The sequence below is a fragment of the Thalia democratica genome, chromosome 3, assembly GCF_965202585.1.
Source record: "Thalia democratica chromosome 3, ktThaDemo2.hap1.1, whole genome shotgun sequence".
Classification (NCBI taxonomy): Eukaryota; Metazoa; Chordata; class Thaliacea; order Salpida; family Salpidae; genus Thalia; species Thalia democratica.
In genome coordinates this window covers 40,318,412-40,390,500 of record NC_139167.1, presented here as the reverse complement: position 1 = coordinate 40,390,500, position 72,089 = coordinate 40,318,412, and the positions used below count along the sequence as shown (strand labels likewise).

General features: G+C 25.2%; 3 protein-coding genes and 1 pseudogene across 3 annotated transcripts; 1 reads left to right on the top strand and 3 right to left on the bottom strand.

Annotated features, from left to right (window-relative positions):
* Nucleotides 1-359: 359 nt before the first annotated feature.
* Nucleotides 360-854, bottom strand: LOC145831537 (U6 snRNA-associated Sm-like protein LSm3 pseudogene; annotated as a pseudogene).
* A 9,300-nt stretch (nucleotides 855-10,154) lies between these two features.
* On the bottom strand, nucleotides 10,155-11,397 carry LOC145831925 (uncharacterized). Its single transcript, XM_082939278.1, has 2 exons — nucleotides 10,954-11,397; nucleotides 10,155-10,676 (listed from the first exon to the last, which is right to left on the bottom strand). Exons 1-2 carry the CDS (start codon nucleotides 11,173-11,175, stop codon nucleotides 10,488-10,490), a joined length of 411 nt encoding a protein of 136 aa, XP_082795404.1. The 5' UTR covers nucleotides 11,176-11,397; the 3' UTR covers nucleotides 10,155-10,487.
* A 4,889-nt stretch (nucleotides 11,398-16,286) lies between these two features.
* LOC145832284 (uncharacterized) lies at nucleotides 16,287-18,300 on the bottom strand. The gene is made up of 6 exons (XM_082939603.1): nucleotides 18,214-18,300; nucleotides 17,966-18,075; nucleotides 17,687-17,765; nucleotides 17,396-17,549; nucleotides 16,712-16,811; nucleotides 16,287-16,302 (listed from the first exon to the last, which is right to left on the bottom strand). Exons 2-6 carry the CDS (start codon nucleotides 17,968-17,970, stop codon nucleotides 16,287-16,289), a joined length of 354 nt encoding a protein of 117 aa, XP_082795729.1. The 5' UTR covers nucleotides 17,971-18,075; nucleotides 18,214-18,300.
* Nucleotides 18,301-47,169: 28,869 nt separating this feature from the next.
* On the top strand, nucleotides 47,170-64,983 carry LOC145831307 (peroxisomal multifunctional enzyme type 2-like). The gene is made up of 19 exons (XM_082938507.1): nucleotides 47,170-47,280; nucleotides 50,959-51,012; nucleotides 51,800-51,907; nucleotides 52,816-52,875; nucleotides 53,361-53,382; nucleotides 54,152-54,348; nucleotides 55,298-55,420; nucleotides 55,568-55,645; nucleotides 55,936-56,090; nucleotides 56,417-56,588; nucleotides 57,515-57,666; nucleotides 57,913-58,036; nucleotides 58,220-58,326; nucleotides 58,691-58,770; nucleotides 62,522-62,684; nucleotides 63,112-63,282; nucleotides 63,784-63,928; nucleotides 64,292-64,419; nucleotides 64,668-64,983. Exons 1-19 carry the CDS (start codon nucleotides 47,229-47,231, stop codon nucleotides 64,758-64,760), a joined length of 2,184 nt encoding a protein of 727 aa, XP_082794633.1. The 5' UTR covers nucleotides 47,170-47,228; the 3' UTR covers nucleotides 64,761-64,983.
* The last annotated feature ends 7,106 nt before the right edge of the window (nucleotides 64,984-72,089 follow it).

Below are 72,089 nucleotides of genomic sequence, written 5' to 3'. Positions count from 1 at the left end.
ATTCTCCTTTTATTTAAGTTGAGAACTTTGATTGCCATCTTTGAAGTATTAAGTACAAAATAAGCATATTACAGAAAATTATTAAAAGAGGAATGATTTCATAAATATATAATGTTTATTATTTAAGTGGTTTCAAACCACATAAGACTTATATATATATATATATAAAACACAATTTAAAAATATATTTTTTCTAACATCATACATACAAAAGATATTTAGAAATTTCCAGGGTTTCTAATATATTTTAGTTTATGTATGAACTTAACTCTTCTTGTATGATTTGTGGCAAAACATAAATTTCTCTCACGAAATTTTATGGTAGTTTCAACACTCTTTCACGTTTATTAATTATTAACTCTGTGTAAAAATTATATTTCAGCTAAGTTATTCAGGCTAAAAGTAATACAAAAACATACTACATCATACAAATATTAATCAAAAATAACAATTTGTCCATAAAATGTGATCCTTAATTTACAAAATCCAACTTGTACTAGTGTTAAGTCAAACAAATTAAGACCCAGCTCTAAGCGGTGGGGAAACCAGAATGACACCATCTCCTCGCACGAACAACATTGGAATGTTTCTCTTTGTCTGCTTGTAAATCTCCTCATATGTTTCTTCATCAATTTCAACAGTTGTGACAGTTTCCTCAACTTCTGAAAGGACCATGTTAAGATGCTGGTCATAGCCATGTAGCCTGCCCTTCAGTTCACGCTGATTTCTCATCTTGATGTAGACTTTCTCGTCTAAGCTCAAGCGGATCAGGTCCAGGGGCTCTTCAACAGTTTGTACTGGAGCATTTGTTTCTGCCTCAGTTGCCATTTTATAAGAAAATAATATAATAGAACTTTTCTGAAAAAAAAAGCCTTAATTAATAAAGTATAACTTAGCATTACCAAGTTTTATAAAAAAAAATTACTATTAAAAAAATATTTCTTAAAAAACTTCAGTACTTCAGTAAACTTAGTTAATTTTTAATTAGTAGTAGTAGTGTGTAGTTTATAAACTAAAAAAACTCAAAATAAATTATTGCTCTTTTTATTCCATTACAAGTAGATAATTGATAAAACTTTTTAATACAAAAAATAACTGTTTGATATATCACACATGCTACTTTAAAGTCATAAAAAATACAATTGTATGTATTGATCTATTTCTGAAACAAAACTGTGCTCATAAATGAAACGTAGAAAATGTTAACTTAATTATTTAGAAGACGTTAGCTTATTAGCTTTTAAAAGTTACATTTTTGAGTAAATGTTCAAATTTAGAATGGTCAACTTTTACACTCTAAAGTTTTAATAAAGTCTAAAGGCAATAGTGAGAGTCATATATATTTTTTCACAAAATATAACATTGGCTCTTATATAAAAGCTCTAAGTATAACTACGAGTGAGTTTTTATAGAGTATAAGATTTTGTTTAATTTTTAACAGGGTTGCCACTCTTTGAGTCAAAAAACTGCCCTATTTTTTACAAAACCTATTTTTTGGTAAATCCTAGAATTTACGTCTAAAACAATACTCAAATGACCAGGAAAAGACCCAATGTTACCAGAAGAAAAAAGTTTTGTAGTCTACAAGTTTAAATGCTACTGATAAAGTAGTTACATTGGACAAACTTCCCGTCACCTAAAAAAAGAATGAAGGAGCATGTTCAAAAATGTATTATATCGCACATCAGTGACAAAAAAGATAAAGAGCGGAGCAGTCAAAAATGAGATGAAAAATATCAGCTATAGCTGAACATTAAGTAAACAATACTTGCTGTGAAAACAATTTTGATATTTCAAAATTTAGTATTATGAGACAATGTTCAAATACTTTAGATTTAATAAGATTAGAAGACACTCTAATTTATTTAAATAAACCTAATTTATGTAAAAAGAAAGAGTTTGATTACACCTTAGCCCTATTTACTTAAAAGCCATTTTGCTAATGTTGACTACGCTTGAATTTAGCTAATTTGTCAAATAGTATATTTTTGTAATATAAATTGTTTGTGTTTTATTTTAGTTTATTGTTTAATTGTACGTTCCCTGACAAAAATTAATGAAATTTATTGGAAAAGAAAGAATTTGAGTCATTTTAATTATTAAGTAAAGTTAAAAATAGGTCTGATGTTTAAATTATTAAAATAAAAAGTCAATTTAACTAGTCTTAGACTTATAAAAAGTATAAAAAACAGCCAGAGTTTTAGTTTTATAGTAATTAAGCTAAGTTGGCCTAAGTTTAAAACACAATTAGACTAGATAAGTTATCTTGAGTATGTGGTAACCCTTATATTTACTGACCTGAATTTATTTAAAAAATATTTTGCACCTCTGCCAGAACATATATTTGCTTCAAGATTATGGATAGTTGAATAATAAGTAACTATAAAATAATGACCTAAATTAACTTGGTTTTATAGGTTTGAGTGTTAAAGATTTAGTTAGTGTTTTATATAATTATTTGTTTTGTTGTGGTTTGTGTTTTAAATGTAGATTGTAAACTTAACTTTATTTGCAACAACTGAATGTTAGTTAGTTTTTGTGAAGGTAGTAACAAAACTGGGTTGTTGGTGGGCTTTATAGTGAAGAGTGTTGCAGGGTTATCACTATGTAAGGTAAAAAAGTGTTTCTTAATAAAACAATATATCCTATTCCCTGGGCAACAACAAACAAGTCTTAATTACACAAAGCTACTTAAGTTGGCAAGGGTTTAGGAGAAGCTGAAAAAAAAAAATCTAGCAATTGAAGACCGTTTTTAACCATAATAAAACTGCTGTTGATAGATAAGCATCTAAAAATAACAAATCAAGAACAAAGGGGCAAAATAAAAACATAATATTTGTGAAAAAACTAGCTTACAAAATTAAAAAAAATTCAAACCAGCCTGAGTTCAAAAAAAATTTGATTAGCTTGAACTGACCTGGGTTTTCAAAAATTCAAACTAGCCTCAACAATGCTGAATAAGTGGTTAACTTATTTTAAGTTTCATATTTAAATTATTAATATAGACAGGGTTCCCACTGAATATTTCAAAAAATATTTATAGGGAAACCCATAAAAAACAGAAAATTTATACAGAAATTATCAAAAAATTTTTCTAGACAGAAGTGTTAGAGAACAACTATATTAAGCTACTGTTCATATTCTTCTCTAAATTTATTTTAATATCAATTTAAATGTTAATATAACTACACTTCCATCAAGTTATAATGTTAATATTTATTATAGAATAGAGTTTGATGTTTCAAAGTCTTTATGTCTATTTTATAAAGATTATGGCATATAATGAAAAATTTTTGCTATAAACAGTATTAAACTACATGCAGGAGTAGTATTCTAATAGATCAATATAATAGTTAAGATGTAAGAGGCATTTTAAAAAGTTTTGATTTTTACAAGTTGGTCTTATTTCAAAGAGTTTTATCTGAGCTATCAGACATTTTAACCACTTGAAAAAGTTCAAAGTACTTTTTGAGATATGAGCGATCAAGGTTGGTAACCTCGATAGGTTCTTAATGGAAGGCACAAACTAAAAACTCAAAAAAAGACCATTTTACTAAAAATGGATCTACTCCTTTATTTATAAGCAATCTTCTTCAAATTTTCACAGAAAGTGTATTATTAAATTCTTAAAAGATTAAATGCAAGAATGTTTTTTATTTTGAAAAAAAAAGTTTTTATTAAAAAAAAACCACCTATTTTTTTTATTTTTAGTTTAAAATTTCTATTTTTGAATATTTTTGAAATTTCAACATTTAAAGTTTTTTAAACTATAAAAGGAACGTTTCCTGAAAGTCTGAGGTCTCTAGCTCAAAAAATTAAGAAGATGGATTTTTAGTGATTTTTTAAATTTCAAAGAAAATTGATTGCAAAAAATTTGTGGTCCATATGCTTGTAATGGAAGCTTTTTATAAAACTTACAATTTCTTAAAGTTAAATAAGCTTTTTGATTATTTAAAAACTGGCTTGTAGTTTGTACTTTATGCTTTCATTAAGATTTATTGTTATTTTTAGTAAAAAAAAAATTTCAGACCCCCTTAAGCCCTTAAATACTTTCCACAGAGTCCACTTTAAGGGCTTTTAAAGCCTTTAGCTTGAATAAAGCATTTAGCTTTTTGAAACATAAGTCTGTTTTTTTTTTAAATCTACTTTTCCAAATAAAATTAAATCATTTATATTTAATGAAGGAAAAAATAGAGCTAAATATTTGGTCCTAGCACCTGGTGTACAAATAAACCTTTTGGTTATCGAGTCATACACCAGGATATAGTTTAATATCATGTCCAGGACATTATATATATATATAACTTAAAAGAGTAAATAGCCTTATAGGTCGTTCTCCACACCAGGTTCATTGACCATGTTGTTTTTCTTAAATATTTTTGATGTAATATATTATTTTTATGTGAAGTAAATTTTATCATTCTGATGAAAAACTTTTTTGAATTGACTATTTTTTTTTGAATCAACTAGTTTTATTTTTCTTTTAGTTGAAAATTAAAAAATATTTTTCAAGAAAGGGACTTTTTTTCAAAATTTGGTCTTAAAACTTAATTTAAAGCTATATTTTCAACTTAGCTTTCAACTTTGAACTTAGCTTGACAGCGTTTTTTAGGATTTTTTTAAAATAGTCAAAACCTTGGACCAAATTATTTTCCTAATCTTAAAAGCTTAAGGACTCAACTCAAAATTTCAGACCCCAATCCAATGGAATTTTTAAAATTAAGAGCAAAGGACCGTTGTCTAGAACAAAAAAAAAAGTTTTTATTTAGCTATTGAGATAAGGAAAATAATTGAGTCCAAAGTTTGGAAAATTTAAAAAAAAGTTCTTAAAACCGCTGTCAAGCTAAGTTCACGCTCGTTATTTTAAATCTAAGCGAATAGTTTCTAGGTAATTTGTAATAGTTTTTTTTAATATACGACAGTTTCTTTAAAACGTGTATAAAAATTCACCGGTGGTTCTATAAATAAATAGAAAAACTGAGAAAACTTTACCCTACTAAGTAAGTACATAAAACTTTTACTAAACTGGGTAAAGAGAAAAAGATAAAGCTTAACAATCACATTTATTGTACAGATAAATATATTACTGACTGGGTAAAATTTAATGCTTTAATTGCCTTAAGCAAGTAATCAAACTTAATCGAGCAAAATATTTTAAGGTATGTCAAACAAACGTCTATTCAGTATTCAGAGTTTTTTGTTTCTTGATTCATGTCATTTCTGCTCGGTTATATTCATATTTTATATAATGAAAAACTACCAAAAAAACAATTTGAACTAATCAAAAACAATTATATTTTCTTAATAACTTGATTGGACATTGTTTAAAGGATAAAAAGATTTACAGTAGAATAGCTACAAAATATTTGTTTTGCTTTTTATGTTTTAGCTGTTTATAAAACTTAATAGTTTAAAGTTAAAAAGTTAAAACATTTTTACATATACATGCAACTAAAAGTTTAAGGTAAGATAAACTTTTTACTTTGATTTTTTTTTTGAATTTTCAAGGTGCTATAAGAAACTTCTAAAATCAAAGTAAACAATGGTTTGATTTGATAGAGGCACATGACTTAAATTTAAGCATTTCCATGTAGAAAGCTTTTTGAACAATTTAAACAAGTATATAAATCTTACATTTTCATTTTTTTCAACAACCTTTAAGTGCTTAAAAAAGACACATTTTGTATATTAAAATGTTTGAATAAAATAATATTGGGCTGGTTTTTGTTAAGACTTATTACGTAAATTAAAATTAAAAGTTTTAAAGGTTTTTGTTCTAGTAATACTAAATAATAAATACATTTAGTTGAAGAACTAATTAAAAACAAACTAAATGTCTGTAACTAAATGTCTGTAAAAGTAAGTCTAAGTAGTTTATAAAACAATTTCAAAAAAGCATAGTCTAAGACTAGTAGTGATCTACCGGACCCAGTTAGTTTGGAAAGACTTTGTTCATCATCATCCAATAAAGCAGTCAGTGATAGTTCGCCCCCAACATAAAACAAAGGATGCTAATAGCAAAGAACCAAACTATTACTGAGAGTTATCGCCCTGTTAAATTATGGAAAATAAACGATTAAAAACCTATTAAAATTCATAAAACAATTAAGAACATGACTGCTATGGACAACCAACCATTTTCAATTACTAGCGACCAAGGTTTCATAGACATGTTGGCTGCTTTAGAGCCAGGTTACTTGATTCTGTGCACTAAGTACTTTATTAATACAATGCTTCCTCAGACTTATGAAAGTTTGAAGATAAAAATACAAACTGAGTTATCAGAAGCTTCGTTTTGTCACTTAAATGTGGGCAAACTTAAGGACAAAGACATTATATTTTTCTTTAACAGCGCATTGATTAAATTAGAGCTTTGTGTACAAACACTGATCTTTGCTCTGTAAGGAAATAAAAAGCTTTCACACAAGCTTAAATATTTTAGAAAGCATAAAAGAGATGATTGAAAATTAAGTTATAATATGAATCGCATTCACATTTTTCTGCGCGACAATGCATTTAACATGAAGGCTGGTATATTGATATTAGAATTCTTTTCATCTGTTTCATTCACACGCTTCAACTGATAATTAAAAATTCACTGTTTTAAGAAAGTAACGTAAGTGTGTTAATAGCCAAGGCCTGTCTAACTATTAGCCACTTTAACCTTTATTCTACAGCGTGCAAGAAACTAAAAAAAATCCAGGTCACTTTATGTATATCAGTGTCAATGCAAAAAGCCTTGTTACTTGTGCAAGATGTTGAAACAAGGTGGAAATCAACCTACTTGATGCTGAAAAGATAAGAAAAATTAAAAACGATTGTCAAGATCTACGTGGCTAACAAGAAATTTAAACCCGAAATTACTCTTATAGCTGATGAATGTAAACTTGTTAGCCTCCTTAATGAACTGTTTGAACCTTTTTTATATAGTAACGTAGAAGTGTAGTAAAAACAATGCATTGCTGTCAAGTGTAATCCCGCCTGTAGCAGTACTAAAAAAGTTTTTTTAACCATAAAAACTTATAGTCTACCAAATATAGATCAAAGTAGTTCTACATCCTTGGCAATCTTGGCCGAAATACAAAAGAGGCTTTTGAAAGAAGGTTTTATATTATTATTGATAGCACACGAATAAACCTTTATGATAACAACTTGTTTTTACTCACAACAGCTGTTGATTAATGGTATCGACTTGACTTTTTCCTACCAATCTCAAACAGAAAGCTACTGAAGTAAAAAATCATAGTTGTCATTAGACTGGTCAAAGTGGTCAAGTTCCTCTAGTACCGCCTAATAAACCTAAAGCTTAAAAACTTACAAATGATGTTCCAATTTTTTATACTATTCTACTCTACATTTAAATCGGAAACAAGTGCAAAAACTCACGAAAAGTGAGCAACAAGATTTAGTTGATCAAGAAATTGAGATAAAAATTAAGGTTTTTTAGCTGAGGAAAATTTATCTACTAAACAAGTTAAAGAAGCTGAAGTCTTGTCTTGGTGGAACTCAAACAAGAAACATCTTGTCAGGTTCGAAGGAGGTAGTTTTCGGCACCACCATCTTCTGTTTATGCTAAAAGGTTATTTTTAGAAGCTGGTAACTTGTACGAACAAAAGCGGAATCGATTGCTTCAAAAAACAGGCGAAAAACTTTTATTTGTTCATTACAACTTAAAAAACAATAATAGGTATCTTTATACTTTAATGGTGTAAATATGAGTAAATTTTATTTATGAGGTTATAATTTGAAACTTATCCTAGATATTTTGGAGTTGATGATGAAGAGCATAAAAAAAATTCTTAGGCGTTTTTAATGGTAGTTTAGTCGGAGGAAACTTTTTCGGTGGGATCATAGCTGCTTTGATTTATTTAAAGGGGGACTTATGAAAAAAAGTACTGATAGAAGTTATCAAAAGTCTACTTAAGATAAACTTTTGACAACTTTTTGAATTATCAATAACATTTTGTTCAAAACAAGGTCTACTACTACCTTACTGTTTAAACTACCAGTTTCGATATTTTTGTTTGCAATTTCAATGTTACTTAGTAAACTATTCGGCATGTATTGATTATATGTATTTACTACAAAGAGCATGTCCATACAATATATGAGCTTTTACATGCACATACATATTTGAACATAATTTTAATGTTATGTTAGGTGGGAGTTCGGTCTTCGTTGTTTAAAGTATTTATCTTTTGCAAACCACTCTTATTGAAACAGCATAATTAAATTTACTAACTATTTTTTGTTAATTTGATTCTGAAATCCCGTTATTTGCACAATTTATTTATTTAAACTAGTTATAGACTCATTAATTTATATTTATAAGTTGTATTGATCGTCACCTAGTTTACTATTTACAGTAAATTTCTACTAAAATCAAAACTGAGGAAACGTGGTGAAAAAATTTATTGTTTTATTTGTAATGTCTTTAAACAATTTTCGTTTTCTAGAAAATAAAGCAGGTAGAGTAAACTTTAATAAAATTGTTCAAATTTTAACCACTAAGTATTTTTATATAATTTTTTATGTTACTGTTAACAACTAAAAATATTTTTGTAAACAATGAAATTGTTTGTCTAGGACTTGCTTAGTTAGTAATTTTCAATTAAATTAAGAAAATAACAATTACAACTAAAAATTTAGCGAAAGTATAGAAATTTATTGTTATTTTATTGAAAAGCTTTTAAGCTAACGACAATACTGTTTTTTATTCGTTTTTTATTAGCTAAATCAATTTCTACACGGTTTAAATTAGCATTGTTTAAATGTTTAAAGTAGCATTGTTTTTTTTTAGTAATATTCATAATGACATAATTAATAAAACCTAAAAAAAAAAACTTATTTTTCCTGGATTACTACCTTAATTATTAAAAAAAAGTTTATTAAGACATAAAAGATTACTAAGAACTAAATAAAACTTGAAAAAAATACTAGTTTTCGCTGTTATAATAAATAAAAGATTTTAGTAGTTAATGAGCTGTTATTTATAGGAGTACTATAAAGCGAGAAGTAAGCATTAGAAAACTTTAGAATTATTAATTATAAGTAAAAAAGTATCCCATATAAAACAATTTGTTTAAAAAATAAATTTATCTAAATAATCACTTTGTATCTTTAGCGGATATAATGCATATTCTTATTACTACAAAACATCAAAACAAAAGCCATAATCTAAAACATTTTTTTTACACTATAATAATACTCAAAACTAAAAAGTTTCACCTAATCTTTTTCTTAAAACTTATTAAGATTGTAATTAGCGTTGTAATATAGGAGAGGTAATAATATATTTCTAGAAGTATAACTTAATAAGTTGATAGTGACATTAACTATCTCTTATATTTTAATTAAAAAAAAGTTTCATTCTTAGTATTTATAATGTTTTTACGCTTGCAACTTTTTATTTTTATGTACTTTTAAACACTCAATGTATGGTTTGATTAAACTTTTTTTTTACATATTGACCTTACCATTGTTCATAAAAATATCGTTTTTAAAAACAAACAACTTTTTAACTATACAAATTTTTTGTATATTATGATAAATTTAATAATACTTTACTTAAAGTTATTCTAAATCAGGGTTTCTCAATTTTTTTTTAAATGGCCCCCTTTAAAGAATTTAAAAAAGCTATGGCCTCCAACATTATTACTCAAAAAACTACCATTAAGAATACCTAAGACCTTTTTTTTTGCTCTTCATCTGCAACTCCAGAACATCTAGTGTAAGGTTCAAAACTACTATTATAAAGAACCTAAGACTTTTTTTTTTCTTTATTGCTCTTCATCTTCAACTCCAGAATATCTAGTGTAAGTTTCAAATTATGAACTTATGGCCCCCCTGTGACTCCTTTACTGCTCATGGCCCCCTTTGGCCCCTTTGCTGCTCATGGCCTCCTGGATATCTGTCATGGCTCCCAATGGGGTCACTTGGCCCACATTGGAAAACCCTGTTCTAAATCATCTAAAACTTTTGTTTGTCATCCTTCAAAATTTTAGCGTAAGTGAAATTAATGTAAAAACTGAAGAAGTATCTAAAAAATGTAATAATACTGACATTTAGAAGTTGTGATTTTGTATTTTATTTTATCGATTAAGAAATACATTTAATAATAAAAAATTAAACCTTTATTAGCTCTACTAGTGTAAATATATCTAGATTGTTAGTATGACTTGTATTGATAAAAATTTAGTTTTTGTCGGATCATTATTTTACTGCTAGACTTGTTTGGATGACACTGAGGTTGTAAGTAAAGTTTACGGTTTAGTTGATATTTAACAAGTATATATATTGTTTACAAATATTTGTACAGTATTTATAAAAACTTTTATTATCAAAAGAATAAAATTAAAGCTATTTTATAGATTAAAGTATTCGTGCATACAAATTTTATTTATGAATAAAGGGCTTTGCATTTTACATACTATGAACTAAAGATAAATTTTAATGTCGTTGTTTGAATTTTTCAGAAACTAAGTGAATTAAACATTGTCCAAGTCAATCGGAACTTGTAGCGATCTGTATATTGTTGAAAATCTTCTTTTGAGTTGTTCATATGTTTCTAAATCGTTTCTTTTCACTGCTTCTTTCATTTGCTTCATAGTACTTATTATAAAAAACTTTGGATCTTTGCAGACCATATACTCTTTCATATAGGAGAACTTGAAGATCTGTTTGAAATTGCAATTGATAGGGTTACTGCTTTTCTTAAAAAACCGATATATTATTTTTGACAGAAAAAATACAAGCTAATACTAGTATATAATTAACTTTTTAAAACTACTACGTAATAAAATAACCTTTTCTTTGGAATATTTAATAAAAATACATTATTAAAAGTTTTAATTTTATTAATCTACTTAACGCAGTTTAAATACAAAATAAATTATCGACACATTAGAATACTTATGATTATTACTAAAGCATTAAAAACAGTTAAAAACTTACAGTAATTTCATCTCTTTCCCTTGCACATATCAGGCCTTTTTTACAACTGTTCATCATATCTTGACAATTATCTCCTTCTTCTAAAAACTGCTGTAAAGCACCAGATCCCAATGCTGATGAATCGTCAATCGCCATTTCTTCGTCGTCGTTGAATGTTGGATATTGAGGTTTCGGAAAAGCATACGAAGTTAGCAGTACGAGAAGAAAAATTCTCAGTAACATTTTAATAAAAATATTCTGATTACCAAACGCTTCTGTTATAACTTAAAAGCGTAAAAGTAGGAAGTAGTTTTTACAGTTTTTACTTAGGTAACTCAGAAATATTTTCAAGCTTAGTTTTTATTATTTGATGGTGAAATAATAAATGTTATACAATTTTGATTAAAAAAACTACGAGTCTTTACAGTGAAAATTATAAAACATAATTCAGTTCAATTTCGTTTAAAAAGGTAGCTCATGAGTATAAAAATTAATTATTTTATGAAAATCTAAAAACTAAATATTTTAAAATGCAATCAATTAACAAACCTTACTTATGGATGAAAAGTTCTAATATATTTAATATAAACCCTGATGAAAATAAAAAAAAAATTGCAAAAATTTTAATTAGTACTTTCTAGCAAACGAAAAACATCTTACTTTTGACATTATTGTTTATTGAACGGAAAAAAAGTGTTCAAAAAGTTTGGTTCAAGAACCTGATGTATGAATAATTTGAACCTGATAAGCTATAATGCATAGCTTAAATATTTTTTGAGATATTAGAAAAAAATTAGAAACAATTTAATAGGAAACTAAAAGAAATCTTTATAAACATAAAAGTACCCTGGTTAAATTTTCAAACACATATCCTTTAGACAGAATTTAAAAGTATTATAGGTATAGTGTTACATATTTTAATATAAAACAGTTAATTTTCATAGGAAACTGTTTTAAATTTAAATTTAGCTTTGTTTTCATCTTATTGTTTGACTATCAAAAGTTTTTGTAGTTGTTTTCGTACCTTGGTTAAAAAAGTATATGCTTTTATTAAACATAATATACGTCTAAATTTTAATTTATATGAACTTAAAAGTATAAATACTACTATCATTGTATCAATTTTCCTTTTCAAACGTTTTAATTTTATAATTAAAATCTATTTGTAACATAATATTTAAAAAGCTGCTATATCAGTAATATTTCGTGTTTATTGTTTAAATGATTGAGAACTGCTTAAATTTTTCTTTAAGGACTCATTAATTTCTTTAAATGTTGTTAGTTCTGTAATAGTTTATAATATTTCAAAAACTTTTATAAAACAGCAAAACTAAAATAGATAGTTTTATATTTTTTAATTAAATAACAAAAAAAAAATTCTCAAGTATTTAAATAACTAAGTCTCTTGCTACTTTTAATGAATACTTTACTTTTATTTTTATAATTTATAGCTTCTAACAACACGTTAAAATATTATATTCAAATGAAAAATCAGATGACCTGTTTTATATAAGAAAAACGTCATTAGAAAGGTTTTACGAGATTGACACTTGAATAGCTTCCTATTTCCAGTAATTCAAATGTACAAAAGTTATGTAAAAAAAGTAAACAAATTCTTTAACCTTTATTTTGACTAAAAACTTAATTATTAAAACTCTTTGATTACTAAAAACTAATAAATTCTTATGTTTAATTAAAAGGTTTATCAATAAGTTTTAAAATGATGAAACGTTTTTACTAGACTTTATTGTTTTTAGGAACAGCTTGTTATTGTACAAAATTTTTTTTTCTTATGTGCACAATTTAAGTACAAACAAAAATGAAAAAATAAGCTTGTAAAATTACTAACAGTCTAGAAGCACACATAACGAAAAGTTCTGTAAAACAGTAATATTAAAAGGAGCTTAATAAATCGCTTATAGGCTAATTATACAAGTAAATGTTATTATTTAAAAAACTCTACGTAGATAAATTAAAAAAAATAAAATGTAAAAAAATTTAATAGAGTACATTATATTTTGATAGCCAATAGACTAACAAAAAATAAACTCAATTAAAAAGTTTTATAGATTTTTTACCTCCTAGAAATTTGTCCTTTACTTACTCTTATACACATCCTCTTGTAGTATAAAATTGTTTTAAAAATAAGTGTTGACAAATTTTTTCTGACTAATTTGAAATAGATATTTAAGTTTTGTATTATTTCAAAATAAAAGTAGATACTGACTTATATTCAGAAAAATTTATACTTAAAAAAAGAACTTTGTGTATATAAAAATCTGAAAATATTTATTGAAAAATTTATTTTAATGAAGGAAAACACTATTTTTAGAACGGAACTAGATTAAAAAAGAGAGAATGAAATTAAAGCTTGTAGAAGGTTTTTACTTGATTTAAAATTATATGATTCAAAGTAAAGGAGTATATACATCAATTGTTATGAATTAATTTTTTTTACTTCTTTATAATGCAATAAACCAACTACATTAAAGTTTTTTGAATAAACAAGTCAGTATACAAAAAAAAATTAATGAGAAGCTTTACTTTTGTACGAATAGGTTATTTTAGAAACCATAGAGGTATTTCCAAACGATAAAGTTGTTTATTAAACGACAAAAAAAAAGCCTTCAAAACGAATCGTGTTAGGATCTGTTGAAAGCAGAAAACATTCGGTTATCAAGTAGTTCACCACTTGGATTCAGTTTAACTCCTTTCCTAGGAAAAGTTTGAAAGCTATTTTTAGTCTAACAAGTATTTTCTATACAAATGAAATCAAAACTATAACTTTTAAAAATTTTTTATAGCAGTTTAAACTAGTTTTAAACGCATATTTATCTATATTCATTGTCTGTTATACTAATTTTCTAATATTTATTATTTTTTGATGAAAAAAGGGTTTACGAACATAAATGAACTAAAGTATTTTGTTAACGTTTGTTTTCATTGTTTTATAAATTATCAAGATTTCTAAAAAAATAGCTCCTTTAGAAATTTGATGTAAAGTATTATATCATTTCAAAATATTTTTTTTTTTTCAAAAATATAGTAAAGTTTTAACTAGTGTTAAAAAATAGTATAAAAAGTATGTGTGCTTTTTAAATTTGTAAGCAATATATATAAAAAAAAACTTTTGTTTAACTATAGTTATATTATTTATTGACAAACGTAAACTTTTATTAACTATAAGAGTGTACAAAAGCTTTCGGTAAAAGCTAAATTAAAGTTTATAAAACCAACTGTCCTGGACAAAACATTAAAAGGTATCCGTGGTGTGCGACTCGATAACCGAAATGTTCTTCGTGTACTAGGTCCTAAGACCAAGTATTTATAGCATTCATTTATCGTTCAATAAACTATAGTAAACTATCACAATGTTAAGAAACTAAAAATAAAACGTTAGTAATATCAGAATAAAATGCGTTTGAATTTTTAATGAATTTAAAATAATTTTAAGGATTTAGTAGAACATTAAATATCTAATATGCTTTAATAAAAACCGTTGTAGGTAAAACTAATGAACATAGTAAAATTAGCTTTTAAACAATTTTTTTCAAAAAACTTTTTTTGTGCATTTTTGTTTTAGCTAAAATATATGTTTTATTTAGGTTATGTTGTTGTGGTATTTTGTAATTTCTGCAACTATTTTAATTGTACTCTTAAGTAAATTAGAGTAAGTTTGATAACACTAGTCCTTAAAACCTTTCCACTAAGCTTAGAAATGCAATGCTTTTCAAAGTTTTCTAAAGAAATATTTAAATACTTACTTTAAGTTTTTTTTCAGTTTAATTAAAACTTACTAAATGAGTACATACTTGAATCTCAGAATTTTAAATTAGTGACGTAATGATGTTATACAATGTTTTAATTAAAGCTCGTTTTTTTGATACAGCTTATTTTACGAAGTAGCAGAATATAAACCGAAGAATGAATAATGTTTTATTATTTGGTGATTTTAAACTTGTATCTTATTATGTTGTTTGATGTTTAAACATAACTGACAATTTATTATTAACTATTTTAACGTAATAAGTTGTTAAAAACCTCATTATGAATTTTTTTTTGTAGAAAAATGCTAAGCAATTAATTTACTTAGTTCTTTCAGCTTTTTTTTTTCTATATTTAAACTGTTTCAAAACATGATGGTATTTTCTAAATACTAATTGCAACACTACCAATTGATTTCTTAGATAGTAGCTTTTTCTACTTTTATCACTTTAATTAAATAGAAAATAATCTTGATTCAACTGATTTTAACAAAGTTATGAAGTCCTTGGCAATAGTTGTTTTTAATATATTTTATTGTTAATTGCAGTTACCTAAGAACATCTAATTACCTATTTTAAATTAAATTATACAATCTCCGTTTTAGGAAGCAAAAATTTGTTCTGTTTATTTGAAGGCAAATTTTAATATTAGTTAAAAAATTCATTGCTGAATATTCATAATAAACTTACAAACTCTTATTGAGAAAAAAACACTGTAAAAACTATTATACTTATTTTCTTTTTAGTATAAGTTATGTATTTAATATTAGTTTGTTGAACGAAAAAAAAGCGCTCAAGTAATAATTAATAAGTAATATAATAATCATAAGTAATCAAGTAATTTGGTCCTAGGACCTGGTGTACGAAAAAATCTTCCGGTTATCGAATCATACACTAGGATACAGTTTAATGTCATGTCCAATATGCAGTTTAAACTACAAATATTTTAAGCTTATACAACAATTATTACTTTTAATAATAGAACTATTATTATTTGCCTGAACATTTACGGTAAAAAAACGTTATTTTGATAACAACATGAAAAGCAAAAGAAAATGATAAAAACATAGTATTCAGGTTTTAAAGCTTTAAAGTTGTTTTTAATTTAGACTATGTAAACGTTTTGTTACACAAAAATGCAAGTTGATTTAAACTTCAGTTTAAAAAACGGATAAATTGTAATAAATCCATAGCCATTATGTACATTTAAAAGTAGTAAACATAACTAATAAAATCTAAATAAGCGTGATTTTGCATAAAATCTTCGATATAATAAGTTTTAGGTCCTTTCTGTAACTTTTACTTCTTACAAGAGTGACAACAACGTTTATCAGTCTGTAATTTTAATTTTTTTTGTGTTTGTTAGCACAATGAAACAATGTTTTTATAATTGTTTAATAAGTTTTAAAGTATAAAGTTTTTGTAGACAAACTTTCTAATATTAAAGCAACTATAAAAACAGTTTATGTATGTAACGAAATCAAGCTTATATAGTTATTAAAATGTTTCTATTTGTTCTGCAGAAAAAATGATTTTGCCACTGACTGTTATTAAAGTTATATTTACACTTTATTTTTTTATCATTTCCTCTCAGACTATAACTGGTCTGACAAAAAACAAAAAAATGATTGAAAAAATCTTTATGTTTACTATTAAAATTTTTGAAAAGTGTTCTCAAATCAAACTGCATTCTTCTATAATCTAAAGACTCCAATCTGAGCTTCACCAATCTACCTTTGTATAAGAGGTATCTGAAATGTTGCATCTATTACAAACACAACGGGTAAAATTTCTCTGCACAGACTTATTCCTAATAATGTCTTTTTTTAAATCGGGGGACCATATTGGGGTATTGTGTTCGAGGTTAGGGCGAACGTAGATTTTAAATAATTTAGTAAGATTACTAGCAGAACTGGTCTTAAAAATTTTAAGTATTTGATAAGTATATGATAACTATTTAATAAAAAAGCTCAAAGAACAACTAGGAAAGACTAAACAAATAAAAATAAACTAACCCATTAAAAATAAAAGAATAACCACAAATAGTGACAATCCAAGAGCTTTCGTTATTTGTCAAATAAAGTTCATTGTAAACATACACAAACCCTATAGGAGCTGTATTTAAAGAATAAATTGATTGAAAAAAGTAAAACAACATAAAGTAAGAAACAACAACAATTTTTAAAATAAAAAGATAAATCTCTGTGTATTTTTAATGTTATGTAACTATTAAACTTTTTTAGTAAAAGTTTGTATAAAAGTTTATAATATAAAACTCCTTATTTATAAAAGAATACACTAAACTTACTTTTTTGTACGAATAAAAAAAAAACTTTGTTATCTAAACTCTAGCATAAAGTTTAACTTGTAGATAGTTAAATAAAAAGTGTCCTTACACTAATATTTGCATACAGTCGTCTAGAAAGTTTTAATTTGAAACAAATCTATTGTGTCACTACTATATTTTAACTTTAAATCTAGGTCTTTTTCGTATTTAATACTTGATTTAACTTTAAATGTTTACCTTATAAGGAAACTAAACTAAGAAGCATTAAAATATTTCCTAAATTCAAGTATGTATTACTAAAAGTCGTCTTTACTTTTTTAATTACAAATATCGAGAAACGAAAATTAAGTTTAAGTTTTCCTAAATTACTATTTTTCTACAACCTAATTACACTCGAAAATGAAAAAATAACCAATTCCAATAAAGCATCCGATTTGCATCCATATCAAGTATTTCAAAATTTCATTGTGTTCTCTCATTCTACTTCTCATATTTGATATACCCATATCTTTGTACCTGTTCATTTCTAAACTTATTTTGCTTTTTGTTTTCCGCGTGAATATGACCTTATTAAGTTTAAAGTTTTTGAAAATATGTTATAAAATAACACTATGTGTTTTTAGTTTCAATATTTTGTAAGTAATTTATTAAAGTTTTAAACGTTATAAAACACCGTGTACTTTATCCAAAAAAAAATTCTTACCGTTACAGCATTTGGAACAACCAAAACTATCACTATCAAAGCTGGAACAACTGTTTTATCTGCTATTGTATCATCAAACCTTGATTCGAAAAAATAAAACATTAGTGCTTCATTTAGTTCCGAAGGAATAAATGTGGCTAAATTTTAAATTTGTTTTGTGTAACTTGAGTATAAAAGTGTTTAAAAAAGAAATGTAATTGTTAAAAGTACTGTTTAAAGTTATTTTTGTCATTATTTTAGTTACAGTTTTTATTGCTTTGTATAATTTTATTAACTTACTGCATAAAATTCCATCAACAGCTGATGTCATCCATAAAACACATAAGAAGAATTTCAATTTCTTTTTACTTAGTTCTTTTACTTTAAATACATCAGAAATTGCGAAATACCTAAAGTTGATAAGAATTTAAATAGTAATAAACTTAGTTTTTTTATACTCGGTCTGTAAAAAAAAGTTAGGGTTAAATTTAGTAATATAATTTAGAAAAATCATTAACAAAACTTTTTAATCTAACAAACAAAACAACCTCAAAATACTTAAAAGTAAAAGGTGATATACTGCTGAAATATATGCAGCTGTAAGCGATCCAACAATGATAAATCTACTGCTAAGACTATTCATATAATTGTTATTTCTTATGTGGTCTGTAGGGTAAAATTCTCTAACTTTTGAGTTGAGTATCATTGCAACAACATAAGGATACATAGTGAAACAAAGAACATCTATGAGTTATTGGAGTGCTTTATATACACTACAAGCTTAAGAACTTATCCAAAAAGTCTTAAAAAGTATTAATTGTATTATTGCTTTCACAAAACATTGTAAAAAAATTATTCAAAAGGGCTGTCTGTATTAAAATATTTTATCAAGTTCAAAAAATTATATATATAATTTTAAAGCATGAAATACATTAAAATTATTTAGTAATTGTTTTTATTACTTAAAACAATCGATGAAACAGCCTGTGAACAGTAAAACAAATCCATTGCAGATAACTTATTTTTTCTTTTCTTTAGCACTTTTGACCAAAAAAGAACAAAATTTAAAAATGTAGCAACTAATCCATAAACAACGATTGCAGTTATCAGCCCTACCGCACTCCAAAAACTAAAAAAAATGTGTTAACTCATAATATAAAGGTTATTTTAAAGTTTTCTTGGGTGCTGATTTTTCGTTGTTTTTAATATTTCATTTTTATTTTTCAAACCATAAATATATATTGTTTATTGAACATCAAAAACAAGCGCTCAAAATATTTTGTCCTAAGACTTGGTGCACGAAAAAACCTTTCGGTTATCGAGTCGCACACCACGGATACCTTTTAGTGTCTTGTCCAGGACTGATAGTCAATAAATAAACCTGGAACGTGTAAAGTTTATACGGAAAACTTTTTATCATTAAGTAAATTATTTACCATTATATCTAATTTATTTTAGTTTTTCAACAGTGCTAGTGATTTAACTCGACTAAGCAAAACATTTAGTAACCTACAATAAGGACAATCCATTACTTTGTAGTCCATGTATTTCAAATATTTACGTGGACATTGTAACTTGCATATCATGAGAACAATCCTGACATCACAGTCCTTTAAATAAAACTATTTTCATATAAACATACAACTTACTGTATTAAATATTTAATATACTTGTTTATCTAAACTAAAAAGGGCTGTTTTTTTAAACATCACGTTTATATACTTAAATTGTTTTATAATTTTTGAGTAACTGTAGATAGTATTTGAGTAACGCTTATTAAGCATGTTACGGTTTTAATTTGCTTCAATTTTAAAAATATTATACTCAGCTTTATTAAAAAACTAAAATATATCGCCTAGGCTTAGTTTTAATTATTCTAGGCAATTTTTATCTACTAGTTTAAATGCAGCTTAGTTCAAACTATAAAGCTTATTTTTATACACTTCTTAAGACAGGTGTCGGCAAACTGCGGCCCGCGGGCCAAATGCGGCCCTCAAAACTTAAATCTGCGGCCCACAAGCTACCTTTTAGCCAAAAAAATTCTTTTTATAAAATATAAAAATTAAAGGTTTTGCAATGAAACTTTGTGTATTGGTTAATAACTGTTTTGAAAAAATAAACTAACTTGTTTTTTCACCGTTTCATTAAACATATTATTTAAAAAATCAACTATATGCCTTAAAAGCTCAGCTAAACTTGAAAATATATTTTTTCAATATAGTTGTAAATATGTATTCTTTAAACTATGAGTCATTAAATTTGTTTTTTAATAAGTCATGTAATTACTAAAAATGTTCATCATGAGGTTTTAAAGGTGAAATAAAGTTGCAACAAAATAGATAATGAAGGTGAACTTAAAAGATAAGGGATTTTAAAAACAAAGTTCAAATTAAGAGTTAAAGTCTATAAAACAGTTTTAAACAAACATTAATTTTAATTAGTTAACTTGTAAAAAGAACTTAAAAAAAAATTCCTTATTGGGTTTTTTAAATAATAAATGAAAAAATAAAAAGCTATATATAAGATATTCTCTTTTCCAGAATATTATTTTCACACATTCTAAAAGTTTTCAGGAAGGTTTTAGAATACATTTACTTTTTACTATTTATTTTCAATCTCTCTATTTTAGCAAGCTATACTTGTTTTTTAAACTATGTACAAACTAAAAATATTTTAAATTTTATTTTACAAATACTTAAAGTTTAAAGTCGTTTTTTTTACTTAACCAAGCTTACGTTTTAAATTTAAAATTTGAAACGTTTAAAGTTTACTATTATATAAAGACCTAAGTAAAAGCAAGTTTTATAAAAAAAGTAAAATAAAATAAACGAGACACAAAAAATAAAGCTACATCAAGTTTACGCATTTGGTCCTTATCTTGAGTTCTGGACAAGATGTTAAAAGGTATCCGTGGTGTGCGACTCGATAACCGGAATGTTTTTTCGTTCACCAGGTCCTAGGACCAAATATTTTGAGCGTATTTTTTGTCGTTCAATAAACTATAAATTTAAATTGATATAGCTTTAAACTTAGAAGTCAAAACATTGTTATCACTTTTTAGTACTTTAATATTTGCAAAAGCAAGTTTCTGCACGAACAATGTTATTTATGCAAGAAATTTTTAGGAGATAAGTTTTATATGTACAAAAATCAGCACCGTAAGTAATCTGGAACAAACCTTCTGTTTATTGATAACTGATAAACAGAATCCATTGGTAGAAAAAGTTAGCTGATAATTGCAACACTCAGGAGCGCAGTCAAAATGCTTTGCTGTGTAGTCGGTTGATGACAAACATAACGCTTATCATTTAATATCACGTTAAAAATACGTTTGCAAACCAGAAGAGTTTAAATTTTTATATGAATTGATGATCAGGGGCGTGTTTTGACTGGTTTCCTGTTTCCTTAGCGTCCTCTGAAAAAAAAAAAAAGAATAAAAAAAAAGCTTAAATCATTCATTAACAACGTTGTTTTTAGATTTAATTTTGCTTATTTGCTAAACTTGTAAATAATGAATGTCGAATTTATCACATAGATAAATTAGAACTAAAAAGTTTCTCATTTAGCTTGGGCATCTTCTTGAGCCGGCTGAAATAATCTAAATTTTAAGTTTTTTTGTGATGTCACAAAAAGTTAATGATTTTAAGTTTAACTTTTGTTAAGACAATTATTACTAAATTGATTAAAATTTCGATTATATAATGCGATTCAATGTAAACAAATGATTATTAAGCATTGTTTATGAACTAGTAAGTACAATTTTACTTCAATAATGTTCACTTTAACTACTAAAGTTGTAATATATTGTTAATTGAACGATAGAAAAGTGCTCAAAAAGTTTGGTATAAAGACCTGGTATACAAAAACCTTTCGGTTATCGAGTCGTACACCACATGCTTTTACAATTTCTTACGAGCTAAAAATTTTTTTTTTTAATCTAAACTTTTGAACCTAAAGAAATAAAACAACCAATAAAATTAAAGAATAGAAAAGATAACTAAACGAAAATTAGCTAAGTTATGTGTTTAAGTATTATTCATAATGTACTCAAAAACTTTTCCAATAAAATAAAAATTAAAATACAGTCTAAGCATAAAACTTCAAAGAATAAATACAGAAAAAGAGAACATTTTTAGACTTGGAAAATTAACTTAACCTAATTTATAAAACTAGATAAACAATACTAATAGCACACATGAAAATACTTCAAAAATAGTTCACAGCGTTTTTAAAGAAGGTAAAATTGTAATAATCTAAAAAACTTTTACGTTGAATTTTATAAGTATTTTTTATGCTAAAAGGTTTTTTTTTAAATGATTGATTAATATATTAGAAAAGAAAGTTTTAAAAACTTTATATTTGAATAAATAAATAGAAATATTATAAAAAAGTGAATTTAACCATAAAGTCAATTTAACTTGTATGAATAATAATTTTGTACACTGTGCACTTAATGGAAAAAAAATCAATAACAATGTTAAGTAACAAAAACAGGATTTTTTTTTCTATTAAATTATTGTTTTTTTCGAATATATTATACTTTTTTAAGCCCAAAAATGTAACTATAAAGAAGCAAATACAATTTGTAATCATAAAAATAATAATAATCTTTTAGCTATTCTCAGAACATTAGATTAAACTGATATAAGTTACTTGAGACAGTAGTCTGAGCTTACCATTTATATATATGCTTAACTCTTTGTTGAAAGGTACATCTATTACTTAACTTTTATATGGGCATACTAGACAAATAAATAAATATATATAAAGAAGTTTGTGAACATTCTGAACTTAATTCAAAATAGTTGTCTTAATAAATAATACAAAGATATTATTTGCTGAAATTTAGACTGAACCACTGTTATTGTAACCAAACAAACCAACTTTTGAACTCAAGTTTTTGTGTATTAGATGACAACTATTATTAACTTCCTTAACAAAAGTAAATAAACAAATAGTAATGATCACCTATGACCTTGATAATCACTATTTAATGAATAATGTTTAAGTTTATCCTGGAACTTTCCAAAATTACTTAGACTTTTTAAACGGGTGGGTGTCACTTTTGCACGAGCGTCACTTTTGCACGAGGGTCACTTTTGCACGAAGGGACACTTTTGCACGAAGGGTCTATTTTGCACGAGGGGACACTTTTGTACGGCGACTCTTTTGCACGAGGAGACACTTTTTACGGTCATCATTTTTGCACGAGGAGACACTTTTGCACGGTCGTCATTTTTGCACGCGTGGTCATTTTTGCACGGCGACACTTTTTCACTATTACAATTTTTACGGCAGCATTGTTGCACAACGATAATTTTGCACAACGTCATATTTTTACCATGAAATTTTTGCACAGCGACATTTTTGCAAGATGACTTTTTTGCACGGAACATCAATTTTGCATGCAGGCCGATTAAAAGTTTTTTAGCTAGTACCAAATCTGTAGCATAAAAAGACACTGAAAACTAAAATTTTATTAAAAAGTTATATTAAAGGTAAAAAATAAACGATTTAAATCTTAAACAGTAAAAGTTAATGTTAGAAACAAACTAACGAAAAGATAGAATAAAATTATTTATAAAAGACTCATACCTGGGTATTTTATTAAACGTACTACTTATTCTAAAGTTTTTCAAATTTATAAGATATAATTATTTATTTCATCATTGCTTATAAAAAAATTTGCACTTCTAGACTGTTTTCATCAATAAGTTTAAAAATTTTGTTTTTATTAACTTGTTAAATTCGTAAAGGCCTTATATAAAATTAAGGCTTTATCATAATCAGATTTTATTGTAAAATTGTTTTCGTTATGCAAAACTGTAAAAGCAAGTTCTATATTAAGCTTAGATTTTTTCTAAATTCTCACGCTAAATTAATTATAAATAAAATAAACATCAAGTAAAATCTGAAATACCTTTACACTTCATAAACTAACTAAATCTTTTTTTTAGTTTAACAATTGTTTAATATTGAACTAAACTTGAAATATTTGTTTAACAACTATATAATGCTAATTTTAACCTCAAGAGAATATAAGTAAAAAATAATACTTAAGATTCGTCATTAAAGCCTTAATAAATTAAGTTTATCTTTCTGTTTAAAAGTTTAAAAAAATCAGATTATTTTCATTTAAAGTGTTCAAAATTATTTTTATTTAAAATAAGAGAGTGTGTATTTATCTAGTTTATTTAATTTAAGATTATAAATATTTATTAATGCATTGTGGTACGTTATTATATTGTTCTACATAAAACTTCATATTAAAACTTTACATTAAAATTTCATTATATAACTACCACATTTTATTCATTCAATACAACTTGCGTTGTTTAATAAAAATTCTTCTAACTAAAAATTAGAAGCGTGCAAAAGTGAAGCTCCGTTCAAAATTGACTGATTGTTTAAAATTTTCGCAGTTCATACGTATATCCGTGAAAACATAACGCTGTGCAAAAACGACGCTTTGCAAAAATGTCGCCATGCAAATGTAACGTCGTGCAGAAGTTTTGAAGTGTAAAAGTGTTGCCGTGCAAAAATGACCCTGCGTGCAAAAGTGACGACCGTGCAAAAATGACCCTGCGTGCAAAAGTGACGACCGTGCAAAAGTGTCCCCTTGTGCAAAAGTGACCCTTTGTGCAAAAGTGACGCCGTGCAAAAGTGTCACCTCTTGCTAAAGTGATGCTCGTGCAAAAGTGACGCCGTGCAAAAGTGTCCCCTCGTGCTTAAGTGACGCTCGTGCAAAAGAGTCGCCGTGCAAAAGTGTCCCCTCGTGCAAAAGTGTCTTCGTGCAAAAGGGACGCTCGTGCAAAATTGACCCGTTCCCATCTAACCTTGCTCATAATCAAAGAATTAAAGGTTAGATATGGAGCTTTTTCATTTAAGAAATGTCTTGTTTTATATAATTTACCCAATGTTTTTTATAAATTTGTTTTTATAATTTCTACATGTTCTGACCAATTTAAATTTCTGTCTATAATTATTTTCAAACAATTATAACTTTTTTTTTTAATAATTGTTTTACCTATTTGTACATTAAGATCTATATTTTTTGATTGATGTAGAGCATTCAATTATTTATTAAGCGACAAAATAAAAACGCTCAAATGCTTAGATCTAGGACCATGTGCACGAAAAAACCTTTTGGTATCGAGTTACACACCACGGATACCTTTTATGTCTTGTCAAGAACATACTTCTGGTTTTATCAAGGTTTGGTTTTAGTTTGTTTACCATAAGCCAATCTGTTACCTTACTAAGATCTTTATTAAATTTTTTACTGTCATTTAGGTATGTGCCTTTTGTTGTTTTGTATAACATTGTATAATTTACAAAGTTTAGGACGTTAAAATTAGTGATATTCTGTAAGTCATTTATATGTATTACGAATAACAACGGTCCTAACACTAAGCCTTGCGGTATTTTTTCACAGGTTGACTCATATCCTCCAAAGCTAAAAAACTGTTTCCTTCCTTTTAGATATGAATTTAGTAGATGCATATTGCCTCTTACACCATAACATTCCAATATCCTGAGTAAGATACTTCTATCTACACTATCAAATGCTTTACTTAAATCCGAAAAGACTGCACAAAATGCATTCCCTTACCAAAGTTGGACAGTACCCCTTCAACAAATTTTGACAAAGTCGAACTGAGAGTTACTTAAAATATTGTTTAAAAAAAAAACTGTACTGCCAATCATAGAGTACTTTTTCAATTACTTTATTTAGATTAGATAGAAGTGAAATGGGTCTATAATTTCCTAGTAAATTTTTTGATCCTGATTTAAAAAGTTGTATCACCCTAGGAAGTTTTAGGCTACTTGGATATACACTTCATAAAATGCTTGGTTAATTAATTCACTTGGTGTTGGAGATATAAAGTTGTTTACCTTTTCAAGGATCTTTACAGATATACTACCCTCACCACTGGCTTTGTTTGGATCTAAGCTCTTAATAATATTAGACACTTCAGTTTCTGTAATATCAAACCAAAAGTTTATTAAATACATATAGTTTATTTTATAAACTAAGTCGTTGTAGAGCACATCATATTTTTTTAAACTACATAGCAATTGATAATTAAGTTGAATATTGTAAGGTTGACACTTGTACAATAATTTTTTCAAATTTGATTCTTTAGGTCAACAAAAACTTATCATGTCATTTTAACAACGTGACCAGGACATTAATTTAGTGAAACTTCAACAATTTCTACAAAATGTTATTGAATTTTATTGATCTTTTACAAATATGTATTTTTTTCGTATACTTGTCAACCACTGGGTTTTGATCCAATATTAGGCCCCTACACAACCAGGCAACTAATATAATTATCACTAAACATATTTTAATATAATTAGTTAACTTTTTTTCTTTATACATTTCGACAACAGGATTTAAGTCTTAAAAGTTTAACTTAAAGAGTTTTCCAAACCATCATTTTCAAAACTCTTACAATCAAGCTACAATTTCAATATACTTATATAGTATTGTATAAGTTTAACCTTTTTTTTCAAATAAAGTTTCAAATTTTGTAGATTAAATTACTTCAAAAAAATAGGTAGGAAGTTAAAGTCAAATTTAAAAGAATAATTTGAAAAGTCACAATCTATAGTATTATATTAAATTTTTTAAGAATTGTAAAAAAATTTTTTGTAAAAAAATATTACAGCTTAAATAATTCTAATAACTAAAAAGCTAACTTAAATAAATTAGATAAACTATAACATTTTGTTTCAAATTTGGAAACAAAACAATCATGTTTCTTTTTTAATTTGTACATTATCAAAAATATTTAATCTTAATTTTTTTCTTGCATTTCTTATAATTCTTAAATGCGTAGCTAAACAAGAGTGCGTAATCAGAAAATTACGTAGATTTTCGAAAGGTTACTGTAACTAAATTTGATCACGTGATCTATTTCATAGAAACTGTATGCCAAAAACTTAAACTAAAAGCTCAATTTAATATGGAAGCATTTAGTTTAGACAAAATATAAACTTGGTTACTTCTTAAAATATATTTCTAATCATTGAAGTTAATTCATTTTAGTAAAAAACCTAAAAATATATAAACAACTAATTTTTTGAGTTTTCTCAGAAAATTTAGTTTTCTTTTAAATATTGCAATAATTTCAGTCTACTTTAAATGCCTTATTGCAGATATAGTTACAAAAAATCTTAGTTTAACTGTTTTCAATAAAAAAGTACAATACTTAATAGCTAAGTAAGTAACAATTTAATCTATAAAAACATTTCCCTATTATAGTGAAGGATGCATGTCTATTCAAATTTGGACAAATTAAATTCCCATAATTCAAATTCTTAAGAAAATTAAAATAATTAAGAAGCCATATATCAAAAGAAAAGGATAGAAAAAAAAACGATTGTAGAATTATCAATAACCTACGATCGCTTTATTTTTTGCATTATTTTACTTTTGTTAGATTTACAATCATTTTTACTATTTTTCTCAAATATAATTTACTTTGAGATATGGCAACTAAACATTTTACTAAGAAATTAAATTGTGATAATTTTAATTGTTAAGTAACCAACAGTAAGAAACACTGACATAAATTTTTTAGCTTTAGAATATCTAAAATTTATTAGAATATTTAGAAATATTTTTCTAATCAAATCTTATAATCAACATTAAAAATAAGTTGGCTAAAATTAAGTAATAAAAAACTATGTTTTCATTACATAATTTTGTTTCACAATTTAAGCTACATTTCGAAAATAACTTAAATACTCACGAAGTATAACAAAACAAACGTAAATCAAAGTACAACTAAAGGGGCAATCAAAATTATACAAGTAACAATCAAAAAGAAATTAGCACAAAATGAATTGTACAAACACAAAGTGTTTTATAGATATCGACTTATGCTTAAATGCATATTTCCGAACAAAAAGTTTGAAAAACGATCAAAGTAAGGTTGTTATTCGATTCCAAATTTTTTTATTGCTTCTTTATGCTTCTTTGCCAAAATTTGAACTTTTTGAATGAAGAAAGGGACTAATTTTCTCTCTTCCCAGCGTTCGTGTTCGGAAAACAACTTATGTCCTTTTGGTTTCTACTTTTTTTGACTCATCTGTTTGATTTACAAGGTTCAAAAAAACTGTTATAACAGTTTAAAAAAAATTAGTGATAGCTTACTCTTGTTAGATTGTTACCCTTGAAGGGTCAATCTGCGGCCCGCGAGTACAATTTTTTTCTGAATGGAATGCGGCCCGCGAAAGAAATTTATGCGGCCCGCGAGCATGTAAATGTGGCCCGCTGAGCAAAAAAATATCTAAGTTAAATTTTTTATGGTATAAATGTCGTAGTTTATTTTAATTTTATTAGTTTTATTTGAAGTCCTTGTATAACATTTTGATACTGTTAAAAGGCTTCACTGCTTTGGGTTAAAAATGTAAAAAATACAGATTAGCATTCGAGCTGTGTTTTTTTCTCTATTTTATAATAACTTACTTCTTACAATAACAAATTATAGTCTGAAAAATAAACAGTTTTAAATGTATTTAAAAGTTATTTATATAACATCTTTTAAGTAAATGAACAAAATGCAAATGTTTTCCCTTGTGTACAAATGCACAATAATCAACAAAAATGTCTTTTCTTTACAGTTTATATATTTTGTTTAGTATGTAATTACACCTAAGATATTTTATCACTATATTTAAGCGTACACAAAATCATTAAAAGTAACAAAATATGGTTTGTTTTGTTTAGAATTTAACACATTTTGAATGTTGTATAAGTTTTCTGTGCACTTTAATTTATATCCTATGCATACCAATGTGCAGAAATGTTCATTCTTAGACCACTTTTAAAACCATATTTAAGTTAGATTAAGTACAATTTAAGCATAATTTGCAATTATAATTGTTTTTACATACAATATCTAAGAGTATACAGACACATTTAAAACAGTTAATATGATATAACTAAATTAGTTTCTGTTTAGTATAAATTTTAATTTTACAAACAAAACTTTTTGGAAATTTAAGTTATTTTCTTTACATTTCAATGCACACTTATAAACACAAATGATCTTTTTTGGAAATACCTATTTAATACAAACTAGATTTAGGGATGATAAATTTGTTGAGTCTGTGAGTTTCTAATCAAAATTGTTTAAATTTAAGCAAATAAACAATTTAACATTGTTACACACTCAGACTAAGTCAGGCTACTTTATAAACCTTTAGAATATCAGTCAAGTTTAGCAATTTTTCAGTTTTTGACTTAAACTGTTTTTTTATTCTAAAATGTAACGATAGTTTTTTGATCAGTCAGACAGGATTTTTTGCTTTGAACAGTGGCAGAGTAAACTTATGATGTATGTTTCATTCATTTAACAGCTTTGGTTTTAAATATGATATATGTTAAGTTTTAAGTCTTGCAGCTGCTATAATTGGAGATATAATTTTTATTATTGTTTACATATAAATGTGAACAATCATTGGTGCTAGAAAACCTTGAATTTTGAAAAAACTTAAAATTTGACAATTTAGGCTAAAGTATCTAAAACTTTAAGTTTATACAATTTTTACATGTAAAGTAATGAACATTCGACTTTACACAAAAGATCTATCATATAATACGTTTTTCTTTCTCAACAATTTTATTTATTAAAAAACACATTTAAAGTCGCCTTACAGTATCTTTTTAATTTGCTATACTAATTTAGACAGTTTTTTAACTTCAAACTTAATTTTATACTAAAAATAGACTAAAAAATCTGCACTTTTAAAAAAATGGAATATATTTAGAAAAAGTTTCTTAAAAACCTTTGTCAGCCCTAAAACTGTTTACATTCTTTCTAAGAGTTAAAAATAGCACAAATATTTTTTGTTTGACATAAATTTTTTACAAGTTTTCTGTGTGTTTTAAATTTATTTCTATGCACATCAATATACAGAGATGCTCATTTTAAACCACATTTTTAAATAATAGTTAAGTTAGTAAAAACACCTCAAATAAATATTTTAAGATGAGCAGCATTTGTTTTCGCTTTCATCTTAATAGATCGATTAAAGTCCTAATTTGATTTATTTGACTTTGAAATATCAGAAATTGCCTAAAAAAGACTTTTTGTTGTTACTGAAGAAATTAACACAAAACTTTTACTACCACCAACACAAGTTCTTTAAAAAAGTTTTCAAATCTAAGCGGTGTCCCCTTTGAAGTATTTACGTTTGCTTCTTTATAACATACCTTGACAAATTTTTCTGATAAGTTTGTAGTTATTGAATATTATAGTGTGCTTTGTTAAAATAGACTTAAGAGATTTGTTTTTTTTCGTTTTTCGCAACAACTCCTAATAAACGTTTTGTGACTTTTGTAAATCGTCTTCTATTTCTAATATACTCTTTTTTGTAAGCAATATTTTTATTGCAAACAAAGCAATAAATAATTGCTATAACTATATTCTATACTTCGTGAGTTTTATTTAAAACAGGGCTGCCAAACAAACAAACTACATAATTGAAAAACTTACACTTGGTTAAACCTATTTAGAAATTTTAGAAAACTTAGGTGTACGTGTTAAATTTTTATTTCAAACACTTTGAATAAATCTTTGAATTCTCAGAATAGTTTTTATGGCTGTAGTTAAGTTTTCTAATTATAATCTTTACTTTTCGTTTTAAATATTTTCTACTTTTATTATGATAATACTTTAGTTAAGTATTAAAGCCTTTGTTTTTTCAAAGCAAGTTTTTGGCTTTTTTAACTTTTAATAAACTCAGGCTGGTTTTATGTAATTCAGACATTTTTGCTTTAAAAGTGGGAACCATGTAAAAGACTAATTAATTATTAATAAGGTATTTTGTAAAATATTTAAGCATTAATTATGTAAAAAGATTCTTATATTTTTCTACATAACATATAGGTATTAAATTTATTTAGTTAATTAGTTACTGAACTTTTTTAAAAGTGAGAATTATTTAAAACACAAAAACTATTTTCAACAGTTAAAAAGTGGTTGACAATATAAAAAATATATAAAAGTGACTTATAGATGGTTTTAAAGCTTGGTTTTTTATAGAGAGTTAGGTTGTAAGTAAAAAAAAAAAAAATTAAGTTAACCTTGTTAACATTTAAAAATAGTACATACTTATCAAGTCTTGAGTATATTAGTTTATGAAAATTTTACTCCATTGAATATGTATAACTTAGATAGGTATTTTATATGTAGATAAAAGTCTTGAAAAATTATAATTTAACAAAAACATTTTTTTGTTATATCACTAAAACTAAAACTGCGGCCCGCGAAGATTTTGGAAACTTGAAATTTGGCCCGCGAGCACCAACTGCCTGCCGACCCCTGCTCTAACAGTATATATTTCAAGTAAATTAATCTGTAGTAATAAAAATTACTGAATAACTTAAACGGTAAATAAATATAAACTTAAGTAATGTTAACAGATTTAACAAAAAGATAAAGGGCAAAAAAAACTTGTAAAATTTTGATAATTTAAAATCAAGTCAAAAATACTAGTTAGCAATATAAAAAATGCTGCTTAGCAAAATTGAGTTTTAAAATTCCTTACCAATCTGTACAGCTTCTACACCAGCGGTCAGACCGTTGTTACTCACTGAATCGTTTTGGGAGGACCTTCTTTTATCTGCTTTGTCATTTCTTGTTGTTCTTTATTCAAGATCCTGACCAAACCATTACAAGTAATTTTTTTTTTGGCTCTCACGTAATATATGAACTAATAAAAAATAGAACCCAGTTATCTACATGCATCTCGATTACCGAGAGGTCTTTTTGCGTATCCAGGTTCTTAAACCAAAAAATTTTGAGCAATTTTTTGTTTTTGTTCAATAAACCACTTTTACAACTAGTTAACTTAATTTATTGATAAACAAATGCGTATTACAAATTTGCAATGAGTTGTGCACTATCAAACCTGTCCATATTTATCGTTTTTTTAATGACAGTAATTTACCAATTTAAATAATTTGATCATAATCTGAAGATAGTTTTTTAAATTTATCAAATTTAACAACGATAATACTTAAGCATTTTATATGTAATATAAAAAATTTCAAACTAAAATACTAAATAAGATAAATATATATACTAGTTTTCTTAAATTGTAAATCCCATATTTTTTTGTATATAGTTAGTTATAATTAAGTTAAAAAAAACTAATATGAATACCTTTTAAGCAAGTTTTTGTACAATTTAATAAACATAGTGAAACTAGTAAATGATATGTTGTTAATATTTTTTTAGATATAATCTATTTCGATTTGTTAGTGTTTTAACTTTACTTCTGATATTAATATTATTGATTTTTATAGTGACATTTTAATTAATTTATACACTTTTTTTTGTTAAAGAAAAACTAAACTTACAAGTATAAAGATAGAAATTAAAGTATGTTTACTAAATTAATTAAAAAATATGCGTTTTAGTATGACTATTCTGTTTTAAAAATTATAAACAACTCCAATCACACAGTATATAAATTAAGAATTTATCAAAAATAAAAACTATTTATAATAAATTATATTCATCTAATTAGAAAATGCATCATAAACTACAGTAAATTGTTAAAACTCACTCGTCATAATATTTACACTTAACGAGGTAAAATGCATCTCTTTTGTCATTATACTTCAACCAAACCATTTTTTCTACTCAATATTCTACACTTACTTGTACTGTACTGCTGGTACATTCGCTACAATATCTTTTGTCAAACTATAATTTTAGTTTGCGATGAAAAGTCTAAAAACAAATGTGGATTAGGAACATATGAAAGTCAATTAAAACTAAAATCTCAAGCAAAACTTGGTTTGATATGACTTGCTATAAATTAGCGTTTAAAGTTTTAAACTACTACCTTTTCTATATTTTTCTAAAGTAAATTTTATTATTACTAAGTATTTTGCAAATAGTTGGAAAACATCTGAACTATTCTGAATATATTTTAATCTACACAAATCAACGTTAAAAAATCATTACTTATTATCATATTATTCTTAATATAAGATAACAATTTTACCTGCAAACTTTTTATTAGAGCTAACTATGATAAACGTTTTATAGAAGCCTGTAAAAGTGTAGAAATATTTGGTGTTTCAAACTTAAATTTATCAAACAAATTTAAAATAAACAGGTTGACAGTTTCTTCATTAATTCAATAATTGGAGTTACTCAAGTTCTGAAGTTTCTTAATTTTTTGTAAAAACATAAAACTTTCTGTTTAGTTTCAAAAAGGTATATAAAACTATTGTTAATGTATTAACAATTATATTTAAATATATACTGGTATATAAATAAAAGGTTTAAGCCATAAAAAACAGTAACTTAATTTAATTGACTACATATATACACTTAAAATTAATTACAATTTAATGCATCTATATTAAGCTTGTTTACTTCTAAATTTAAACTATAACCCTTGTTAAGTAAAATAGCTGCTGTTTTTAGAAAAGTTCAGCATAATGAATATCGAAACATGTTAAATTGTAAACTTTGCTATTAGACATTTTCTATTGTCTAGTTATCTATAGTTATATAGCTATTTTAACATTTAGAATATCAGAAATTTGATCATTAGCTTGCTGTGAATGTTAACTAGCTTTTACAAGTGCAGAAAAGTATTTTTTATTGTTTATTGAAAATAACTTTAGGTAAAAACGTAAGTATAAATGTAGTCATTGAAATTATTTCTACGTTTAAACTCAGTTTTGAACTACAGACTTATTCATTACAGTCCGCACTACTGTTTGTAACAGAAGTCAAATATTAATTTATTTCTGTTTCACACGTACTTATAAAAAACTTAACTATAGTTTATCTTTTAATCCTTTTAATCCAAGTATTAATAAAATTAGTGATATATAAAATACTTTTAAACTAATTTACAGTAAAATTACCCGTAACTATTATTGATTGTTAATGTTATTCTACAGTAGTGGATGCAATAGCAAATTATAAAAAAACGTAGTTTTTCTTAAAATACCTTAGTTTTAAATCCGACTGTTATCAAACTATATAATATTTTATAACAGTCGGATTTAACATTAAGTATTTTATCTATTATTAACCATTGACCTATAAAAATTTTTAGCAATTATTTTTTATTTTTTATAGAAACATGTATATACCTACTTTAGCTTCTATTCTTCCCTTGCAGTATTTATTTTTTACAGAGCTCAGTTGAAGTGTGTTGACTCGTTTAACACACAGAAACATATGTCAAATAATAAAAGAAGGATACTTTATAATATGTTGTTGTTATATTTTCCAGTGAACTTGTTTCGCTAGGATCTTTTGTTAACAAACGCTTAAACTTATATTTTGAATAGTTATAAAGTTAATATAAATTTTCTATTTACTAAATTATGCATTTATAAAGCTCTTATACTTAACGTAAATTTCAATAGTACTCCTAATTAATTTTTTACCGACCACAAGCCTTACTAGTATGTTTTTTTAATGCACTATCAAGTTGAAAAGCATTTAAAAGTGTCGTTGTTTAAGTACTTCTTAACTATTCTATTATCATTTTAAAAGGTCGGTATATCCTACTAAAACCGGGTAATAAAATAAAACAGTAGTAGATTTGAAGTTAATTGTAGTTATTGAATGCTGAAGACTAAGAGAAATGTAAATAACTATAATTTATAAATAAATGATCTTGATTAGCTTTTTGTTTCATTAGATTATCCTACAGGTGCAAATATTTGGTTTATTGAGTAATGTGCAGTTATTTATTATAAACATTGCTTAATCCTCGAAACAGTGTGTGTTTAATAAACTCTAACTGTACAACTTTATATTGTTATCTTCTGGCTCATACTAGTAGAGCTTTCTCTAAACATAATTAACCTATAAAGTACCTAGTTTAACAAAAGCAAAGTGTCCTGCAAAAGTCTACTTCGAATTACACCAACCTATTATTTACGATGCCGTATCTGATTTATTGGCAAGATTAGTTGCTTTACACTATGAATATTCATTACTTCGGTAATCTTATTCAATTATTGAACTATTTAGTTATAATTGTTTGATTTTTTCATTACTAAAAAACATATTTTAATACCTGTTTATTTATTTGCTTTTTGTTTATAATTTTTCTACCTGAATAACAATTTTATAACAAAGTTGTTATTTTATCAGTAAAACACGTTTATTCATATATAAAATCTAATCTATTAAGGAAGACAATTAGCTTCATTTTATAATTCTATTGATGATACATAAAACAAATATAACACAGAAAAAAACTACTTTAGTTAATGAATATAAACAAAAGAACCTCATAAAAACACAAAATAATTGTAAATACATTTGAAAAAAGAAGATTTCAATAAGTTTTAAGCATTTAACGACTAGAACATATCTAAATTTATAAAAACAATAATACAAACAGTTTAATTTGTACTTTTCAAATTGTTTTCTGTGTTGTTTTCAGTTTTGCTTTCTAAGTTTTCAGAATTTTTATTATCTTTATATGTTGTCGGTTTTTTTTGAACCTTTATTACATTTTTGTATTCTTTTTTTTTTAAATTGTATATTTTATCAGCACTTAGTACTAACTCATTGTTTTAATTTAAACTTGATTTTAGATTCTCAACATAAATATTTTCTGGAAAATGTATTTTCTTTGAAAGTTCTTTCAATGTATAAGAACGAAGTCCGTCTTTTTCTATTACAATTTCGTTTTTTTTGCCGTAACCTTTAGGTTTTTTGTCACTTGATAATTCCAAACTAATATATTTTTCTTTAAAAACTTCAAGTTTTGTCTTTGTAACAAAATTATTTTCATTATCTTCAAGTTGGTATTACTTAAGCAATTTTACATTCAAATCATCTAAACAAGAGTCGAAGAAATATGGAAAAATATAAAAGTTATCAAAACCAAACTTTATTGGTTTCTTCTCAAATAGCAAGATTTGACAGAGTAAGGATAAGAAATGTCAAACTCATTTTCATGGTTTTTTTTATAGCTTTATTGTTAATTGTAAAATAAATTTTGAGTGCTGAATCTATATTTTTAGTATTATCAATAGAACGTAGATAGGTAAATTTTATATTGTTAGTATTAATGTATTTTATTCTATATTAAGACTATATAACAGTTTATATATGTAAACCACTATAGATAAATTTTGAATGTTAGTAGAATCAGAGGGTTAAAAATTTTGTTTGTTGTAAAAAAATACTTAGCGAGTTGTAACTCAATATTATTTTTTTGTTTTGTTTATATCAGGGTTTCCCAAAGTGGGCCACGACAGAAATTTAGGGGGCCATGAGGAGCAAAGGGGCGAAAGGGGGGGGGGCATGATCTGTAAAGGGACCACAGAGGGGCTTTGAGGTCATAATTTGAAGCTACACTAGATATTCTTGAGTTGATGATGAGGAGCAAAAAAGAAAAAAAAAGTCTTAGGTGTTTCTAATGGTAGTTTTGAAACTTACAATATATATTCTGGAGTTGATGATGAACAGCAAAAAAAAAAGGTCTTAGATGTTTTTAATGGTAGTTTTTTGAGTAATATTTTTGGAGGGGGCCATAGCTTTTTAATTTCTGTTTGAAGGACTTTTTGGTAAAAAGTTTGGGAAACACTGTTTTAAATTGTTGGTTAAACTTCAGTAAAAACAGTTGCATTTTTACGTCTAAAATATGTGCTTTTAAAGTTTTATAACTTTTCTGTTAACTTTTAGTGCTATAATTTTATACTTTAAATCATAAACCTTTTATATGGTTTATTATAGGGGTAAAAGACATACGACCCGCGAAGTACTTTTTATCTTGAATTTATCTTGTGCAAATCAAATGAAACTTAGTTTTTTATTATCAAATGTTTTAAATTTTACTTTTAATCTAAGTTTTAGTACCCAGTGCCTATTTATGTTTATTATTTTTTTCATTTTTATAGAACAAGTCCGACCCGGAAAATATTTTTCTGGTAAATTTGATCCGCCGGCTCAAAAACTTAATTAATCCTACTTGTAACTGTACAATGTAAAACGTGTCCTAGTGTGCAGTGTTCATTAAAAACAGTTCGCTTTTAGTTGCCAATTAATAAGAAGTTACTAAAACAAACTAGTATCATTAATTTAATACTACCTAAAGATATACAAACAATCTTTTTATATAACAGCAATTTCATCGAACAGTCAAAAGATAATATTTAACAACAACAACGCTTTTCAAAAAATTATAGTTGATTAATATAAGCCAAGTATTTCAAAGATTAAGCTCTAACGAAAAATTCGAATATTTAGTTATCTAAATCTTTTTTAATAATTTTCAAAACCTCTGTAAACGAACATATGTAACAAATTTCTTTAGTATTACAAAGAAAATTTAAATGTTAGCCTATGTCCGTACCGTCCATTACTATAGCACAATGAGTTATCAACTAAATCAGAATTGTCACTATCTCAAGATTTTGCAAACTTCAAATTTCTAGCGCTTAAATTTTTGAACTCTAAGATCGTCAAGCTAAACCAGGGTTTCCCAAACTCATTTACTAAATCGCCCCCTTTTCAGAAATTTGAAAAATAATCGCCCCCCAAGATTTTAAAAAGTAGTTTTTCTCTTGAGTACAAACTTTTATGCCAAATAATTTGTGTTCGAAATGTAATTTAGTCTGGTATTTCTTATGCACGCACTTTTGGGCTGTGTTCAAAGTAGTTTACAGGGCTTGAGAAAATAAGTTGCTGTTGTTTTCTTATAAACCTAGTAAAGTGAATTAAATACTTAAATATCAAAAAGGCTTGTGTTATCAATCCTGAATAAATATCAGTTGTTTTGAAGCTAATGAAACTTTTAGGGTAGTGGTGGAAAATTTTTGTAGTCAGCTATTCATATTTACTAAAAAAAATTTTCTTGTTTCAACTCGTTAAAAAAATGTAATTGCACAATTAAAAATAAATAACATATAGAAAATTAAAACTCGAGCATAATTTTAATAAAATGATTTACTATTATTGTGATCTAGGAAATACTATTGTGAAATGAAAACCAAATTGAAAGTGTATTTCAAAATCATAAGCATCAAAAAACTAAATTTTGTTTATTTTGCACAAGTAGTTTTCAAATTACTTAGCGGGTCGAAATTTCATTGGATCTGGACCGTACGTTACCCATTTGAAATCTTAACTGAAACCTGAAGTTATAACTATCTCTCATTTAAGGAATTTCGGACATTTAGAAGTGAATACTAAGTAACTTATTTAAGCCGCACAAAATACTTAAATTATTTTATAGATAGGCATATTCTAAAATTAAATACCAGAGATTAAAAAACTACAAAAGAATGAACAGATTATTTTACACATAATAAAATAAATATTAAAACACCATTTCTAATCCAGTTGTAGAAAGTTTTACCGACTGGTTGATAATCTAACATGAAAGTGGTTTTATGAATAGCTTCTGTTAATGCAGTAAAATTATTAATTTCAATGCTAAAATATATTATAAGCAAGTTAGTTGCAGAATTAAAAATTTAATTTTAAACTATATGTTTTGTAGTAGAATACCATTAAAGAGTATTTCACTTGGAATAACCTTTAGGAAACTAAACCTTAATTTTAACATTTTTTTCTTAATTTAAATTCAAAAAAAATCAAATGTTTTGCAGTTAATTCTGTGAACAGAAAGTAATCGATTAAAAATTCTTTTAATTATGTTTACACTTTGTTTTGTAACTGTAGCAGTATTTTTGATGGCTTATTTAATACTGTTTAATTTTATTTATTCTCTAGTTATTAGCCTACAATAATTTACCAGAAGAATATAGTGAAAAACTAAAAACTAGTGTTGAACTATTAAAATAAACAACTTATTTTAATTGCTAATATATTAAAAAATAAGATAAAACAAAAAACAGTTGTATTAATAGTTTAAAATTATTTAATATACATATTTTCTAGCATTAATAAATCAAGTTCGAAAATAAATTTGAGTTTAATAATCTTTTAAATGAAAAGTTTGAAGTCATTTCAAATAGAGATATCAAATCTATACTCTTTTAAAACCGAAAAATAATTTTTGAAATAAAAACTTTAATGGTTATCAATATTTTTTTATTTATACAGATCAAACAAAAGTTAACAAAAATATGTCAAACAAATTTCTTTCAAACAAATACTTTAACTACTATGCTATAAAAAGTTTTAGTGTAATGTAAATCGACAAATATAAACTAAAAACTAATTAGGTCAAAACAAAGCTGTTAACATATTTAAAACATAAACAATTTTATAAATACAGTAGACTTCCTCTTCAGTTCGCGCTTTGAACAAAATCAAAAAGTTTAAACTCAAAAATTATTACCATTATTTTTACAAAATGATAAATTTAGATGTCTTATATGCAATAACGTTATGAATATACATGAAATCAACTAAAACATAAAACAAATATTCATAGAAAAAAGATCTATATAAGCTATTGTATTATAAAACTGTGTATTTTTTTTTAAATACTTAGTTCGTAATAGACTTCATTTAAGTTAAATTTAAGAAAATACAAATTTGCACTTTTTTTTGGGTTAAAAATGCAAACTCAAGAGGAAGTCTACCGTAATTAATAATTATTAGACATTATGCAAACCTGTTAAAGAATAAATAACTTATAAGAATTTTTAATATAAAAAGACCACTTAAATACAATACAAACCAGGTTAAATAAGAAGTATTTTAAAAGATCAAATAAGTAAAAAAAATTTCATAAAATAATGTCTGCTACTGAATTCTAATATAATGCGAAGGATGAGGTTCATGAATGCTTGCAAGTTTTTCTAATCTGATTCTAAATCAGTCATATAAAGCCTCAAGTCACCTCCTTTACAAATATCTAGATTATATACTTTTCTCAAGATGATGATAACTAAACTGAAAGCTTTCTAAACAACGTAGCTAGAAGGAAAAAAACTATACACAACAATCTAAATTCCTCTCAAATGATTGAATACTTTTGCCTTAGTTTTTGTTGAGTCCAAAAGCTTTCATATCGTTCTTTATAAAAAATTAATTTAAGTTCAAAGTCAGTTTGTAAGTCTGAGAAGGTTTTCTGTGAGTCGTTTACTTCAAAAAGATCTGCCACGAAGGGATACATATTTTTATCTATCTGATAGCTTTTTTGTGTCAAATCGAAATTTTACTACTTAATATGTTGAAATTGTTAAAAATTCCAGATTTTTTAGATTTTTTTTTGCCTAAATTGTCAAGTTCCAGGTTTTTCTAGGTAAGTTGGCAACCCTGTTTAGTTTTATTTCTTAGTCTAACTTAATGAATTTTCAAAAAACAATTGGAAATATCATTAGCTGATAGTTAATATCTATAAAATATATTTTTGCAAACCATTTATGATCCTAAATTACATATATGTAAGGTTGAAAATAATGAGAGGATTTCCGATCGTCTATGATCTATATAATTGTTAAATAAGAAAATACATAAATGAAAATATATAATTAACTTGAAAGTAGGAGTCATAAGTACTTGATTTTTTTCTTTATATTTTAAATAAATACAATAGACTTTTTTGTTTAAGTTTTACCTCAGGCTCAAATATTTGATAGCAAGCTAAAATTAGTAAAATATCAAGATAAAAAGTAAAAATTTTATGACAACCCAAAATTTTAAAATCGCCCCCTTTTCGCCCCCTTACTAGTTATCGCCCACCCTTTCGCCCCCTTACTAATTATCGCCCCCCAAATAACTAAAATCGCCCCCAGGGGGGGCGATATCGCAAACTTTGGGAAACCCTGAGCTAAACGAACAACAAGCTTTAACAGTTGACGGTCGCTAGATATAGCTTAGCTCTTTCAGTGTTAAGTGTGATAAAGAGTAATTTCTTACTTTACCAGCAAGTAAATTTGACCATATAACTTCTTTTAAGGAAACGGTACACCAAAAACTAAAACTTCAAAAGAATTTTTATACATAAAACAAGTCTTTTTCAACAACACATATATATTTCAACAATTTTCTTCAGTGTGATTACAATTGTAACAAGGTAAAACAAATTTTAAACTTATATAGCCTTTTTAATTATATGAGAAATTATCAATCAATTAGCAAAAAAAAACCCTAAACTATAACAAAAAAAATTAAAAACCACAAGGAAAACGTAATTAACTGTAACAATTTAAAACAAAACAAAATTAGTCTAATTTAAACAAGGATAATGAGTAATCAAATTCTCTTTGTTTGCATAATTCTGGCTTGTTTAAGTGAATATAAATAGCTTCTATTTTAATTAAATCAAAAATGTTCGTGCAACTTCTTAAAACTTTGAACTTTGTCTCACTGTAATTATTACCACATTTAGGATTTTTTTTTTACTAAGTGCTCTGAAATTGATGATCTTTTTGTTGCGTTTAAGGTTGCATTACTCATTTTCTTCGGTTGATTTTTGATATGGTCTTTCACGCACTTAGGTACGTGCTCTTTTATTCTTGTTTCTAAATGCCTAGAAGTTTGTCCTATATAGCTGTTTGCGCAACAGCATTTATACGTGTATACCACGCAACTTTTGTGTTTGTAGGATATTAGATCTTTACCTCTAGGATTTAGGATAGCAGCAGAAGTAAAAATTACTCTTGGTTTAGATTATGGACCAGAGAAATGTCCTGTTCTATTAATTTTGCCCTATGTGGGTGAAAAATCAAAACAAGTTGAAAGAGATATCAAGAATATGACAGAAAAAGTTTACCATGCATCTAAACCAAGAGTAATTTTTACTTCTGCTGCTATCCTAAATCCTAGAGGTAAAGATCTAATATCCTACAAACACAAAAGTTGCGTGGTATACACGTATAAATGCTGTTGCGCAAACAGCTATATAGGACAAACTTCTAGGCATTTAGAAACAAGAATAAAAGAGCACGTACCTAAGTGCGTGAAAGACCATATCAAAAATCAACCGAAGAAAATGAGTAATGCAACCTTAAACGCAACAAAAAGATCATCAATTTCAGAGCACTTAGTAAAAAAAAAATCCTAAATGTGGTAATAATTACAGTGAGACAAAGTTCAAAGTTTTAAGAAGTTGCACGAACATTTTTGATTTAATTAAAATAGAAGCTATTTATATTCACTTAAACAAGCCAGAATTATGCAAACAAAGAGAATTTGATTACTCATTATCCTTGTTTAAATTAGACTAATTTTGTTTTGTTTTAAATTGTTACAGTTAATTACGTTTTCCTTGTGGTTTTTAATTTTTTTTGTTATAGTTTAGGGTTTTTTTTTGCTAATTGATTGATAATTTCTCATATAATTAAAAAGGCTATATAAGTTTAAAATTTGTTTTACCTTGTTACAATTGTAATCACACTGAAGAAAATTGTTGAAATATATATGTGTTGTTGAAAAAGACTTGTTTTATGTATAAAAATTAAAATTAGCAGACATATGTTTAAAATTTCAAAAGAATTTAACAATTTTATATGTAAGTATTTAGACCAGGGTTTTTAACTTTTTTATAAGGCCCCCTTTGAAGAACTAAAAAAGCAATTGTCTTCTCCAGTAAGACTTTTCAAAAAATAACCCTTAGATCTTTTTTTTTTTTGATATACATTACCAACTCTAGATTATCTGTTGTATATTCTAAAAGAAAGCCTTACGTCCCCTCTTTGCAGCTTATTCTACATATTTTTTTTAAATTTTCACATAAATCCGGGGTTTATTCCAAAACTAACCATAAACATACCTAAGACCTTTTTTTGATCTTCATAATCAACTGCAGAATATCTAGTGCCAATTTCAAGTTATGTCCTTATTTCCCCTTACTAGTCATGCCTATCCCTTTTGTACCTTTGCAGCTTAAGACCCCCCAAGAGGGCCATGTGACTTACGTTGGAGAACCCTGGTCTATTTTGTTCACGAAGCTGACATTCTGACATCTAATGTTTAGATAAGTTTGGTCGTTTTACATCTTGATCATTTGACTTAAAGCTATGAAAATGATTCTATTTTCTCGAAATTACTATTCTTTAAGTTTCTTCTAAGAAGTCAAATGGTTTATCTTAAACTATTTAATTTAGCAAAAATAATAAAAAAAAAAGGTAAATTAGCTGAATAGCTGATTGTAGTAACATACATCACATTTTACTGTATCATTAAGTTATTCATAAAAGTAATAATGCACAAATACATTTAAAAGCTAATTTTTTCCTGACTCTCTTTAAAGACTCACAAAAGCTAAAAAAGACTGCAGAATCTTTCAAGATTACAGCAGTCATACTTACAGCATTGATAAATACCAATCATACGTATGTCATTTTGTCACGTTCTTAGCAAATAAAATGTTTTCATAAAATTTATTTATGATTTGTTGTAAGCAATTTTCTTTCTTATAAACGTGCGATTGATCTTTAAAAACCTTTTGAAAAAGTAGTTAACTTAAAGGTTGTTGAAATTCAAGGTTTTTAAAACGGAAACTGTCTTAATAATTAGCGAAGTTTGCAGTATATTTTAATTCGACGTTACTTTTTAAAGCTGCTTTCTAAAAACTTTTAATTTGTTACTGTTATTTAGAAGTGTTTTTGATTGTATAACTGTAGTAATAAATAAATATTTCCATAAAGTAAAACTTTTTTTAACATTTAAATTTAAACTAAAATTATAGATTTTAACACAATCAAATATATCTAACGTGTATAATTCGTAATTAAACAACATTTTTAATGAACTATTTAATATTTTTTATTCTTATTCTTTTTTAGAGAGTGCACAGAAAACAGGAAACAACTCAAAACACGCCCCTTTTAAAACTATAGAATATACTTATTGTTTAATACAAAAATAGAATGCATTCAGCTCTTTTATGCTTATTAATAGACTTCGTTTATTATAACTTAAAAACTTTATTGTTCGTAAATCTTGTTTGCAACATATTCCAAAAACAGTATTACGCAGAACTAGAAGTCAATTTATAAATTTATTATTTTTCTGTAAAAAACAAGTACACAATTTTTTAGCATTAGTTATTAAAATTGAATAGACAATTTTATCTTAAATAAGTCAGCTTGTTTACGGATACCATGAAAACTTTGTTGTAAGTAGTCTCTAAGTTAAATTTTTAATATCTGAAAACGATCTATATTTATAATTTCTTTTAATATATCATTGTTGAATGATTTAAACTTAAATTAGGTTCACTAATAGTTTAAACATTTGCAGTTTAACAGAAAAAAGTTTATCGTTTTTTACATACTGTACTTAATAACTGTAATAATTTATTTTAATTTACTTAAAGTTTTTGATTGTTAGATAATATGCTCAATATTTATATACAATTAAAGCTTAAATTTTAAAATGTCATTACAACATGGTTGTAAATTTTATTAGTAAAAGTTTTAAAATGTGTAAAAATAATTTATGTATAATTTGCACTCTATAGCAGAATAAGTAAATTAAAAAACTAAAAAAAAATCAACATTTTGAACTGCTTTTATAATATTTGAAGTATCTTACTTTAGGATTTATTTAAAAAAGTTGTTCTATAATGTTATAACTTATTAGGGCATAGGCTTTATACTCTTAAATAATATAGTTACGTACAATGAGTCAAGTTATAATATACGTAACACAAACTTTTTAGTTTAAAATAGAACTAAATTAACATTTTAGTTACTTGTATTTCTTCAAGTTTTGTTAGTATAACTAAAAACTGTTACAAATATATTGATACAGGAATAAAACTTGAAGTAAAGAAGTTATAGATTACGTTTAGCAAAAATTACTTATTAAAGCTAAAGACATTTTAATTAAAAAAGATTGTTTTTGTAAATAATCTTCAAACTGTAAAATTAATGTTTATAAACCAAACATAAACTTAATGTTTGATTCTCAACAGGAAGTTTTAATTTAGAACTATTTAATTTTCTTAACAATACTCGGTGGTAAACATCAAGATAATATTTTTATAATTAATAAGAACAGCTAAATTCTATTAAACTTCAGTAACATTTTGCTATCTTAGACTAATAAAAATACAAGTAAGTACAACTATTGAATAAATGTATTTAAAACATTAAAAAAATAAGTAGAATAAAAAGTCGTAGTTTGTACTAGTTTTTACTTTAATTTGTAAGCACTCAAAAAAAAGGTATATGAAACTATACTTACTTTTAGAATTAGCAGTAATAAAGCACTTGCATAAATCGTATTTAAATTTTGAATAACTAAAAACAATACTTTGTTTAAACGTTTTATTTGTTTTTGTTTTTCAGAAGTGTTAAAAAAATGTTTTCAAGTAGCAGTTTTTTAAAACTTATAGGAAGCAACAAAATCCTAAAGATAAAAACTCGTTGTTTAACATTTGATTCAGGTAAACCATTAGATGATCTTAAACGTAGTTTTCATATATATAAATTTTTCATTTAAAAGTTATCATAAACTTTTATGTTTTGTTCACATACTGATAAAAAACATCGAGAAAAAAAGTTTCAATAAAATAAGTTACAATTTATAAAAAAACATTAAAACACTTAACTTTTGATTATTTTTTAAATTTTAAAATAACATCTTATTTCCAGATATTCTCAGAACTTTTCAGTATTCTACATATTCTATTAAAAAATATAAAACTCAAAAAAAAAAACTAAATTTAGAACCAAAATAAATTAGTCTGATTGAAATTAAATATGCTTATTTAATTTTAAGAGTTAGGTTTATAGAGTTAAATCAGTAAGTATATTGTTAAGAATGCTGCAAATATCATGATAAACAAAAAATAGTAAACTTTATTTAAACTTAAGAACTTTTAAAATTTTATATCATTTGCAAACAAGTATCATTATCTTTTTATATAACTAAATATTTTTAGAATACTAAAATTTAAAAAATTACCATTTCTATTTTTCACAAAAAATGATTTGGTTCAATGCATTTTTTTTGCAGAAGTTTTAATTGTTTTACTTTAAAAGTTTAAAACAGCTTTTCATGATACAAATCGTATTTAAATTTTTTTTAACATTTATAAAATTCATTTATAGTAAACACGAGCTAGTATAGATTTTTTAAAGTTAAAACTATTCTTAGCTAGGAAAAACAGATAATACATACAATAATTTATTTATAGGTTTAAAAACAACATAAAAGGACTGTGTATAGAATACTGTTTTTTATTTTCAAAAAATTAAAAATAGTGAACTCATGTGATATTTCAGTTGTGTATTCAATATCACAATTTTTGACATTAGTATGAAATACTGAAATTAGAATTACTTAGGAATTGATTTAAATTTAGGAAGCTTTATCTCTCATTGTTATGACTTAAAATACAGCTTATTCGGACTTGTTTGAACTCTTAAATGTCTACCCTTAATTAAATAAGTAACTGTAAAAATATTTTTTTTTAAAGAAAAAGTAATATACTAAATGTGGTTGTGTAAAATATTATAAGACTATAAAATATAAAGAAACCATCCTTCTTTAAACTTAATACTTTGCATAATTTAATCAAACTTTTATAAAAATATATTTAACAGATTATTAAAAACAACACAATAATCTATTTCTTCAGTCGTTAATCATTTTTTATCCGAGTAGAATAATAAAACAATAAATGATCAGCATAAATTTAAAATTAACTTTCAAAAATTAAGCCTTTCAATAAGATATGGTTTGTCCTTTACTTAGCTTAGAGGATCTTCTTTATTATTGTATTTGCTTTGACGATAGACTTAAACTTAATTTTGTTGAAATTTATTGAAAAGGGCGGTATTAAAAAACATTTTGTTTTTGAAAATCTAGAAAAATCTTGACATTAACAATATTACAACACAATTTATAAGTTAAATATCACCCGGGTCCGGATTCACTTTTTTTTTTGATTTTATAATTAAGATCCTCTAAATAGTCTAAGTCAAGCGTTGATAAAGCTGAAATATTTTTAAATACTAGTTATTCAATATCAGGAAAGCGAGTAAAAGTATATAAGAGTAAAAGTATAAACAAAGTAAAGCAAATAAAATTAATGGATTTAAAAAACTTAGTTTAAGGCATTATGCTTATCAATAATATATAACTCGTTTTTTTTTTTAAAGTGTAGTTAATTTTTTTAAGATCTTAAAATTATAAAATGTAGCGAAAGTTTTTACTGCTTAAGTTCAATTATTTTTAGTTTAAAGTTTAACTAGTTTAAAATTTTATTTATCTAGTTTTAATGTTATATATTACACGTTTGGTTAAGTTAGTTTAGTTCGGGGTAAGGGTTTACGTTTAAAACTTTAGATAAAATTGGTTGAAGTGGGAATTGCAGGTTAAATTTTAAAATGTTAGTACTGTTCTGCTGTATTTTACTTTTACTGTTTCTTTTATGTAGCAATAAGTTCAATAATAAAATTTTAAAACAGTACTACTGCAGCCGACCATGCTTCTTTTTGATAATTATGGTTTAGATTGGAGCCATAAAAATAACTAAAGCTAAATACTTTTACCAGCTTCGGGAATTAACCATCAAACTGATAAACTTTAACATTAAATATTGCTCACCTTATGTGCTGCAATCTAGCTAAACATTACAGATATAAAAGATTTTTGGAATAAAGAATATAATGTCACTTACTTTCACAGGAAAAGTAGTACTCGTAACAGGAGCTGGTGCAGGTTAGACTTAAATTATATTTATAAAATTACTTGGTTTTATTGTGTGTGTTCCTGTCTTCTTATATGATATTTTTGTGTTAGTTAATCATTTTTTATTGAAACATTGAATTAAGAGTATAAACATTTTTAAAGCAAATTTTTAGTTATCAATATTTAGATTAGTTTTCATACTAAAGTCATAAAAAACACAAAATTCCATAAACACAAATAAGTTTGAAAAAATTCATTTAAAAAATGTTCTGTTTTTGTTATAATCAATATCTAAAGAACTTGTTTCAACTTAAGAAAGTGTTACAGTTTGTATCACAGTTTTCTTGTTGTATATGTTGTAATGCTATTCTCAGATCTGTCTGTTGGCCCTACAGCATCCTCTGATCCGTCTCCATGTTATATTGATAATAAATTTTATTTTTTCTCTATTTTTTTTCTTGTTTTCTTAGTTTTTTTAGGTATTTTTCTTATACAAAACCTTTCCTATACTTTTCTTATATTAATAAATAGCCAGACAGAGTACTATACTCTTATTTATTTTTTTACTTTTTTTGGCCTTATAGTGTAGAGGTCCTAATGACGGCTTATAAAAATTTCTGAGTTTAATGTTGTGAGATCAAAATGCATAGCCTAAAAAACTTACACTATTGATGAAAGAAACTTACAGAAAACTTCTTATTTAAATTAAGTTCTGTTAGAAGAAGATCAGTGTTGTAGCTTATGATCCGTTGGGTTAAACCTGGTTTAGAAATTGTTTATTTACTATAAGTTTTTTGTTTTATAGTAAAAGTGTTATAGAAATAGGTAATATTCAATTTTTTATCATTTTAAAAGCTGTTTTTTATAGTTCTAAACAAAAATTTTATGTTGTAATTTTTACTAACAAACACTTTTTTACAATTATTTAACTTAGTTGATTTTAATAAACCATTCACGTGTTCCACTGAAATTTAGTTGCATATCTAAAATTGAGCTTGAATTATTTTTTTATTTCTTGTTTGGTTAAAAATGGCAAATTCTTTTTTTTTTATTAATAAGTACTCTAATACTTGGAATAAATAGCTCAATCACTTAAATACTATCAAATCAATTATTGTACTTAAAAAAATTTACTATGAATTATCCGATTTTCAACATTGACCTTCTTTTATACACCTGGTTACTATTAAAAGCACTTTGTAATTTATTTCCATTTAGTTGCCATTAAATGATAAGCTTCATGATTCAATGAATGCTTTCTCATTTGCTAGCATAGTGGTCAGGAACTTTAATTGTAGTTTGAAGTCATCAGCAAGTGTAGTTAACCTTTATCTTTTAAACTGATAACAAATTCAAATATTTGTTATTCGGTTGACATCCAATTCTAGGGAAACTCTTATTAATGATTAGGAAATTAACCGTGTTTCATGAAAAACTCTGTTCCCAAGATATTTGACTGCATGTCAGTATCAGCTAAAGCAATTACCCATGCATAATTGTATATTTGTTTGTACCACATTTGAGAATATTTACTAATGCACAAGAATAATTAGAGATTATCTTGGCATTACACAATAAGTTTTTGTAGAATGTGATTTTATTAATCATAATACTTTTACTATCATGCAAACTAATTAATATGGTATCTTATTGTAAAAAAATCAGAGCCATGATTTTGGATCTGAAGAATATAAATTTTTTGATCAACTAAGCTAATAATGCAGATAGTATTTTAAAAGGATTTTTTAGTTGACTAGTGTTATTTTTAAAACGTCAAAATAGTTGGTATGAAACATGATAGGAATTATCCCCTATATTAAGTGTACCTTTTTCTAACGTTCTAAAAAAAGATAGCTGATAAAATCCACAAATTATTAGTAGTATGGTGGTTAATTTAGTTTCTTTCATTGAAAATTATTACAAAAGATGACTTATATACATTCTAATGCTATGGAATTCTCTCCTAATGTTATTGTCTCCAATGCCTGTGCTTTTTTCTTGTAGTTTGTCACATTTTTATAGATTCATTTACATTCACTTACTGTGATAAATTTGCAAGTTTCTGCTTTACTTTGTCCTTAAGTCAAAAATGTTCTGAATGGTCCTGGTGCAGGCTTGTTAGCTTTGCTCAGTAATGACAACCTAAACAATGGTAACTGACTCCATATATGCATTATATTTCTCAGATTTTTCTATAAGTCAAAATTTGTTGCACTTATATGATTACCTAAACAGTATTTTGGATACTGAATTTCTGCAATTTTGGTGCATATATTCGATCCTATTTTAAATGTCTAGAATCTTCTGATAAATGTGATCAACATCTCTTGACTGATCTCTCTGTCAACTATTGGTCGAATTAGGTGAACTTGTAAAACCAGCATGACTAAATAAAGTTGACTGATCATGCTAATTTTTTTCAATATTAAGAAGAATAATACAATATCTCTTTATTTGGGTTTATCTATGAATTGGACACTTTATTACATCCATTATCTTATCCCCCATTATACTTTTAAATCAATAATTATACAATGTTCAATTCCTCACAATATTTAAAGCATATAGTTTCTTTTCAACTGGATAAATCTCTTATAATTAGCTAATTTGGTCCTTGCCCACCTATGATTAAACTTGTCTAACATGATACTAGAAAAAGATATTTCTCTAATACCATACAGGACAAGTTTAATCTTAGATAGGCAAAGAACAAGGTAAAAAAAATAAACTTTGTTCAGACATAAACATTTTCTATTAAAATGCTCTTCACATATATGTACATTGTACAACTTGATTGAAAACTATTTTTGTAAACAAAAAGAGTGGAAAAGTCATAATACTGTATTAAACTATATTCATTACAAGAAAATAGCCAATATAGTAGGTATATTTACTACCTCTCGTTTTGTTACGTTTTCTCGTTTAGCAACTTTAGCTGTTGACACAATGTGTGTACATTTGCAAGACGTGTCTGTACAAAAAAAAATTAACAAAAATAATTTTGAGAACTTGAAAAAAAGTAGAATATATAGACTAGGATTTTAAATAAATTAAAAAAAAAATAAAAAAATATATAAATGTTAAGTATTTAGTTTTATTTATATAGTTTTTTAGTTAGTTGGATAAACTCCTATTATCATATAATTAACCAATATTTATTTCGGCCATTGTCAAAACAAAGTTGAGATTCTTCGTGCCATCAACAATAAATATTGAACTTTACCACACGATCAACAACAACAGCATTCAAGACAATTTACGACCGGTTTCGTCCGAAAAAATCAGTCGTAGGTTGTCTTGGATGCTGTTGTTGTTGATTGTGTGGTAAAGCTCAATATTTATCATATAACTAAGAAATACTATTTCTGAACTATGATTTTTAAACTTGTACAAAAGTTAAATATTTTTCATCAAAAGACAAAACTTTGAAAGCATATTTTATGGTAGTAACATATTTTGAATATTTTTACAAACTCTATTTAAACACCCTTATAAAAAATTTGTTATTTATTATGTTTATTAATTTGTTATGAATCTATTAGTCTAGTGACTAGTTTTACTATATTTACAAAAACTAAGACAATCATTTTAATCTGGCTCAAAAGTTTTTATTTAAATGGCTATTGCTATAATTTAGATGTTGAACGCATTATACTTCAGTTTAGGTTTTATTTTGTATATTTTTTTTAGTAAAGTTATTTTTAACAGGCTTAGGTAAAGATTATGCTTTAGAGTTTGCCAAAAGAGGAGCAAAAGTTGTGGGTAAGTCAGTTTACTTAGTTTGTCTATATACTTTTATCTCTTATATTAATGATTTATCTTGGGTTTTTTGTTTTAATTATATCCTTAAATTACTTAACGTTTTAAATAAGTGATGTATAAATTTTTAGGTATTAGCTTTTTCTTTATCGTAGAGATATATCTTGATAAAAAGTTTTAGTAAAGTCGAACTCTCTAACTTATTTTGAATCAAACTATTTTATTAGCTTTTTCTGGTGTTTTAGTAAGTTAAGTAGTTTCTATTTTTCAATAAATGTTTTCGAAAATGAACTTTTTAATAAATACTCAGTAATGTATTGTATACTTAAGTTTTATTTAATTTTAAAGATTTTTTTTTAACTACTCAATATGTTTGAAAATTCTTCTAAACTATTTTACTTTATAATCTTTGATAATAACACTGTTAATAATTTTTTGAACCAGTGGTAACCCTGATCAAGATAAGCTGTTTATTAAATCAGTTTAGGTTTATTTGTAAACTATTTTTTTACTAGTTTGAAAAAAAAGTAAATTAATGTTACATTCTACATAATATTTTTTTATTGAAGACATATTATTACATAAAGCCTTTTTTTAACTAAAAAGATTTTAAGAATAAATCCACTACTTTATTTATTTTCAAACTTAATTTTTTTTGTTCAAATTTTTTTTATCGAATTTTTAGTAGCTTATTTAGAGTATAAAGTTTATTCTAACACAATATTTTTTCACTATTGAACTTTTATTTAAATTGCTATTGCTTAACAAAAAATATTTTATATTTTTTAAGTCAACGACTTGGGAACATCAAGAGATGGGAGAAGTGCTGGAACTAAGCAAGCTGACATTGTTGTAGATGAAATAAGAAAACTTGGTGGCACTGCTGTTGCAAACTACGGTTTTTCAAATATAAATAAGCAATTTAATAAAATTTACACTTGTTTTAATAAAGTATAGTTAATTAAAACATATATTTTTTTTTAAACATGTATTTAATAAACATACCATGTTAAAATCTTAAATAATGATAACATAAATTCTGTTTAGTTTTTATGGTTAAATAGTTCTTTAGCTATACAAGCATCAACATATTTCCAACTAAAGTAAATTTACAAATTATAAAGTTATAGATTGTTTGATTCAGAACTGCATTTAAACTAACTTGAATTTTTTTTTGTACAAAATAAGTTGTTAGTGTTTTTAAGACTTCAATTACAGTATTAAGGGCAATATGAAATTGTTTAGTGCTCTGTTGATAATTTATTGTATTAATAATACTTTTTTAAGTGGTAAGCTTACCTTAGCTATTTTAAATTTATAAAAAAGATAAATCGTTTTGCATTTATAATCTGGATAAGAAAAACTGCAGTCTTTTTAATTGATAACAGTTAAAAACAAATTAACTTTTTGGTAAGTACCATACTATTCTAATACTAAAATATTTTGAACAGTATTAAATATTTAAAAACATTTAAATGACTTTTTTAATTTTTAGATGTGATTTTTTTTCAATTAAAACTAGATTTTGAAGTATAAAGGTTATTATTTATCTTTAGGTTTTTTGTATATTAGAGTATACTTGGTAGAAAGTTTGATATCCAACCACAGACAACTAGTAAATTTATGCTTATTTTTTTTAATCTATATGCATACTTAATATGCTTTAGATATATTGAATAAATTATTTTAATTACTATCAACATGTCCGCAATTCGTAAGTAAAGTTTTTTATTTTAAAAAATAGAAATATTTTACTTCAAATCCTTTAAATTATGATAAAACATTTAACAATCTTTATACTTTTAGACTCTGTTGAATTTGGAAAAAAGGTCGTACAAACTGCATTAGACAATTATGGGAGAATTGGTAAGTCAGCAATATTTAATTTGAATAAGTTCCTAGTTTACTTCTTATTTATTTGATATAAAATCAAGTTGCAGCAATTTTAAACATAAAGGTAGCATATTATTTTTCAACTATTTTTATAATCTCCAAACTATGTTTACTTGACTTTATGTTAGTTTAAATATAATAAATAAGTTTCAATTTAATCAAATTTTTACCACCACATATATTTTATAAAGTAGAAACTTGTTTTAATAATAAAAGTTAATATGTTGTTTTAGTAGTACACTAAGTTCAAAAAATGTGTAATAGAAATGTATTTAATTATAGCTTATAATCTACAAATAATTTTATGTATAACTAATTTTACTTTTTTATGATTTCAGAGGTGTCACAATCTAAACATAAGTTACAATAATAGTTCATTTTTATAGTAATAAGCCTAAAATTTGTTCAAATTAGTAAAAAAATTGAAAAATAGCACTTATATATAATTTACTTTTCAGATGTAGTAATCAACAATGCTGGGTTAGTTAAACTTGTTTACGAAAGATTTTAATTATTTGTAATTTTAATTAACTTTAACCTTTTATATTTGTTTTATCTGCTTGATACATGTAATATGCAGCTAATGATTAACTTAACTGCGTTTAGAGGTTTTAATAAATGTATTTGTTTTAAGTACTGTAAAAGTTATTTTTTTCTAAAATTTACCTAATTTATTCAATTTCTTATATAACTTTTTTATTACCGAAATCTTTTATAAGTTAAAAATGCGTATATGAACATTTTTCTTTGAAAAAAAGCTTTTTATACTAAGCCTTATCATTAGTTCTAAAAATTACTTTTAAGCTTATTGTGTATAACATTTTTAGATATTCTGAACTTCAAATAATGTGTTTTTAAATTTACTTAATACAGTTCTAATACATAAATATTTAGTTACCAATTTTTTTATAAGCTTTTTTAGCTATATTGTTTAAAAAAAAGAAATCTTATTTGACGATGTATTTTGTAGCTTTATAAAAAATTACCAAAGCATAACAGTAATATTTTTTTTCTTTATTTATATCTTTAAAGCTTTTAAAACAGTTAGTAGCTTTTTTTTATTTATATGCTATGACAAAATTTTATAACTTATGACACATTTATAAAGTCAGTATTGTTTTAGTTATAAAACATCTTCGAATAATTATTTAAATTAACAATTTGTACAGTATTTGTTTTCAACAAGAATCAAAAAATTCAATGCAAAAGTTAATAACCAAAGAAAAAATATTAAATCCTTACCAACCAGCATACTGCGAGATCGAACATTCGCTCGATTATCCGATGACGACTGGGACATCGTGCATCGCGTCCACCTCAGGGGCGCTTTCTCCGTCACCCAAGCCGCCTGGCCCCACATGAGAAAGCAGGGTTACGGAAGGGTCATTATGACGTCATCGCCGTCCGGTTTGTACGGGAATTTCGGCCAGAGCAACTACAGTGCTGGTAAGAAGTGTTTAATTTCGTTTTTTGATAATAATGTTAAGGTGTTTTTTGGTTTAGTTTTCAGGCAGTACTTTAGCAAAAATTTTTTAGAAATAAATTTATTGTAACGTAAGGTTTTCTAAAAAAATAGTAATGTTTATGCTTTACTAAAATATAAATTCAACTTAAATATTTTACAAATATTCATTCAAACCATTTCCTGTTTAAAAAATGACTTCGAAATTAGTTTTAATAAAAATGGACCAAAAAATTTAAAGTAGTATTAGTTTTTGATATCCTTTAGTTTAAAATTTTACTTATAAGAAAAAAAAAAGTATTGAAACAATGTTTTCTTTATTATAACAGTACCTAACCAAAAAAATCGTTAATAGTTCATTAAATAAAAACGTATAAACAGAAATACTTTTCGTCCACGCTCATCTTTGTGCTTAACTCGTGGTTAAAATTGCTGTAATAACATTGACTATTAATTACAAATGCTTTGTTTAGTTAGTTATTGTAGTTGTAAAGTATTTTTTAATTTTTTATGGGTTCGAATTTTAAAGGAATTACTAGTTAATGATATTACAACAATTTTAAAAACGAGTTGAATACTGATGAGCCTGGACGAAAAGTGTTTATCTAAATATGTTTAATAGAATATATAAAAGTATTCTATTTCTAGTAACAGTTTACTTTTGAATCCTAAGACACTTAGTAGCAAAAGTTAATCCTGAATTAATTGCTGAAAATTTTTAAATAATTTAGAAAGAAACAACCAAAATTATTAAAACCAAATTAGAAAGCATACAAGCAACAAACAAAAACCTATTTTAATTTATTCTACTATAAAACAAATGTAATTTTTTTAACTTGTGAACATTGAATAGTCATATTTAACTGCGTCGGCGTATTGAATTTTACAAATGAATTTTGAATTTGTAAGTACTATAACTTGCTTTTACTATAGCCAAGCTCGGCTTGGTTGGTTTAGCAAACACGTTGTCATTGGAAGGAAAGAAGTATGGTATACTGGTTAACACCATAGCTCCTACTGCATGGACAAGACTTACTGAAGATTTAATGGGAGAAGGTATTTCTAATTGAAAATAGAAGTTTAATACATATTTGATTAATAAGTACTTTTGTAGGAATGTTTTTTCAGTTTATTTAGTTGTTCATTAGTAAGTTTGACTTTGTTTTATGTTAGTATATGTACTAGCTAACCCTTTTTTTAAAGACGCAGCAAGAACTTTGAAGCCAGCCTACATTTCTCCACTCGTTGTTTTCTTGTCTCATGATACTTACTCTGGCACCGGTAAGATTATTTCTGTTTTGGTAATTAATTAGAGGAATACTTTAACTATATTTTTTTTCAAATGGATTATAATCTAAGCAATTTTTAGAAGCAAAACTTTATTGGCTGCTCAAGCATTAAGCAGTTTTGTCAATCAAAAACTGCTTGTTTGATAAATTGCGACGTTTTTACTTATTTGTTGCAAAAGTTTTTGTACGAAAATGTAAAATCTTGTTTTTTTTATACAACTCACTAAACTCTAGCATTTTGATTTCTTATAATTAATGAAATTTTATAAACATTTTTTAAAGGTGGAGTGTTTGAATTAAGCGGAGGTCACATTTGTAAATTGAGATGGGAAAGATCAGAAGGAGCACTATTACGTCATAATGAAAAAATGACTGCTGAAGACGTTAGAGACAACTTCGATTTGGTTTGCGATTTTAGCAAAAGCCACCCAATGACCGTTTGTTTTTTATATGACTATAAATATGTAATACTTAGTATTAACAGTTAACTTAATTATTTTAAGATAATTTTGCAACAACAACAACTAGTTAATTATCTATAAACCTAACTAATCAGTGTGTCGGTAAATTAATCTTTTCAAAGTTTAGTTTTGATGAATTTTTTTTAGATAGTAAATATTAAAAAGCAAAAGTCATATGAGGTGTTATGTTATTTTTGACGAAATATAATTTTTTTCAAAACATATTTGTTTATCAAAATTTTAAAGCTTATTTGTTAACATACACAATATTATGTATAAATTAAAACTGTAAAAACGTATAGAGCATCATGGATGCTAATATGCACGCTGCCAAGCAAATACAGCGGATGGACGAAGGTGAGAACGATTTGAACAGCAATCACCCGATCAAACCGGCGTTGGCTATGAAACACAAGTTCGATGACATCACGATGAATCTGACTCGAGAACAAGCTATTCTTTACGCTTTGGGAGGTGATTTTTTTTTGTAGGGTGCACGACTATTTATAATCTGACAATTTAAATTCTATAAATTGTAGTTATTATATCATTTGATAAACATTGTTTTAAACTTTATATTACTATTGTAATTCTTATTAATTAGTTCTACAGATTTTTCTTTTTTGCAAAATTTGAAATATTTTTCGAGATATAGCTAAAATAAGTTTTAAACTATAGTAATTTTCAATGATTAAAAATTCTCTTTTAAATTTTTTTAACAAGTACTATTTTAAATAATTTAATTCTATTAGTTAGACCTACATGAGCATTTTTTAAACTATGAATTACTTTGTATGTAACCGTTTAAAAGTATTTAAAAAGTTATAATTCTCAAAATTTATATTGTAGTAATTTGAATAGTCATCTATGTTATTAAATTTTTAAGTGGTAGAAACCATCTGTTAGTTTTTATTCTTATAAATTTTAATTGTTTAGTATTTCAGATTTAATGAATTTCAAACGTTAAACGAACAAGTTAAAAAATAATAGTACTTTATTCTTTTTATATAAAACTACTTTTCAGTAGTAGTAATAGATTTTAACCTAAAAATAAATAAGCTAAAGGAAAACCTTTTGGTTTGATGTTTTATTCATGTTTAATTTCTATCAATATCATGTTTTTAAATTAATAAATTTTAGTCACAAAAAATAAATCAGCAAGTTTTATCAAGTTTTTAAATTTACAGAGGATTTAAAACAATACATTTTCGATTTAATGACGCTTAGATTTAGTTTTAAAGATCAGAAATATGTACAATTAAATTTCTTAGAACTTACTGTCTATAACTGGAAGAAAAAATAAAACAAGAACTTTAATGTATATGTTACTCCTTCTAATTTTTTTTGAAAATACCTAGATAAATTTGTATAATTTTAACCCTGTTTTTTAATCATAACAGTCGGAGTATCAACTAAAGATAGTGAAGATTTGAAATATATATTTGAATTGAATGAAGATTTTTCCGTGCTTCCTTCGTTCGGAGTCATCCCTTCTTTTGGTGCCATGGCCGGAATGATGAATGTTAAAGGGCTGACCATTGATCCAACTAAGGTTTATTTTATAACAATATTTAAAACTGTACCAAAGTTTTTTTTTTAAAATAAAAATTTACGCTTTATCAAATCAAGAGTTTAATAAGATTTATTTGTATAATTATGTATGATGTTTTTACAAATATTTTCATCCATTAAGACTTATGAAAAAAAAAAAAATTTTTTTTTCATTTTTGTATTAAAACAAATACATTTCCCTTCATTGTATTTATAAACATGACAAAGTATTAATATTTTTTTTAAGATTTTACACGGAGAGCAGTATTTGGAAATAAAGAAAGCAATCCCAACTGAAGGTAAACTGGTAAGCAAAACAAAAATAGTTGACATACTTGACAAACAAAGCGGATGCCTGTTAATTCTTAATGGTTAGTACTAATTATTTACATAAATTTTTATTTAATTTTGAAAAACAATAAAAAAATTGCCAAGTTTTACTATTTACAGGTAACTTAAATTAGTTTTTAATAAAATAGTTTGTTAAGCTGTGAATGAAGTACTTTAGAAAGTTTTGTTTTGCATTTTACTTCAACCAATACATTGTTTCACAGTTGAAACTTTCGATGAAAGTGGGGAATTAGTGTTTTTCAATCAGTTCGTTACTTTTGTCGTCGGTCACGGAAAGTTTGGAGGAAAAAGAACATCAACACATTTAAAGGTATGTTTTAGACATGTTTTAACCGTAGCTAGTAGTTTGGTAAACATATGCAACAGAAACATTTTTTTCCTAAAATTGAGCTTGCTTTAAGTTAACTGAAACCTTTATAAGGTTTAAATTTTTAATTTAGACATAAAATTCTAAAACTTTATAAAGTCATAACTTCGATTGGAATTTTTTAAGCTTCATTTTTTATCAGAAACTAAAAATTGATTATATGTTCATAAAATAAGTTACTTAAAACTTTATAGGTTTCTGACATATTTAAAAACCAAAGTAGTAATAAATACTGTTTTCAACTAACTCCTAAATTTCAATCGTTTATTATTTCATCTTTTTGTTTATCTAAAAGTTTTATACAAAGGAAACAGTAAAAGTGCCTGATAGAAAGCCAGATGCTACAGTTGATGAAGTTACTTCAGTTGAACAAGCAGCTTTGTACAGGTAGTTTTATTGTTTATACAATTTTTAGAAATTTTTTAAAATGTTTCAGTTTGTTTTAATTTTGTTGTTGAAGACAGTTATTCGAGTATTATTTTTTTCTGCTCCGGTTAAACAAGTTTCGAAAGTTTTCATTGTTTTAATTTTAATCTCTTTAATTTTAGTTTTTGATTGGAATTTTTTTTGGTTATAGTCGCTTTTAGGAGCGCGTATTTTACTTATTAAATTTATTGTTTTTAGAGGTACTTTTTGACATTATATTCAATTTTTTATATTAGCAGGGCTACGCTCTATACTAAACTACTGTACTAAACTATATTTACTTTGGAAACACGTCAAAATTGTACAAAGACAAAATTGCACGAAGACAAAATTGTATGAAGGGTCAATTTGCACAAAGATACTTTTGCACCAAGACAATTTTGCACCTAGGGTCAATGTTGCACGAGAGTAAAACAGAAAATATATATAAATAAAAAAAAATAAATAAAATGAATAATAGATTAATAAAATTCAGAAAAAAATTTACTGCCGAGGGTAAGGGTTAGGGGTGACAGTGATAGTAAAAATAAAAAATAAAAAAAAGTAATTTAATAAAAACAATTAGACAAATAAATACGAGTTTTTAGTTTAAACGATAAGATTTAATTTCATACATTTTCAGTTAGTATAAATTTTAGAAGATCAATTGTTTATGTTAGTTTATATCTAACACAGTAACTTTATTGAACACTTTTGTATTTTTTTAACAAAAGTGATGCTTGCTCATTGAAGTAGTTGAAAATTTATTATTTTTTTCTAGTCTAACATAGTATTTAAATTAAAAGTCCAAAAAAAATCTTTTTTGTATTTGGTAAAATGTAAATTTTATTTAACAGTTGATAATCTAAAAAATTTTTTTTTCTAAAAACTGTAATTTTTTTTAATAAAAGTAAACTTTGTCAACAAGTTAAAAATAATAAAAATTTAATTACGATATAAAATAAACTTAGTTAAGTACAATTACGACTTTGATCATAATTGTAAACTGTCATAAAAAATAATTAATTAGATCTATTTGTATTAGCTTATTTCTTAAAAATTAACAACATTTTTTAATTAAAAATATTATTTTTTCATGTTATTTAATATGATGCAATTAAAACACTTTAAAATCGTTTTTATCTCTTTATAAAGTACGACAAAAAAACATTTTTTTCTATCAAGATAAGATAAAGTTCATTGTATGACGAATATAAAAAAAATATAAAAAAGTTGGTCAGAATATCTGGTAAACAAATATTAATAAAACCTTCTTTTACTTAGTCATACACCAAAGTTTAACGTCTCATCAACGACAAACTTAATCTTAATTCAGTACTAGTACTAAATTTCAAACTAAAGTTAAGTATTTCTATTAAATGAATCGATTTATTTAAATTTTTAAGTTGTTTAAATTATAAATTGTAAAAATACTTTAAACAAGTTTCAAAATTATTTTAAAACATAAAGCAAACACGAGTGTTTTATTTCAATAACAAAATTTTATTTTAAGTCATTTTTTTATTATCTAAAATATTCTATGATAAATACGCAAAATAAAGTTTAGTTTTCATAAAGATTTTTAAGTTTTCAAAATTTAAGATTGCAAAAACAAATTTCCACGATTATAGTAGAAACTTCTTTAGTAATTTCCTAAATAGTTGAAAATATAAGTTATTAGATTAATTTATATCACTTAAAAACTACTAATAAAATACTTAAAATTGTTTGTTTTGTAAAACCTATCATATAGGTTCAAAATTTCTAATGAAGAAATCACTTACACCATTTGTAGAAATTTAGAGGCACAAAAAAAAATCAAAAATAAATTCAATAGACTTTAAGCTGGCTTTATTGTAATAAATAAAAAGCAAATACATTGCATTGAATAACCGTCTAAAAAAATAATTGATTAAAGGAAACAAAGAACTTCGATTGAGTTTTTATGAGCTTCTGCTCCTAAATATACTTAATTTAGCTGTATTCATTTAACAAAAAAAAAACAGTTCTTTTTTCGTATTTTTTTACGTTATTTCGATTCTTCTTACTAAAATAGATTAAAAAAAATTGTCAGCTAAAGTACTAGTTTAAGTCGTTCTTAAAACATTTCGGATGTTATAGTAAACGTTTTAGAGAAAATTAACTAAACGATATTTAACTACCCTCGGAGTTGTCATGCAAATAAACAAGTCTGTTTAAGTTTTAGTGACTTTTTTGCTATGAACTATTGATAATTAAATTCAGGCGGTTAATCGACGTAACATACTGTTGCAGTTTGTTACATAACATAACTGTTTTATTAGCTAGGTTATATTTTAAAGTTATGCTTTTCCACATTATATAACAAAGTTATCCAACTTAAATATAGTTATAACTGCTTACTTTAAAAAATTCTACAAAGAACAGTTCAAAATATTGTCAAACGATTTAGTAAATTGTATATAATTAACGAAAAATTTATACAAATTAAATTTTTATTATTTTCAAGTTGTTGTCGATGTTTACTTATAATACATTTTTAAAAAAGTTTACAGTAACTGATTTTAATTATTTTTTATTAAATAAATTTTGTTATATTTTTACTATCACACCCCTAACCCTCGGTCGGTAGATTTTTTTTTCTTAAAATTTTATTTTTATTTATTCATTTTCCTTTTTTTTATATAATATTATTTATAAGTTATTTTTTATTTCACTGTTAACCCTTACCCTCGGTCAGTAAGTTTTTTTCTTTTTCTTTCTAACAATTTATCTTTTAGTTTTTTTTTTACTCTGTGCAAAATTGACCCTTGGTCCAAAATTGTCTTCTTGAAATTTTGTCCCCTCGTTAAAATTTGTATTTGTGCAATTTTGTCTACGTGCAAATTTGACCTGTACTCAAAGTAAATATAGTCTAGTACTGTAGCAACTTAGTTAATAAATGTTAGTATAAAATAATAAATGTAAATATAAAAAATTGAATATAATGTCTAAATTGTAATCTTATAATGTCAAAAAGTAGTATAATGTTTTAAATTTAATAAGTAAAATACGCGCTCCTAAAAGCGACTATAACCAGTTTTTTTTATTTTTTTCTATGTAGAACTATAAGGTTCAACTTAAATGAAATTTTATTAACTTTAAAAGTAGAGTGTTAGAATGATTATAATTCGTCAAAACAAATTCAAATTCAAATAGTGTTAGGACTTTAATTTATTTATGTCTACTACTTTTGTTTTTTGTAAGACAAAGCTTTCTATTAAACTAAGACTACTTGTGAAAGTTTTGAAAACTCATACTTGTTTTCTTTAATTAGTTTAAGGTCAATCTTTAATTTAAGTTGTTCAACATTTTTAGTTGTTTAAATTAAAGGTTTTTTGTTGAAAGGAAAAACTTTTTTAATTTTCAAAAGTATGTTATTGAAAAGATCTATATATGTGTAGACACTAAAGGTGTATAAAAACTTTTTAAGACATTAGCCAATAAACTCAGGCTAGTTTTTCTCTTGTAAAAATAAATACCATGGTAATTTTTGTATTTTATACTGAAATTTATTTTCAAAAAGTATAAATAATTTCTGTATTGTACACAAAAATTAGTTTTAACTAATATAAATAAGAAAAAAAATCAGTTTTTTATGACTTTTAGTGCTTTACACACATTGTAAATATTAAAAATATATAAAGTTATACTTAAATATATACTTTATTTAAATTATTAAATTCTTGTCCATCTTAAAACGTTTACGATTCAGATTATCCGGAGATTTCAACCCGCTGCATATTGATCCTCAATTTGCAATGATGGGAGGATTTTCAAAGCCCATTTTGCATGGCTTGTGTTCTTTCGGGATGTCTACCAAACACGTCATGAAAAAGTTCGCGCAGAACGATTCAAAACGAATTAAAGCTGTGAAAGTAAGAACTTTAAGAAATACAAGTATTGTTGTAGTTGGAACAAGTGAAAAGTAATATATAGCTCATTAATTTCAATATGATAAGATCAAGGCTGCCAAAAAGCATTAAAGCCTTGAAAAACCTGAAGTTTTGACATGATGAATAGTAAAATTTTGATTTGACTCAAAAAATCTATCATATAGATAAAGAAAATGTCTTCACCAAACTGCTTTTAACAAAAACATATTTAGAATAGCTTTAGAGTATCTTTTCAATGTATTTATACACTTTAAACTGAAAATAGACCCGAGAAATTAATACATTTAAAAACCTGGAGAAAATTTGCCAAAAACATTTGGCAACCCTGTAAGATTGTTTTATAAATTTAAAGATAAAATTTAAGGAAACATTTTAGTACTTTAAAAATTACAAGCTGATAAATGTTAAGGTAAGATTTGCAAAACCTGTTATTCCTGGTGATACGCTCAGAACTGAAATGTGGAAAGAAGGAAACCGAATTCACATCCAGACAAGAAATATGACCAGTAATAAAATTGCATTAACTAGTGGCTACGTAGATCTGTACCCTGAAGATGCTAACTTGTCAACTGAAACAGAAGTACTATTTTGTGTATTTGAAAATAAAGTTATATACTTAGATATTTTTTGTTTATTTACTTCAATCTGTTACTTTAATAATTTTTTGTAAAGTGTGAATAAATTTTTATAATCACTTTTAAGTTGAGGTATTTAGCAGTTTAAAAGTTTACATTATACTTAAAATAAATTTTTAAACATATATTTCTAACAATTATAATTCATAATATATATACTTGTTTTAATTAACTATCATTACTAATAACTATTTAGTTAAGAAACTTTTACACACAATCTTAATAACCATATAAATCTTTTTCATAAAAGTTGGGAAAATGTTTTAGAATTTTAATAGTGGTTATAAACATAACTTTTTTCGTATCATTAAAGTAGAAAAACCCGCTTCAACTAGTCTTTTTTTGTAATTTTTGGCAATAAAGTTAAAAACTATGTTAAATAAAATCTAAATTTGCATCAAAAAACAATGTGGTGTTAATAACATACTTATAAAAACCTTTTTTAGTCTGCATCATCAGAGTCTGTGAGCCTTAAAAGTGACCAACTATTTGATGAAATATCAACCAAAGTAAACGCTGAAATGTGCAAGAAAATAAAAGCAACATTTAGATGGAACATAAGAAAAGAGTCAGAAGTACTCAAATCTTGGTGTGAGTTTTTTAGGATAACTTATCTAGTTTTTTGTTTGTTAATTGTCTATAACAATTTTTTTCTTTGATGTGCTATTATTAACCATTTTACAGACTTTGTTTTAAAATTTAAAGCTTTTATGTTAGTATATGTACTGTTATACTTAGAGTTTTACACAGATAATATTATAATACTCAAACTCTTAATTTGTTAAGATTTATTATTTTCAAAAACGTTTTAAATAGAAAAGTGATAAAACTATTGATTTAGTATTGATAAAATTGCTTATATTTGTTACCATTTGTAACTATCAGATCGTTATAGTAAACTTTAAGTTTATTAAAGTTTTAAAAGCAGCTTAAGTTTAACACATATGTTTTCAGATATGGATCTAAAGTCAGGAAGTGGCATTGTGACTTGCGATGACAAAGATTCTAAAGCTGAGTGCACAATAACAATAAGTGATAGCGATATGGTGGCCATTGCCACTGGCAAAATGAACGCTCAAAATGTAGTTGAAATTAAACTAAATTTATTTTTCATTAAACTCTTTTATATAGTTAAAAAGTTTTTTTACTAGCTATATGTGTACTACTATTTCTATTTTAAAATACCTATTTTATTTTTCCAACACTTTTTTAAAAGTATAGTTTGTTTATAACAGTAACTAATGTTATATGAATTGAGTTTTATCTGCATGAAAACTCATAGAGATGTATAAATATGACATAATTAACAACTAAAAAAAAAAATTTATAGGCATTTATAACTGGAAAAATGAAGATTCAAGGAAACATGATGCTAGCTACCAAGCTAAATGTTCTATTTGACCAAAACAAGTCTAAACTGTAATTTTGAATAGTATTAGTTTTAGTTTTACCCAGTAATTACATTATTACATATAAGTAACAACCCTGTGAGATTTCTTTGAGATATGCAATCACTTATTTCTACTTTATGTGCATTATAATAATCATTAAAAATCTAATTGTAATTTATTAAAGAATTTATGTTTTAGTAAAATTTGTTTTACGGCCAATTGTTGAAAGTGTTTTTTTATATTTATAAAAATTACTTAATCACGATATATTTTTAAAACTCATATCACTAAACCTGTTATTGTTTTACTATTACTTTAAAGGTTATAAAAATGTAAGAATAAATTTGTTTATGTTTTTTAGACTGTTTATGAAACGATATAAGTATTCTACCTAGTGTGATGAATTTCGTGAATTTTAATAAGTATACTAAGTACTAGAAAATTTTAGTTCTTATTGTTAAGTAAGATCAGATTGTAAACATAATAATGAAAGTTAATACCTATAGTAAGCTTGTTTTTTCAAGTGTTCCTTTTTTGTTTATAGCTTTATGTCGCTCAAAAAGTAGTTAGCTACAAAACAGAAAGTTAGTTTGCTTGAAATCTTTAGTAAAATAGTTATTTTGAAGTTAATGAAATTTTTTCTAATTATTTGTTATCTTGTAGATGATTACTTTTCGAAATGATATTTTAACTAATTACATAATTTTAGAAAAATAGGCTTAGATTTAAAAAACATTTTCATTTTAAGTTTAGTCTTTTCAGATTAACAAACAAGTTTCTAATAGTTACTTCAAATACCTCCAAAATATATATAAAATTAATATGTTAGTAATAAATGTATTCTCAAAAAAAAAAGGAAGTCATTAATAATAACCTAAAGCGTACGAAACTTAATTAAGTTTTGATAGTACAAAAATTGCTTATCGAAATAGAAAAAAAGTAAGTTTTATAACGTTAAAATTATAAAAAAAAAGATATTGTATCTATTTTAAATCCTCCTTAATGTCTGTAGTTTACATCTAGGCTATATAGTTTTTTTGTTAATATACTTATTTAAATTTTTTAAATCAATAAATCTTTCGCATAAAGTTAAGATTGTTTACTCTGAATTTTCAATTTTTGAAAATGGTTAATATATACCAGCAAAAATGATACAGAATCGCAAAAAACTTTCCAGTCAAATCAAATTTGTCGAACAAAGTTATACCTTATGTAGAAAATAAGATGCTGTATAATCTTAGATATATATGCTAGTTTTACAAAAATACTCTTTAAAACATGGATAAACACGTAGAATACTCAATCAGAGTTGCCACAAAACCTGGAGTCCTAAATTTGACAATTTAGGCTAAAAAACCTGGAATTTAAGAAATTTTGATGAAAAAACCTAAAAGTTTAAAAAAATTCTTACATGTTAAGTAGTAAAACTTTGATCTGAACTGAAAAATCTATCACATAGATAAATATCTTTTGTTATCATCAAATTTTTTTTTTTAAACATATTAAAGTATTTTTTCAATGTTATTATGCTACTCAACACAATTTTTACCTTTAACTTAACTTTAATTAAAAATAGATACAAAAACGTTTACTTTAAAAAACCTAGAGTAAGCTCAGAAAATCTGAAAGAAATTTCTCAAAAACCAGTGGCAACCTTGCTCAATGCATATAGGCTTACAAAATAAAAGCATTACTTCTGGGTTTATAAAGGGGAACATATCGCCACTTTTGCTTATTTTAGTAACTCGAGGGTTAATAACTAGTAAATTAACAGTTTTAAAGTTTATAGTAGTCATAACACTTTTATTTTTAAAGTTGATATTAAAGAATTTTTAGCTTGTTTTTCAACATTTTACCCTGAAGTAACATTTAAACTAGTGTTTCCCAAAGTAAGCGATATCATGGGCAAAAATCCTCCTTTTAGTAAGGATTTCCTCCTTTTAGTTAGGATTGCCTCCTTTTAGTAAGGAGGCAAAAATTAAATAACAAAGAAGATCGATTATGTTTTGAATTGCAGCGAAAGGGGAACGGGAGATTTTTTAAAAGAGTTAAGGAAACCTTGCAACGATGGAATAAGTTAGCCAATTACTAATTTTACCGTACAGTAATAAAATCAATTAGATAATCAAATATATTAAGTTCTAAAAAAAATCGATTCAAAATGTAAAATAAATTCAAGTAAAAGTTTTGCAGGCTTATACCAATGGGCTGAAAAAGGGTGTCAGTTAACTACAAAAAGCAATTTTAGTGGCCAGAACTAATAAAGTTTATTATACATAATAAAAAAGAACAAGATTTCTAGTTTTCAAAATTTAATAAAGTTGGATTTTTACATAATTTAGATTATTGGTTCTTGAAGTTTGTTGCTTTTTAATATTTGTTATATAAAAAAAAATCTTAGAACTGATTTTAACTTAAAAATTATGAAAAGTTGAAAACTTATTTAATAAAATAAACTTTATTTTACCTAATTGTAATTACTACATAAAAAGTTGTTAAAAATAAATAAACAGTTTATTGTTTAAATAGATACTTTTTTCTAAAATAATAACTCAAAGTTACTGATTATTTTAAACGTAATTAAAAACTTCGATTTAATTAATATTTAGATTTTTTTTGGTTATGGTTTATCATTGATCAATTATCAACTTTTATGAAGTATAGCATTCATGTATGTTTAAACTATATTATATACTATAATTTTGAATGTTATTTCAAATTTTTCATAAATAGTTTTTAAGAGTTGCGTTGCGTACTATTTTTAGATGAATTATTTTACGTAAACTACTAACAAAGTATAGCTTCGAAAGACTAGCCATGTATATAAGTAAACCTTTTAAAACCTATTGCAATAGAGAAATTCCTGTATAGTTTTATTATTATTATTTACGATAGGAATTAGTTCTAATCTAAACTATTTTCTGCCGAAAAAAAGTTGTTTTTGTTTTCCCTTAAATATTTAGAACTTTACATATTTTGGATTTGATAAAATGTAACTAACTGATTTTAATAACAAAAGCAACTCAGATCAAATTATAATTAGATTTAAACGACTAACAGTGCTAAGAACTATTTTTACTTGAAATTCAGTAAGTTAATTTTTTGCAATAACTTACAATTAACTGAAAAAAGTTTTTATGCTTAAATATCTTAATTATAAATTTGTAAGTATTTTTAATCGTAAGCTTATTGCAATTACTAGTTAAATAATTCTAATTTATTCTTTTTTTTTTGAACAGTCAAGATATTTAATCAAAATTAAAACTGATATAAATATAATTGTATTAGTTCATATGCCTAATTATTAAGTATTACAACTATGTGAATCCTTGCAATTCCCAAACTATTCTAAAATATGAAAAAGCTGCTATCAATTAAAATAATTAACAAGATCTATAAGTATGGACTAATTTCTATTTTATAAATAAAGGCTAAAAAATATATAAACACTTGTTTGATTAAAACTACTTTTTAGCTCATTTAAATTTGTATTTCATTGTTGTATTTTCTGTAACCTTGGACTCAAGCATAAGTCATTAAAACAAAAGACACCCAAAAAAATAAGAAAAATGTTCTACATAAATTAGTAACTTAATTTTCTAGTTTATAAAGAAGTGTAAAAAAAATCTAAAAATTCACAAAACACAAACTATTATTTTATTAGTAAAGAAACGAATTTTAATATACAAAAAGAAAGAGCTTAATATTTTAATGCACTTACACATTTATAAAACATAGTATCATACCTAACTGAGTCAAAAGTAACTTCTTGGTTTACTAGCCATAGTAGTTTTGAGAGAATTTAAAAGCTCCGAACTTTAAAAAAAATCTACAAAACTGATAAATCGATGAAGAGTTTTAGAGGAAGGCGTAGGGAAGTCTAAATATTAATAGAATACCAAACAGTTTTAAATGGGATCAAGTTAAGTTTTTACTGTACTTTGTTAATTTCATGATAAATAAAAAACAGTTTTTTTTTGGCGTTTTATCGAACTTCACTAACAACTTAGTTTTTTTACCATTATAAAAGGTAGTTTAAATTAAAGGCAGAATAATTGTTCTGTAACAAAGACGTAGCAAGCAAAAAAAGTTACAAAGCTGCAAAAATTAAATAATTTTTTTTTGTTCCATGTTTTACAAAAGAATAATACTTGATATAGATATTAATTTGTATAACAAACTTAAGATCAGTCATAATTCTAAAAAAAGCAGTTTTTTTATACCTTGAAAAAAAAAGTGATTTATGTGTTAGTTGTTTAATTATGTTTTAGAAGCGTTTAAAGTTTGATTTTATAAATTTACATATATTTGTTAAGAAATAAACATCTTATTTGATTATGAACATGAAAGTCCTGGACAAGACGTATTCGTATTCCGTGGTGTGCGACTCGATAACCGAAAGGTTCTTCGTGCACCAGGTCCCAGGACCAAATACTTTGTGCGTATTTTTTGTCGTTCAACAAACTATGACTATATGACTACAGAAAAGTCTATATATTAAATAAAACAAAATACCCCGGCAAAGAGTTTTTAAGAAGATTTATTGTTAACTTTATAGAGTTTTAAAACATAATTTTTTCAAAAATTTTGAAACTGCTACATTTGATATACAAAAAATACTCTCAAAGGGTTTTTTTTGTCAAAAGTTAGTTAATTTATTCAAATACACATTAAGCATTATTACTCTTCGTTCAACACAAAAAAAATATTTAAGGAAAATTTAAGTGTATCAACATATTTTTATAAAATTTTATATTTCGATATATATTTTTATTTACAACTTAAACATAATTTTAAAAACAGTTTTCAAATAATTATTAAAAATAGCTCATACAACAATTTTAAATATAGCTTTTAAAAAGAAATTAAGATTTAAAATAACTTGAAAATCCAGGTTAAAAACAATTTAAAACCTATTTTAAATCTAAGTTCGGGGAATTTTAATAAAATACTTTTAAAAACAGCATAAAACAAATTTAAAAGTAATTTTTAAAACATTATTAACAAAAACATAGAAATAATTTTGAACAAAGTTTCAAAAACAGCTTTAAAGTTCTTTCAAAAGATTTTTAAGAAGAACTTTAAAAACTGTTTTTTTTTTTATATAAGTAGAAAGTCAACTGCTCAAGTATCAATATAGATCGCATGCTTTAAAGTAGAAAAATAAAAGTATTAACATACAAATAAAAGAATAATAGCTATTTGTTCTTTACCTAAGCTTAACAGATAGGAGTTTTAGTAAAATTTGTAGATAAATTAAAACATAAAAAAGTTTTAAAACAAAACTCATATAATTTTTTGCTTCTTTAGATTTTGTTTCAATTTAGAAACTATGTATCCTAAAACACAAAAAAAAATATTGAAATAATTTATAATATGTTAATATGTAAGTTATCAAAATATATTTAAGTCAACCAGTTATAAAGTTTTTTTTTTTTTTGTAAGTTTTGCTTTATTTTTTTGAGTCTTTTTATTATCAGAGAACCAAAAAATAGTTTGTTTAATAAATACAAACTTCAATAATAAACGTAAAAAAACCATTAAACTGCAGTAGTCATATTTCAATTAGAAATATTTAAGTTTGTTTAAATCATCTTTATAAATCCTTGTATCTATTTATACAACGCGGTTTTTATTTTAGACTAGTCGTTTAAAGTTGTATTAGTTTTAACTCAAACTTTTTATCTAGTTGTTAAGAAATAGTTATGAATGAATGAAAAAAAGACAGAAAAAATATATAGTAAAATTGTAAATAATGATATAAATAAAGTATTTGTGTATTGTAAACCTTACCACTAGTTAATTGGAAAACAATTCAAAAAAGTTATTTGAAAGTGTACTAAAATCAAATTGTTTCGAATTACTTTAAAGTTTTTAGTTAATATTTTTTTTACTTGATTTTTTTCTTTTAAAAACTTCTTATAGTCTATATAGTTAATAAAAAGATCTTAATACGATCTATACTTTTTATAATTTTTAACAAAGGAACTTTCTAAACTAATGGTGTTTTACAGTTTAATACACTAAACTCATATTAAACTTTATATTAAGAAAAAAATTGTTTATTTAATTTAGTTAGTAGATACTTATACTAAAAGCTAAATCTTAAAAACATAGTTTATCTTAAATTCTGATTAAAATTATAATCAGTGTTTCACAAAAGAAATTTTACAGACAAACTTTTATAAACATTGAAAATGTTTCTATTCATGAAGTTCTTGGTGTTTTGCAAGATCTCACAAATTTCACTGGCCATGGAAAGTAAAAACTCTAAAACACTAGAAACATTTTCTAGGGAATTTCAAAATTTTGACCTTTTGAGTTGGCAGTTTTTCGATACCTACTTGATCGAAAAAGTCTTTGTCAAAAGGCAACGTCAGATAAACAACACCTGAGCTAAAATGAGGTTTGTTTGAAAAGCGTCGGCTGCAGTTCTAAGGTCGACTCTGAATGGCTTAAATTTATTTATAATATTTTATGCTTTGAGTAAAAAAATTTTTTTTCCGTTTATTTTTCATATACTTTGGTAAAGTTGGTTAAGGATAACGGTGTAGATCAACATTTTTTGTTAGGAGGGTTCGGGATAAAGGTGTAGATGTTAATAGTATTCTGCAGTATTATCACTTTACCTCATTTGCATAATATATGGGTGAAAACATTTTCAAAAAATTATAACTACAGCCAACCCATTAAAAAAATGTTTTTTTTTTGGTATACGAAAAATTACTCTGAAATCAATGAAAGCTACTTAGCAATCTAAAAGTAGAGAAATAGTCTTTTATACAAAACTTAACGTCTCTTCACAACGGATACTTGATCAGAGTAGATGGCGGCGTTGAAATAAGAAAGGTAGAAAATGACAAAAAATTTTGAAAATTGAAGTTTGTAACGAAGTCAATAGAGTTTCTGTTCTTGTCCGGATTCAACCGCGCCATTTCTACGAAAGTAGATAAAATGTTAGCACTCATCCAAATAAAATATCAACTTAAAGAAGGTCTCAAGGAGTAGGGAAGAAGCGTTTCAAGTGAAGCGAATTAAAAGAATAATTTTGGCAGGAAACCAACTTAGATTCCGATGTTATTCAGAAGATTCTGAAGCTGAATATTTTTGTTAAGTGTTTTAGAGAATGGAATGAAGTAGATAAAATTTTCACGGGAGTTCACGGATAAAAATCAGTTGCCGTGAACCAATTTGAAAAGGAAAAGTTTGGAAACATGAAGCTTGCAGATTGTTTGAAAAGTACCTCGGTATTTTATTTAGTTATATGCAGTTGAACGTTGAATCCTTTAATCAAAGAGTTTTTAAAGACGACATTGTTAGACGACAGATAATAAAACTTTGTTCAGAAACTTTATAAGTTG

What these genes read in the sequence shown, in the direction of transcription:
- LOC145831925 (XM_082939278.1), bottom strand. Translation starts at nt 11,175, where the DNA reads ATGTTACTGAGAATTTTTCTTCTCGTACTGCTAACTTCGTATGCTTTT. An exon ending in GGGAAAGAGATGAAATTACT is followed by an intron (nt 10,677 to 10,953) that starts GTAAGTTTTTAA and finishes AATTTCAAACAG; the next exon opens with ATCTTCAAGTTCTCCTATAT.
- LOC145832284 (XM_082939603.1), bottom strand. An exon ending in TTGTTCCAAATGCTGTAACG is followed by an intron (nt 17,550 to 17,686) that starts GTAAGAATTTTT and finishes AAACTTAATAAG; the next exon opens with GTCATATTCACGCGGAAAAC. An exon ending in CGGATGCTTTATTGGAATTG is followed by an intron (nt 16,812 to 17,395) that starts GTTATTTTTTCA and finishes CTTTAAATACAG; the next exon opens with CTCCTATAGGGTTTGTGTAT.
- LOC145831307 (XM_082938507.1), top strand. Translation starts at nt 47,229, where the DNA reads ATGTCACTTACTTTCACAGGAAAAGTAGTACTCGTAACAGGAGCTGGT. An exon ending in AGACAATTATGGGAGAATTG is followed by an intron (nt 52,876 to 53,360) that starts GTAAGTCAGCAA and finishes TTTACTTTTCAG; the next exon opens with ATGTAGTAATCAACAATGCT. An exon ending in GAACATCAACACATTTAAAG is followed by an intron (nt 58,327 to 58,690) that starts GTATGTTTTAGA and finishes TTTTATACAAAG; the next exon opens with GAAACAGTAAAAGTGCCTGA.